The 72,089-nt window shown below is 33.7% G+C and overlaps 4 protein-coding genes and 1 non-coding gene across 6 annotated transcripts; 3 read left to right on the top strand and 2 right to left on the bottom strand.

The window, feature by feature from the left end:
- The first annotated feature begins 16,956 nt into the window (after positions 1 to 16,956).
- Positions 16,957 to 19,377, top strand: LOC115716032 (BAG family molecular chaperone regulator 2). The gene is made up of 4 exons (XM_030644722.2): positions 16,957 to 18,004; positions 18,107 to 18,363; positions 18,463 to 18,609; positions 18,710 to 19,377. The coding sequence occupies exons 1-4, from the start codon at positions 17,755 to 17,757 to the stop codon at positions 19,124 to 19,126; spliced, it is 1,071 nt and encodes a 356-aa protein (XP_030500582.2). The 5' UTR covers positions 16,957 to 17,754; the 3' UTR covers positions 19,127 to 19,377.
- Positions 19,378 to 41,573: 22,196 nt separating this feature from the next.
- On the top strand, positions 41,574 to 44,009 carry LOC115716632 (dihydrodipicolinate reductase-like protein CRR1, chloroplastic). Its single transcript, XM_030645473.2, has 10 exons — positions 41,574 to 41,778; positions 41,851 to 41,973; positions 42,098 to 42,172; positions 42,336 to 42,401; positions 42,526 to 42,621; positions 42,819 to 42,935; positions 43,046 to 43,138; positions 43,225 to 43,326; positions 43,431 to 43,517; positions 43,614 to 44,009. Exons 1-10 carry the CDS (start codon positions 41,662 to 41,664, stop codon positions 43,644 to 43,646), a joined length of 909 nt encoding a protein of 302 aa, XP_030501333.2. The 5' UTR covers positions 41,574 to 41,661; the 3' UTR covers positions 43,647 to 44,009.
- LOC115716633 (protein COFACTOR ASSEMBLY OF COMPLEX C SUBUNIT B CCB2, chloroplastic) lies at positions 42,740 to 48,283 on the bottom strand. 2 transcript variants are annotated; one of them, XM_030645474.2, is made up of 7 exons: positions 48,054 to 48,283; positions 47,851 to 47,972; positions 47,663 to 47,734; positions 46,991 to 47,134; positions 46,697 to 46,856; positions 44,358 to 44,549; positions 42,740 to 43,722 (listed from the first exon to the last, which is right to left on the bottom strand). In XM_030645474.2, exons 1-7 carry the CDS (start codon positions 48,226 to 48,228, stop codon positions 43,718 to 43,720), a joined length of 870 nt encoding a protein of 289 aa, XP_030501334.2. In that variant the 5' UTR covers positions 48,229 to 48,283; the 3' UTR covers positions 42,740 to 43,717. The 2 variants fall into 2 exon arrangements, with proteins under 2 accessions (XP_030501334.2, XP_060971440.1); XM_061115457.1 differs by lacking the exon at positions 42,740 to 43,722 and having other exon boundaries at positions 44,141 to 44,549.
- Positions 48,284 to 53,446: 5,163 nt separating this feature from the next.
- On the top strand, positions 53,447 to 60,111 carry LOC133038172 (uncharacterized). The gene is made up of 5 exons (XM_061116234.1): positions 53,447 to 53,725; positions 55,871 to 56,492; positions 56,605 to 56,900; positions 57,064 to 57,873; positions 57,967 to 60,111. Exons 1-5 carry the CDS (start codon positions 53,447 to 53,449, stop codon positions 60,109 to 60,111), a joined length of 4,152 nt encoding a protein of 1,383 aa, XP_060972217.1.
- Positions 55,613 to 55,719, bottom strand: LOC115718328 (small nucleolar RNA R71). The gene has a single exon (XR_004011907.1). It is a non-coding gene; the product is annotated as a small nucleolar RNA R71 (small nucleolar RNA).
- Positions 60,112 to 72,089: the final 11,978 nt, after the last annotated feature.

The following is a 72,089-nucleotide window of genomic DNA, read 5'->3' as shown; positions in this document are numbered from 1 at the left end:
TAGAGATCTGAGTGGAAGGAGACATTAATCCGCTGCAACCATTGTAAGGTTTCTCATACTTTATAAGTGTTTATTTAATATCGTTTTAGAAGTTCATATTTAGGATGTTAAACAACATACTTGTTAGTAAATTTAAGATCCTGGTAAAATATTTTTAACAGTTACAAATCTGAACACTCTTTAGAAGACACTCCCTTTATCGAACACAGTAAGGGGGTGTCTACTGATCTCATTACTCATTTTGAAGCACTAACCATTGGCACTGATAAAAATATGCCAGTGTTAGTAACCGGGGCAATCAGTAATGAAGAGAAGATCTAGGAACTACAAAGATTATTGGCTGAGAGGGATGAAGAAGTAGCCCGACTCTCAACACAATTATCTCATCAAGATAATATAAGACAAAAGGAGATTGATATTGGGCAACATTCCTCGTCCTTAGCCTCGCATGTAGGCAATACACAACTGCCACCACTTGGTGTTCAATCACCACTAGCTGGTGTCCAACCTCAGCAGGACCTAAAGGCTCTTATCATGGAGGGTATTTGGGAATATCAGGCTGCAGCAATGCCTATCCTGGGATATCATAAGCCATACCCGGCTTACTATGACCAAACCCATTTCCACCGAACTACGTCAGACAAAAGTTTGAAAAGTTTGATGGAATTAATGGTTCTCCCCATGAGCATTTGGCCTATTTTACTTCTGCATGTGCTGAATCTGCCCAATAATATGCACTATTGATCCGATAATTTGTGCAATCGTTAAAAGAGGCAGTGTTCACCTGGTACACTCAATTACCCCCAAGATCGATAAATACTTGGGATGACATGCAAAAGGCTTTTCTGGCACAATTTGTTAGCTCAAAGAAGACCATAAGTCTCCAAGACCTGGTGGAAACGAAGCGACGAACTAGTGAAAGTGCTAATGAGTTCATAACTAGGTGGAGAAATCTCAATCTCCAATGTCCATAATGGATATTGGAACAAGCGGCGGTTTCAATGTGTGCCCAAAACCTCAACCTTGAGGTGGAAACTTTTATGGGCACAACAAAATCCAAAACTTTCAATGAGCTCGTCTCGAAGGCCTGCAATGTTGAGATACAAATTTCTCAGTAAAACGGTGGCAAACCCTCATTGAGATTCAAAAACAAAAAGCCATTTAAGAAGGGAGAATCAATGGTAACTTTTATCAATATCGGCAACAAAGATAAAGGGAAGGCACGGGAGCCACAAAAGATATTAACTCTCAAAGAAAGGAAGGAAGTTAAGTATTCATTCGACGATGATGACGTCGACCAAATTTTCGATGAGTTGTTAAAAGCTAAGGCAATACGAATCCCCGAGCCAAAACGACCAAACAAGGTCGGTATGATAGATGACCCAAATTATTGTCGGTACCACCAAATCGTGAGTCATCCACTGTGAGATTGCTACATCCTTAAAAACATTATCGAAGGCATGATCAAGAGAAAATAGATTGAGATTGACTCTTCTCTTGGAAAAGCGGCAACAAATACAACCTCCTTAACTAAGAATGACCAAATGCCAAAGGATCCCACACAAAGGGACATAATTTCTGTGGTATTTGAAGTTGACAAGGAAGTTACAATAGTCCAAGCCCACTCAGATATGCCAAAACTAGAAAACCCAAATATTCCTACGTTGAATGAGCTCATGACAAAGCCTAATCTAGAAATTTGGGAGGACTAGTATGATAGTGAATAGGATTTGGAAAGTACATGGAAAACATGTACTCGGAAAAAACTTACAAAAATTCCATCTCGAAAACCATGTGGAAACTCCAGAGTCAAATTTCGGGGTCGACCAGATATAAAGGATCAAAAGAATAAAAACAGGATCAGAAAGAAAAAGGTCGTTTCCAAAAGAAATGAATTTGAACAGCCAAAAGGAAATCTAGTAACTCTGGAGGAATTTTTACCAAAAGAGTTATAGGACAAGGCAACTGTTGGTGATGACAACGTGTCCCGTTGCTGCATGACCTTATTGGCAAAAGATCCTGAACCTACCCCACTTGAAAGTGAAAAAGAGGTAGATGAAATCACCTTGCAAGATATGCGACAGAAAATTTTTCCAAAGAAGGAAAAAGAAGTGAAAGAGCTTGAAAAACCTAAACAAGACCTTCAAAAGCCTTCATCTTCGGCAAACCAAGAATTTGTTAATGACAGTCAAAGAGGCAAAAGCACTGGTGAAGATAAAATGATGCAAGCAAAATATGATATATTGGCTCATCTAAAGTGCATCCCTACCCTCTTAAGCATTTATGATGCACTGCAAATGTCTCCTGAGCATAGAAATGCACTTATTGTTGCATTGACAAGTCCTGCATTTTACACGAAGAAAATAGAGCCAGTGAAACCTACATCACTTGAGACGCATACCTCTTGTATGGCATGCATAACTTTTGATGATAAGGATCGTTAGTTGGGAGCTGCCTTACATAATCGGCCTCTCTACATGACGGGTATGGTTGTTGATATTCACGTAAGCCCCATCATGTTGGATTGTGGATTAACTGTGAATGTACTCTCCTTAAAAACCTTGAGAAATGCTGGTTTACACCCACGTCAATTGTCTCCGTCATCATTGATAATTCAAGGTTTTAACCAAGTTGGAGAAAAAGTAAGGGGAAGTGTCACACTTAAAATTGAAATAGGCGAGTTAAATTTTAAAGCCTTATTTCATGTCATCGATTCAGATACATCCTACAATGTATTGTTAGGGCGACCGTGGCTTCATGAATGTGGGGTCATTCCTTCAAGACTTCACCAATGCTTTAAGTTTTGCAAGGAAAGAAAAGTCAAAAGTGTCAATGTAGACCGAAATCCCTTTTACATGACAAGTGAACTATGCTGATGCAAAATTTTACAAGCTAGCTAATGTCACTATTCTAAAAGAGAAACTTAAGGAGGGTGAATGTCATGAAAGCTCAACCTCACAAAACTCTATGCAAATTAAGCAACTATCCCCTGTAAAATGTCCTCAGCCAAAAGAGGAGAACTTGAACTTATCTAACAAAAAGTGAATCTTCAAGTACATCCCTAAAAGTTGACGAGGAGTAGGGCAAAAAGCTTTGACACCGATCAAAAATTTGATAACAGCCCTGATGACAAACTTTACTTTACCGCTAAGGAAAATCGATCAGTCACTACCTAAGGTTAAAATGCAAATTTCAATTTCCTTTGGTAAAGATAACAAGAAAAATAAAAGGTTTGTTACTCTCAATAAAAAAATCCTCCACTTCTGTAACTCCAAAGACCTTCAAAACGGAGAAGAAAAAGTTTCATTCCAAGAAGCAAAAAGGAGTCACAATGAATCAAAATAGTGATTGTTTAAAAGCTTCTTTTGAACCAAACGAGTCAATAGAAGAGGAACAAAAAATGTTTCACAGTGACAATGTACCTACACCTTCCCTACATGTGCCGGTATTTAATAGACTTGAAGCAAGCACATCAACCCCACGAGTGTCAGCATTCGTAGAGCTTGTTTTCCCAAGTGCTCCACAACCAAGGGGAACTAAAAAAAAATAGTGGGTGCCAAAACAGAAGAAACCTTTGAGAATTACTATTCAGGTGCATGAAACACAAGAAGATGAAGAAAATTTTGCTCAAGTCAATTACCTCTCTTTTGAAGAAAATTTGACTATAGAAGATGAAGGCTCGAGCTCTAACCCTTCACAAGATTTTATAGACATCTGACAACCAGCACCTCAAGAATTCGAAGAAGGAGGACAAGTAACTGTAGATGATTTAATAGAGATCAACCTTAGAACTAATGACAATCCAAAGCCAGTGTTTGTCAATGCTTTATTAACTGAAGAAGAGTTACCACAGTACAAACAAGTCCTTTGTGAGAGCAAAGATGTATTTTCTTCAAGGTATCAAGACATGACAGGGTTCCAAAGGTGTTGTGCACAGGTTAGCAGTATCAAAGGACGCTACCCTTGTCAAACAATCTCAATAAAGAATTTGACCAGAATTACTTCCCAAAGTCGAGGCAGAAATGGACAAGTTAAGAGACTGATGGTTTATTCGGGAGGTTAAGTATCCTATTTGGCTTGCAAACATCATCATTTTGATGAAGAAAAATGGGTAACTCCGCATATGCGTAGATTACCGAGATCTTAATCGGGCTTGCCCAAAAGATGAATTCCCACTCCCCATCACTGAGTTATTGGCAGATGCTACCACTGGTTTTGAGGCCTTATCATTCATGGATGTGTTTTCTGGGTACAATCAAATCAAAATGGCACCCGAGGATGAAGAGCTCACTGCTTTTCAAACACCAAAAGGCATATTTTGGTATACAATTATGTCATGTGGCCTCAAGAATGCAGGGGCAACCTACCAAAGTGCAATGACCACAATTTTTGAAGACATGATGCAAAATACGATCGAATGTTATGTTGACGATTTAGTGGTCAAAACAAAAGAAATGACAAATCATCTTGATGATTTAAAACGAGTCTTTGACAGGCTCAGGCAACACAACCACAAGATGAATCCTTAAAAATGTGCCTTTGGGGTAACATCAGGAAAGTTCCTTGGGTTTATCGTCAGACATCAAGGAATTAAAATTGACCCTACAAAAATCAAAGCAATTTTGGAAATGCCTCCCCTACGTAATTTACGTCAACTACGTGGACTACAGGGAAGACTTGCGTATATCTGAAGATTCATCTCAAATCTATCCAGTAGATGTCAACCCTTTTCACGGTTGATGCAAATAAATGTCCCATTTATTTGGGATGAGGCATGCCAAAATACTTTTGAAAGCATTAAGAAGTACCTGTTGCACCGATCAGTGTTGAGAGCTCCAATCTTAGGAAAGTCATTGATATTATATATCACTTCACTCGACCGCTCTTTGGGAGCCATGCTGGCTCAAAGCAATGAGGAGGGAAAAGAAGTTTCTCTTTACTATCTAAGTAGAACTTTAGTAGGGACAGAACAAAACTACCCTCCAATCGAGAAAGTGTGTCTAACTTACATTTTTGCCGTCACAAAGCTACAGCATTATTTGCTCTCACACCCTGTGACTTTAGTGTCAAAAGCTGACTCTCTAAGATATATCCTATCCAAGCCCGTGTTGTCTAGACGACTTTCCAAATGGTCCATGATTTTGTCAAAATTTAAAATCAATTTTGTCCCTTAAAAGACAATAAAAGGACAAGCTTTGGCTGATTTTTTGGCAGCGCACCCAATTCCATATGATATGGAGTTGCGAGAAGATCTTCCTGACAAAGAAGTCTTCAAAGTCGATACTTCATCATGGCAATTATATTTTGATGGGCTAGCAAGAAGTAGTAAGGCAAGTGCTGGAATTGTCTTTGTGACACCGTCAGGAGGCCTGATACCTTACTCTTTCTATATTCTAGCTATATGCACCAATAATGTAGCAGAACATGAAGCATTAGTTATCGGCCTCGAACTTGCACACGAAATGAAGATACAGTCATTGGAGGTATTTGACGATTCTCTTTTGGTTATTAAACAAATGAGTGGTGAATTTGCGGTCAAACATGAGAATTTAGTCCCTTATCATGAAAAGGCTAAACATTTGCTTGGCCAATTTCAAGATATAACTCTAAATCACATACCCAGATCAAAAATGGGAAAGTTGATGCATTAGCTAATTTAGTTGTATCACTAACACCTCCTGAAGAAAGGGATATCCAAATTACCATAGGGGAACGCCATGTATTATCCCAATCTAGAGAAAGAGTTGAAGAAGAAAATACAGTCAACTTGATAACTCTCCTGGATAGTGCAAATGAAAATGACTGGCGTCAGCCAATCAAAGACTACATCCAAAAAGGAGTCTTGCCAAAAGACTTGAAGAAAAGAGTGGATGTAAGAAGAAGAGCACCTCAATTTTCGGTCTTTGATGACACATTTTACAAGCGTTCATTCGATGGGATACAATTGAGATGTCTCTCAATAGAAGATGCGGCACATGCACTTCAAGAGACTCATGTCGGTACATGTGGCGCCCATCAAGTCGGCCTAAAATTGTCAGCTTGATTAAAGCAGTTGGGTTACTATTGGCCTACTATGGTTCAAGATGCGATTAGTTTTGCTAAATGTAAGTCGTGCCAGTTACATGGAGATTTTATCCACCAACCCCCTCAACCACTCCATCCTTCTATACTGTCATGGCCTTTCGAAACATGGGGAATGCACGTCATTGGTCCTTTTACGCCACCTTCTTCCAAAGCCCATAAATATATTTTGGCCATCACAGAATATTTCTCCAAATGGGCCAAAGTCGTACCACTAAAAGAAGTACATGTACAAGATGTCGCTGATTTTATAAGGACTCATGTAATTTGTCGATACGGGATTCCTTCAAAAAATATCTCTAACAATATCCTGTATTTCAAATGTAAGGCGATGGTAAAGGCGGTGGTGGATTTTAGCCCTCCCTCAATACCCCTGGCCCCACCCGTGGCCTCATAGACACTGAAATAAATAAAAATGGTACCATAACAACCTTTTTAGAAGATAATACTATAGAATTACCTAAACTTTATTAAACAGTTGATATAAGTTGTTCCACATATAAATCATACAAAATTATAAGTTGTGATGAAGAATTTTTGTAAACCGGATAAATTATTTCTTCTCTACATTGATGTGAACTCCTTAAGAGTGAAATGGATTAAAAAAATCAATTTACAACCTCCTCGTTGGAATGGAGAGAGATTTCATTAATTTGAATACCCCAATCTACCACCAATAAACCATAAGTACTTAATCAGAAGCATTGTGACTCCCCTCAAGGTCACATAAAGAATAATCTCCACAATAGCTATTGAAGATGGCCGAAAGAAGAGAGCCAATGGAGAGACAATGCTCATACACCTTCCATAAGAAGAGCGATGATCATGAAAGTTTGACTTCCATATCTTAGCATTTGTAGTCATAAGGATGAAATGCTTCTTGTTCAAATCTCGGTAAGCTTGTTTCTAAGAGATAATCCCATTAGCAGAAGATTGTTAAATAAGTTTATCCTCTTCCAAAAGAAGACAAGAGAACATCCTGGTAATAAAATCTCTATCCCATTCAAAGCCATTACGCCTCACCAAATCCTCCACTTCAATCTTTTAGTTTTATGCAGTGATTACAATTTGAAGGATTAATGAGCTTACCATCATAGTAGGACTAATATCAGTTCCAGATTTTTACATTAGAATGATTTCCAATAATCCACGAACTATTATCTCTAATAAAATGCCTGGTCTTCTAAATCCCTTTAGCCACCTGTGAAGCATTCCTAGGGAGAGTGTTATCCCAAAAGCTTAAAGAGGAACAATACTTTTCTTTCATCAAAGTTACCCAGAGGGCATCTCTATTTTTCAGCAATAAACCAACCAAGCTTAGCCAGAAGGCAAAAATTTATATCTTTGAAGCTTCTAATACCCAGGCCTCCACAATTTTTCAACCTGAAAATTGCCTCCTAATTCAAAAGGGAGAGATACCGACCATCTTTGCTACTACCGGTCCACCAAAATCTTCTGATAAGCACATCAAGAGAGTTGGTAATTTTGACTAGGAGAGAAAAAATAGCCATCAAGTAAGTAGTAATGGTCGAGATCACATTCTTTATAAGAACTGTTCTAGCCACTTGACAAAGGAGTTTGGTGTTGGAAGTTATTTTACCAGGATCGAGATTTACTAACAAGTATGTTGATTATAATCTATAATCTAACACCCTAAATGTCAAATATCTAGTTTATTTGAATTTAATTTAAATTAATTAAATAACTAATAAGATAATATAAAATAATATATTAATTTGAAATTGAGATATTTCTAATGTTATATTTTAAATCTTATAATTTAATAAATTAAATTTAACAAAATAAATAATTTAAAAATATGATATTTTATAATCAGGATATTATCAATTTTATTTAAAATAAAATATCTTAAATTTGAAAATTTTATGATTAGAATACCCTAAAATATTTATTCAAACAAAAATTAACAACTTTTTAAAAATTTCATGTTATTTTAACAAAAAATATATAAATTTTAATTAAGATAAATATCTAATAAGATAAAATGTCAAAAAATAACATTTTTTTTTCTATTGTTATAATCTAAATTAATAAAATAAAATATATTTTAAAATAACAAATTTAGAAAATCTAATATGGTTAGCGATTTTGAAATTTATCTAGATTATTTTTTAGGTTTTATTAATATTTTAATGTCAAAATAAGATCTTTTTTAAATTTTAATAATAAAATATTTAAATATCTGATTTTATAATTAAAATTAATAAACCAAAATATAATAAGAATAATTCAAAAATAACCATAAATGGATGTTTGTGGAAAACTCATTTTTTTTAAATTAAAGGCTACTAATATCTAAAACTAATTGAAATTAATTAAAAAATTAATAAAAATTAATTTTATTCTGATTATTAAATTTTTATTTGAAAATTAAGATTCTACACAAAATTTTACTAAAATTTTTATTCTGACAAGGCGGGACCAGTTGGGAAGAGAGACTACATGCGGGCCCCACGCGTGCAGGCTGGAGAGAAGAGTTCAGGCGTGTCACTTGCGCCTGGTCAGGTGGGTGTCTCACTCGCGATCTGGACCTTCAGATCAGGACGTGGACAACTGTGATGGGAAGCTGACTTTGACCGCAAGTGGGCCTTGCATAAGGGCTGATGAGATTTCTTTTAAAAATTATACTTTTAGCTCCATTTCTCCAATATTTCTTCAATTTAATCCCAATCTTTTTCTTCCAAACACACTAAAAAATACATAAAATTAATTAAAAAAATAAAAATAAAAATAAAAAATAAATACCATATAACATATTATAACAACATAATTATAAAAACACACAAAAACATATTAAATTACAATAAAGCTAATAAATTCAAAAATAATTAAAAACTTAATAAATTGATTAACAACACAATGACTAAGCTAAATTTAGTTAAAAAAATGTGAAAAATAACCTAATTTTTAGAGTTATCATTTTATTGAAAAATAATTTTAAAACTTAAAATATCACAAAAATAAGACAACATAGGGGAGTATGCATTGCATACTCCCCGCGTGCAGAATGCCCTACCAGCTGAGCAAATAGGCTCCAATGCAGCCAACTTAAGCGATGCAGCTTGGTCACGACCCTCTTCGGACAGCTTGTGTTTGAGAATTCTCGTTCAAGCTTGTCTGAAACCGTATGGATGCCGAGTGAACACCCTTGTCCGCGCACGCATGTGGGTTAACCTAGGCTAGATATTTTCCAACCTTCAAAAAATCATAGCTAATTCAATAAAAATCCAAATTGAGTTCTGTAAAAGCCTAAATTCATTATTTTTTCACCTAATGTCTAGAAGAAAAAAAACTTCTACTACAAATATAAAAATATTTTTCATCGAAAATTCGTAATTCACAAACATTCATTAATTAATTACATAAACCAACATGAACACATCCAAATCATCAAAATCATCGTTTTGAATCTATATTTTATGAAAGTAAATCATTACCATAGCTCTGATACCAATTGTTGGAAGTTATCTTATCAGGATCTAGATATACCAACAAGTATGTTGATTATAATCTATAATCTAACACCCTAAATATGAATTCCTTAAACAATGAATTAAACACTTATAAAGTTGCAGAAAACTTTACATTAATAGCAGCGGAATAATATGGCTCCTTCCACTTAGATCTTTAACCCTTATTCCTTTGTGTCGCAGAGTAATGACAAGATCTGAGCCTCGATCTCCTTCAAGTGTTTGATTCTTTATAATCTTCCACACTATGATTGAGTACTTGACTTGATGTGAGTGGGCATGTACTCTATCACTAGAGGGACAAAATTTTGATGAAGGAAAAAAGAGAGAACTCAAAAATTAGAGAGAGGAGCCTCTCTTTTCAATTTTCTGACAGAATAGACTAATATTGAGTTATCATGTTATGTGTCATGTTCTATTTATAGGCTTTCATCTAGGGCTAGGTTTAAATTATATGGATTAAGAAAATATAAATAAATGGCTAAAATCACCTTAAATGGCCGACCACTTAGTGTGGACCCCCACTAATTACAATTTTGTCATTTTATTTTATAATGCATTGTTTCCTTTCACAAATGTCATATTTTAACTTTAAACGTTTTTAAATACCAAATCTTTTTATTTAATAATTAAAATTAATTATCAAATAAAATTGTCATTGAACTTATTTATTAATTAGACCTTACAAAGTCTCTTAATTAACAAATAAACCATAAACCCTCTTTTCTTCTCAATTAAGCCTTTGGTTAATGAAATTTTTAAATAAGACATAGTCTAATTTTAGAATTATAATTAATTAATTAAAACCAATTTACTGAGTCTACAAGCAGTATTATCTCAACTAGTGTGGGGACCATGGGCCTACAGAATCAAGCTTCTAATAAATAGTTCTAGAATTTACCAAGTAAATTCTTTGACTTATTAATTCCTCCTGACTCCACTATGGATTTAGAATTGCACTCTTAATTACATAGAACGTTCTATATGTTCCAAGATATAGACACGCTATTAATTATTCATTGTTATAATCTGAATAATTAAATATCCTCTATCGATGATTTACATCGAGTAGGAATAAATTTACCGTTCTACCCCTCAATGTATTTTATTTTTAAAACACTTAGCTTCCTATAAATGATATTTCTGTAAACTAATATAACTCTTAAAATAAGAGCTCTTCCATTTATCTATACTAAGCCAAGCTCGTAGGAAATTATCATTTCACTTCTATTGTCTAGATAGAAGCTATAGATTCTGTATCTATGATTAGCGCTCCCATTCAATTGTACTACCATGTTCCCAAGATGTAAGTATTAGGATGATGCAATTGGTCAACTTTAACGAACAACTCTAGGAACATAAATTACACAGTTGAGATCAAACATAACTATATCAGGATTAAGATCTTTTGATCTAAGATCAACTAAGTGATATTGACTTAGAAAGATACAACGGTAAGTTTATGATATCATTACCAAGTTCAATATTAGTCCAGTTTGATGTATACTCCATACATCTGATACTAGCATACTTTATCAATGCCCTGGAAAGGACATAACACTTATCCAAGGTGTAAGTAAACTTTATTGCTGATTATCATGTCATTGTAAATTTAGTGTACTGACAAATCATGGGACAAAAACTTTGAAACATATAATCATGATTATATTCTATTGTGTTGACAATACTATAATCATGAATAACTATATGTTTTCAATAAAATTTATACATTAAACATATAATCATGAAAGAAATCATGTGAACCATGCAACATAAAATAATTTCGGACTTTTTATTAATTAGTAAATCTGATTATATTGAAATAGGTTTTATTTAGGGCATAAAATCTCAAATTTTAGCTCTCTAACCTTCCATCCGAGATTGAACCTTCTCAACAATAAAATTGAAATCTCTTGACCTATTCCCCTTAACAAACAAAGGAATTCTAAGGAACTATTCCTCCCCAGACATTATATCATAACCCAAATCCTCTGTAATCCTCAATTGTAACTGCTGTCCATAATTTTTAGAGAAAAAAGATCCTTAACTTATGGAAGTTAATCTATTGACGCGACTAATAACAATCCTTAGCTAAGACATCTTTGATATTCTCCATATTAAGGGTGTTAGCTTGAGTGAAGAAAATGGTGTTGTCAGCATACATAAGGTGAGAAATCGAAGTGCTAGAATGTATAAACCTATACCCTTCAATCGACCCTTGATGTTCTTTAGTAAGAATTAACCAAGACAAAACTTCAGAGCACAAAAATGAAAAGGTAAGGGGAGAGGGGATCCTCTTGCCTTAGACCTCTTTGGGGCTCAAAGTTTTTACTCAAACCACCATTCATCGAGTCTGGAAACTAACCACCATTCATCGAGTCTGGAAACTAACACTAGAAACACATTGAGAAATAAGTCCCTATAATCGTTCATCAAATCCAAAGGCCAATAAAACTCGATTAACAAAACACCATTCCAATTTGGCATAAGCTTTTGACAATCACATTTAATGCCAACATAAGCCATACTCCCCTATTTTCTTTCCATATCTTACACAACTTATGAGCGATAATCGAGTTGTCAATGATCCACCTCCCCTTAACAAAAGCAAACTAAAAAAGAGAGATTAACTTATCTAGCACAGAGAAAAATTTGTTAGCCGAAATTTTTGCAACTATTTTATAGCTCACATTGCATAGACTAATGGGGAGATAATCATCAAAACTTCTAGCATGATTCTTTTTAGGAATTAAAACAATGAAGGTTCAATTTACCTCATTTATGAATCTCCCTGTGGAAAAGAATTCAAGGACAAAGTTAACTGTCCGTTGCCTAACAATCTCCCAATGATCTTTGTAGAACTTAGCGGGGAAATATCAGGGCCAGGGGACTTGAGCTGAGACATTTTCCACACAACATCCTTGATCTCTCTAGGAGAAGGAATGGCGCAAAGATAGTTACTTTCCTCACGATTAATACAGAGTTTAATTAGAGATATAATCTCAGGCTCCATCGAAGGGTGAGAAGAAGAAAAGGAATCAATGAATTTTGATCTAAAATACTCTACATCAAGCCGTTGATCATCGATCCAATGATTCCCATCTTCTGAGATAGCCCAAATAAAGTTCTTCTTCCTATGCACAAGCATAAAAAAGCATGAAAAAATCGAGAATTTCTGTCCCTTTCCTTCAACTAAAGCTCCCTCAATTTTTGTTGCCAAATCATGTTTAGCCTCATTCATCAATCTCTAAATTAATAGCACTTTCCAGTTGTAAATTCTCAGGGGAGGGAGGACGATTTTGAAGATCAATTAGTAATTTCTCCAACACAACTAATTTCCTTTTACAGAACCCAAAAGAATTAACATTCCACTTAGAGAGCGCATGAATAGTAATGCAAAGTTTGGTACAAAGAATGAAACTTTGATAGCTGCTAACCAAATGTTCCCAAGCTTTTTTAATAATGTTTTTAATTCCCCATCCATTGTCCATGCATCAATATATCTAAAAGGCTTTTTAACATGAGCATTATCAAGATAATTAAGCATCAAGGATAATCGGTGCATGGTCTGAATGTCGAATTAGAAAATTATTGGTGTTGGCTTTGGCAAAATGAGATAACCAAGATGTAGAGCAGAGAACCCTGTCCAGCCTTTCCTTAATTCAATGGTTCAGATCTTGGCCATTAGTCCTAGTAAATAAAGCTCTGATTCCTTCCAAATCCACTACCCTACTATCAAACATGAATTTTCAGAGCCCTCGCTCCTTCCATATCTGTCATAGGCCTGCCCCCAACCTTGTCATCTTGGCAAAGAATAGAATTGATATCCCCCATGAGTATCCAAGGTTCTTCCAAAACTTAAACAACACCTAACATATCATCTTAGAAACTATCTCGATCTGCTCTCTTGGGAGGAGCGTAAATAAAACACCCATACCAAGGCTTAAAATTCCTATCCTCATTGAAACTAATAATAATTTTGTCACTCTCTAGATAAACAACATTAATATCCCAACCCACATGCCAAAAAAAAGCAACCCTTCCAGCTACCCCAGCAGAGGAAAAAGCAACACCTTCATTAAATCCTAATCTTTGCCAAACTCCTTTCATGTCCTGACTACTAAGTTTCGTTTCCATCAAAAACACCACATCTGGATTAACGATATGAATAAGAGATCGTAGTGAATTCATTGCCTGGGAATGCCAAGCCCCCAACAGTTCCAAGACATGATTAACATGGGAGAATCGGGGGCATGATCAGGCCCGCCTCCTCAGACTGAGAAAATCCAAACCATCTTCATCCCTGGTTTCCTTAATCAAATTTGAGTGAGTTCCTCCCTCTTGACTGACTTGTTTGCCATGGTCACAAATAATCCCCTCTTCAGAGCTCTATTCTTCTATGGTAATACTACCTTGGCTTACAAAGCAGCTTCGTTTAAGGAGCCCCTGGTCTTCCTCATCCAAAGAGACATTACTTTCCTTTAACTCGTTCCCTAATTACTCGGCCCATCTGGCAACTGATCCAACCTTCTTTTTTATCCATATTAGGACCAATAGAACTAGGCCAGAACGATTATTCAAGCCCAAAAGTTCCATGCGAACAAAGCCCTTAAGCTTATGTCTAAGTTTTTGACAACTATTTTAGTGAGGGGGTCAAGAGACCCTTTGAAAACTATTGCCAAATGTGCAATTTCAGAATACGTGGGTCCACTACACCCAGCAACATTCTTTTCAAGATTCATGTCCATACCTTTGCGCACCACCTTTCTGATCCAAAATCTGCATGGGAATAGGGTTTTGCACACCCTCATCCATACCCGTCATATCCGTACTCATTTCCTTTCCCACCTCAGCCTCGACTTGGATAGCATCCACTCCGTTAGCCACTGGTTCTAACAACTCTCCCTGTTCCTCTAAGAATTCATGACGGATATCCGTATCCACTAGAGCATGTTAAAAAATAAGCCCTTGTCCAAGAAGAGTAAGGATTTCTTGCCTCTTAAGTTGTTCTAGAATAACCCCACCATCCCTGTTAACCTCAACTTGTGCATTAGCTATACCATTATCAACATTCTCCTAGGGCTCATCCCCGAGATTAAGAGCATGGAACTCCCTTTCAGCATCTTGTATCATGATACTTTCAAAGCAATGTTTTTTTCGAGACCCAAATCTGACCCAAGTTCCATACATAGGTACATAGCGGTTCATATCATTCAGGATATGTATTCTACGTCTTGAACATACCATCTCATCGTGCCCTACTATGCCTCACTTGAAACAAAACCTAGGAAGTTTTCATATTTAAAATAACACCATAAACTAACACCTTCTTCCATAGGGAGATGAAGACCCACAAGAAGCGATTTCTTATGATTGAGCTCCACACGAAGACGAAGATACTCTGCAATAGGGAAACCATTCCTCCACATCTTGTCAATGCTAATCACTCCACCTATTTTCTTGGTAATCGCATTAGCATTTCGATCAGTGAAAAAGAAAGGTGGCACATCATAAACCCGAACACAAATAGGAATAACTTCCCAATTTTCATCTCTCTGTCTTCCATCTTCTAGCATAGGCTTGAGAATCAGATGGCCACCACAAACCTCCCACGGACTTCTAGCAACCACAAGTTCCACTTCTTTCTTTTTTTGAAAATGTAAAGTATAAAGATTACCCCCTTCAGGGCCGTCTCAAGGTCTTGAGAGGCCTAGGGCGAAATTTGAAATGAGGCTCTTTTTTTTACAAAAATTTAAAATAAATATTATTTAAATTTTGACACAATATCGATTTTAACTATTTTATCTCCATATAACAAATAATTTTTCTTGCCACGTAAATTAACTCGATAATGTAATATTTAATTACTAATAACATCTCTATTGGAGTACTATATATTTTGGCACTTTTGTTAAAAAAAAAAATAATAAAAAAAAATAGTATATAAAAAATTATGTTAATTTTTTGTTACTAGTTTGTATCTTGAAATGCTACTGCACTTTTTATATTAGAGTAATTTCATAAAAAAATATACTAAATATAATATTTTCTCTAATTTTTGTACCAGTTTGTACCTTAAAATACTATATATTGTACATTATATAATATTTGGTCTAAAATATTATATTCTTACTTTAAATAAATAAATAATTAAAATAAACCTTACAAATTTAAACTAATTCTTCACTATGTATTTGTTCTTATATGTATTATGTAAAACACAAAAAATTTTAAAATAACCAAAAAAGGACTCAACAATGAATCAAACCTAGCACCTCAACAACCTCAACAATTTAATGCTTCCTTACTTACCATTTGTGCTATAGCTTTTTCTTGATATTTGTTGAACTAAAAGTTATATATTATATTCTTTTGTGTGTATATATATATCAATTTAAGGGGCCTGGAGCCTATGCCCCGGCGCCCCACCCTCTGGCCGGCCCTGACCCCCTTCTTTTATAACGTTCCATCCTTGCGATAAGCGCCATTTTTGGGCTGAAACAGAATGAGAACGAAAGAGACCTTTGAAGATTACTCTCCTAGAAACAAGTTTCCCCACAAGTAGTGGCGGACCCAGAATTTAAAGTGAGGGGGGGCGTAAATAAATTTAAAAAGAAAATATAAAGTGTAGTTAGTGGGGTTCAAACCTTTACCCTCTAACCTATTTACCAACTACTTTAACCATTACACCAAGGTTACTATTATGTCTATAAATATCATCTTTTAATACAAATATATGTTGTAACTAATTAAAATACATATATATTTTTTTTCTCGATTTTTTTTTTCAGGGGGCGACTGCCCCCCTCGCTACAATGTGGGTCCGCCCCTGCCCACAAGTGAGCGTTCAATGAAATCCGGACGAACCTCCTCACTCTACCAATGTATCTCTTTAATTAGGACAATTTTTTTCTCCATCAAAATATTGGCGTTTAGGTAACATTTTTTTCAAAAAAAATAAAAAAAAAGTTATATAACAGCATAATTACACCGTATAACATAATACAATGACCAAAAAAGTAGAAAAACTTTCACTCTCATGGCCGTGGAAAAATTACAGCCTCATAAATAAAATTAAAAAAATATACAATAAACACACATTACCTCTCGATTATAGAGATGAACTTTACTTCTCATCACTAGTTAGTTAACCATGCCAACCAGTGCAATGCAACCACTACATGCAAAGTTAGCGCCGCACACCGGCCCAGCTTAAGCTGCCACGTGTCCAACTACTGTAATTAAACATGACAATGATTATAAGCTATTTGAATTGACAAAACTACCCTCCAACAAAACACGTGGACTGCAAATGAAGCCTCTACGCCACGTTTGACCAAGTACCAGAAACATACTTAGTTGGGTGAGGAAACCCCAAAGGCTTTTGTGTTTTAATCTCTTTTGTTTTCACCGTTGAAGGGAAGCATTGGCGGCTTTCGTAGTCTTCTTCGTCTCTTCTTTTTTATTAATATTTTTTGGTATTATAAATAATGTAAATGTAATTATAGGCTTATAATTAATTTCATTATCAATATTATGTTATATAAGAAGGTCCCAACGAGCTCAGTTAGCTGGCCACTCGTTTTTATATTAATTTCCATTTTTCTTCCTCTCTCTTATGTCTCCGTGTTTTTAAGAACAGGAATTAAGAAAGAGAGAGAGACACACACATACACATATACACCTTTTTTTTAATCTTTGGTTTCTCATTTTTCATTCTACAGGTTTGAAATTATTATTATTATTATTATTACGATTGGGTTACAATTCTTTCTGGGAAAATTTTAGTTTTGACCCGAGAAAGTTAGAGCAATTGGGGTACATTTTGCTGGAAAGATCTGTGATCTGGAAGGTTCTGGGTTTCTTCGGGTACATTACAACAGCTTCTCCACATCGAACAAACCGGTTCGGTGGAGTTTGGTTTGGTTTGGTGCTAAGTGTGTTTCAATAATTTACTTTTGTAAGACGCCATTGATTCTGTAAAAGAAAAGCTTTTGTATTCTAAAGACACGTTTTGGTGTTGGGGGGTTTGACTCGGGGAATGCTCGGGTCAGAGGCTTGTGAAACAGGGTCTAGTATCTTCCCTTTTCTACTGGGTATTTTCAATTTTTGACGCAGATCACCAGGGTCCGAAACCCCTTTAAGATCTGAGTTATTGAGAGAGAAATATCAAGTGAAGACGATGATGAAGATGAAGAATAAGACCCCAGGTCCAGGATTATCACAAATGAATGTCGGCTCAGCAGCCGCCACTGGAGCTGGAGCTGAAGCCGAGTCCACGCTGTCAGAGTGGGAGCTTAGACCTGGAGGAATGTTGGTCCAGAAACGCACTGACTCTGATCACACCAAAGCCCCGCCACCAACGATTCGGGTTCGAGTCAAATATGGGTCAACTTACCACGATATCTATATCAATTCCCAAGCTACATTCGGTAAGTTTACTCGCTTCTTAATTTTTCTTGTTCTTTTACTTTTTCCAAAAAAAAAAGTAAGAAATTAAATTACAATTTGAGTTTGGATTGATTGTGTTATAGGGGAACTGAAGAAATTGTTGGTGGGTCCAACTGGCTTACACCATGAAGATCAGAAATTGTTGTTCAAAGACAAAGAGAGGAACTCTAAAGCGTTTTTGGACACTTCAGGAGTGAAAGACCGATCGAAGGTTGTTTTGTTGGAAGACCCACTTAGCCAGGAGAAACGGTTCCTTGAGATGAGAAGAAATTCCAAGATGGAGAAATCTTCAAAATCTATCTCAGAGATCAGCTTGGAAGTTGACAGACTTGGTGGCCGGGTATAAAGCTTAATTCCCTTTCTTGTATTTTTTTTTCTCTTTTTTCGTTTTCAGGTAGTTACTTAATTCTTTTGATTTGAACACAAAAACATATGACAGGTTTCGGCTTTCGAATCGATTATTATGAAAGGCGGTAAAGTTGTTGAAACAGATGTTCTTAATTTGATCGAACTATTGATGAATCAGTTGCTTAAGTTGGATGGGATTGTTGCAGAGGGAGATGTGAAATTGCAGAGGAAAATGCAGGTAAGTTCTTGTTGAGTTTATAGTTTTTTATTTAGCTTTGATATAATGTCCCATTTGAGTGCTAAATTTGTGAATACCATTCATTATGATTCTTTTGAAGGTAAGGAGAGTACAAAAGTATGTGGAAACTCTGGATATGTTAAAGGTGAAGAATTCAATGGCCGCTACCAATGGAGTACATAACACACCTAACCAATCTCAACAAAGGCAATCCAATGGGCATAGAGCGACACAAGCCCAAGAGCAGCAGCCAAGGCATCATCATTCCACTGGTCAAAACCCAAAAACATATCAAGATCAGCAGGAAGCTAGGCATTCCATTGGCCACTCACCGAGACACCAGACTCCGAGGCATTCAGCATCATCGGGTGCAGTTGTAATTACTTCGAATTGGGAGACATTCGACGCTGCAGGTCCAGCAGCGTTGGTGCCGATGCCAGCTTCCTCAACATCCCCACCAGCCACAACCAACAATAAACCACCGGTCCAACCTAAATTCAATTGGGACCTTCTTTGAGTTTTTTAGCCATATATATACCACGTTTCTTTTTCTTTTTCTCTTTGTGTTGTATTGGGATGTTGTTTTTTGAGTTTGTCTCATGTTGGTTTGCTATAATTCTGATCTCCTATGATTCTTTTCTGTATTTAGAAAATGTCTAGACCCCCTTTTACTCTCTTATTCAGTTCCTCTGAAATAAATGGGGTTTCACTACATTAGTGATACTATTATTCTTCTTTCTTCTTCATGAATTCAAGGAACCTTTTCAATTCCATGTTTCAGACAGTTATCTATAAATATATATATATATATTTTTTTTTTCTGTTTGTATACTTGTAGATTGATACTTGAGAAAATTGGGAATTTTCAGATCGAGCCATAGAAGTGTTTTTATCTCAAAATATCTTATTGGGGTTTCTAGTAAACCATCCTAGACCAAGTAGGTAGTTGTTGAAGAAAATAATTGGTCTTTATGCCTTGCTTCCTCTATGGGCTACAAACTGACAAAAAGAGGGGTATGAAAGAAGGGGATTTGGGTAATCAAAATAACTAACTGTTCCAATGATAGAATAACAGGTGGCCATAAAGTGTGTGGAGATAAAAAGATAAGATAGAATTAGTGTTTTCTTTTAGTCTAATGAGGAAATGTTAATTTTGGGATATGATATATTTTTAATAACTTGTTTTCCTAATTGAGAATGTTCTCCTTTGTACTCAAGGAAAGGTTTTCAGTAAAGCTTGGGGCTATAATAAATGATAGCTATACCAATAAAGTGAAAAACAACATGTATGAACTATGAAGTGTGAGAAATTTTTAACGTTAGAATCTCTTACTTTCTCTCATTCATAATTGAGTTCACTCGAATCAAGCATGTAAATTGGCAAGCTCATGTACTATCATTACCATTTCCATAATTGTGTAAGCATATATGTAACAGAAATGTGGAAACAATCAAACAAAGCTTATGATTGGCAAAGATGTATTGATTCTCTTTTATTGGTTTTCAGTATTAGGTGAATTATTTTATTATAAAACAAACAGCTTGTAACAGAAGCCAAAGTGATGATCTGTGCCATAATCTTTTGGTCGAAGAAATCGAAAGAGATTAGTCCCTAGATTGTATAGAGCAATATATCTTAATTATAGTGTCATGAACTAGTTATTGCACTTTTTGCTGTCCAATAAAAAGAAAGTAATGATATTTTTCACTATCCAATTATAAGCAAAATGAATCCAATTAATCATACCGTACGACAACCAAAAAAAAATCACTATTGCAGCTTTACTAGTAGAAAATGTCAAAGGAAGGCATAAAGAAAAGCACACGTTTCATTAATTTTAGTATATAAATTATAAATGGAATCAAACTATATGCTATAGATCTCTAGTGTTTTAACTTTTTATTAGAATAATTATATAAAAAAAAACATATACAGAATGAAAGTATATATATAATAGAATTGAAATATGTAAAAGTTCTTTATTAGCAAGGACACTTTAGCATAGTAGTCAGGTATCCCAAAAAGGAATTACTGCTTGGAAGCTAAGAAAATTTAAAACTGACCAGTCACCAAGACAACCTCATACAACACATGCTATTACTTTACGAGAAATACTAGACAATACTATTGGTGCTTACTACCTTCTTATGTATTAATATTATTATTGGTGAAATTAAGTATCGGGTCTCATATAGTTTAATATAATAATTTTGATAGAGTATCACTAACTAATCGCAAGATGTCACGTCTAAAAAATGTTAAGGATCACTGGTGTTCAATAACAATGCTCATTACTTTATATTATGTTAACAAGTAACGATATGTTCCGCGAGCTCTGCTTTACTTTTATAGCGCGGTCCCGCGATGAGTTCCAGGATCCACCTAGCCTTTTCTTTAGATGGCTTTGGGGTTCCCGCTGGAGTCACATGCTCCTGAATGTAATCTACTAAATTACTACGATTCTTCCAATAGGAATTGGTTTAAACTTTTAATGGAGATTTTATTTCTTTTTTGGCAAAGGCATATAGTTATTAAGAATGTATGTGCAATGGAATCTTCGAGGTATGGATGAAGCATAGCAAACTGGTAAAAATAGAAAGTCTCATAAATGAAGGCAAATGCATGAAGAAAAAAAAAATAGTAAGTTGACATTTAAAGAGAATAAAAAGTTAGCTGCAAAATTATAATATCATTTATTATGCCGATGAATTGTATGAGAGAAAATTTAAAGGAAAGAACATATATAAATAAAATAAAATGAAATTTTGGAAGCACCAACCACATAGCTACTAGGCCAATATACAACTGGAAGAAATTAAAACTATAGGGACATTGAACAACTTATTAATGTTCTTGACTGGGACAACAATTATTAACATAGCTTGCATTTGCTTGGAGAGAATAAAAATATAAAAATAGGATTGAGATAAAGAATAGGAATAAAAATAAAATTAAATTAAATTTGAAATACATAAAAAAAAATTGATAAAAAAAATTATTAAATGTTTTCTCATAATTCATTGGAATGTTATTTCCTTTAATTTCAAAATATAATAGTCATTCTACCAAAATAGTAGAAAAATCATTCCATTAGAATAATATTTCAAGACTTTAAAATACAACTAAATAAATTAATGGAATAAAATTATGGGAATTACCCCTCTATACTATTTTTTATCTTTTTTTCTTCTTCAAAGTTACAGTTTGAGTTGCTCCGGTGGTTTCTATGTGGATTGCTATGTGAATTTTAGTTACAATTTAGATTGCTTTGTTGGTTGCTATGTGGATTTCTATCTATGTGTATTTTCATAAAATGCAAAAAAAAAAAAATGGTTTGATGTGTAAAAATAAAAACTCCCTAAAAATTAATTCATTTCTATTTTATTACCTTCAATCAAACCCCACTTTAGAGTTCTAACCTCAACTGAATGACCAATCAATAGATTGATCAGGAAATGTGTTAAAAATTATTTTACCAAGATCTAATTTAATACCATGTATATTTGACTATTAACATAATAACCTAACAACCTAACATATAATCTATCAAACAATGAAATAAACACGTTAGAATTTTGGATATCCTTACATTGGTTGCAACAGAATAAATATGACTCCTTCCTTTCATTCACTTTAACCTTTGATTCCCTTTCTGTAGCAGGCACTACTACAAAAAGGCTTATTCTCATCGGTCCTCAAATTAGTTTTTTTTTTAGGAACGTCACTAATAAAGTTGTGTGACTATTTAAAGTCGTCGACTATAGTGGTTTATGTTGGATTTTATGCCCTAACTAAAACTCTATTTCAATATACTCTTAAATATTTATTTATCAATAAAGGAACAAAATTATTTTATTACTTGTTTAATATATTGCTTGGTTCACATGTTTATTTCATGATCATTTATTTAATTTATAAATTTATTTAAATCCTTATCACATTGTTATTCATGATTATTGTATTATCTACATAGTGAAAAGTAATCAAGATTATGTCATTAAATATAATCCTACGATTTATCAGTACACAGGATTTCTACAGATATGATAATCAACAATGTAATTTACTTACACTTGGATAGTGTTATGTCTTTTCCAAGGCATTGGTAAAGTAAGCTTAGATTGGATGTATTGTTATACATCGGACTGGACTGATATTAAACTTGGATAAGATATCATAAACTTATTGTTACATCTTTTTAAGTCAATATCACTTAGTTGATCTTAGATCAATAATCTCAATCCTGAGATGGTTAGGTTGTAGTTCAGCTATATTATTTGTGTTCCTTGACTTGTTCGTTAAAATTGACCAATTGGATCTTTCCAATACTTACATCTTGGGAACATGGTAGTAGAATTGAGTGGGAGCACTAATCATAGATACGGAATCTATGGCTTCTATAAATGAATAGAAGTAAAAAGATGATTTTCTTGGAGCTTGGATAAATGAGATTAAATGATGGAGTACTCAATTAAGTAATTATATTAATTTACTAAAATATCATTTAAAAGGAGCTAAGTGTTTTAAGGATAAAATGCATTGAAGGGTAGAACAGGTTATTTGTCCCTACTCGATGTAGATCATTATTTCCCGCAATTTTTAAAAATAAAATAAAAACAATAAGAGTTGAAGAAACAATAATTGATAGAAAAAATAGGCATGCTGGTTTTTACGTGGTTCAGGCGTTAACAAGCCCTAGTCCACGAGTCAGTTTTATTCGGTAGTGTATTACTTATAATAATCTCAAAAGTACACAGGGTGTATGTTCCTATATTTTCCTGAGCAAAAGTACGTAAGAGAATTCAACCTTTAATTTATGAGATTAGTTGGATATTTATAGTGGTTGGAGAAGTACATTAGGGTTTTTCCTTTTCACTCTATTGGGGAGTTTACAACTGAACAATGTCCATGGGCTTACTCATGAAGTCATGCCCATGAAGGATACAATTTGCTGACAAGGCAAATCGGGCTTGAGTTGATCTTGTCAAAACCATATGTAATCTTAATGGTAGGATATTCTGAAATAACTACCCTGCACTTGTTATGGGAAGTTTCCTCTTTAATCGTGATATCATATTATGACCTAATTTGACAGTTGGCATTCCCTTATTTATAGGAGGGAATAAATATGGAAACTAGAAGAGTCTTCTAGAAATGATACATCTTCCCCCTCCAAACTCACAACTCTAAAACTGTCTTCTTGGCTCGATCTGTAGAAGGTGGAAAGTATCCTGAGCACGGAACCTATGTAACTCTCGAAAGGACACATTTGGATGGGCTTGGTCCACTTTACCATTATTGAAGGTCCCACTGATTGGTCTAGAATGCTGACATGGAATCCACGTGTCCCACTCTGGAAACATAGATAAAATTTACCCCCAAGCTTTCATAATGCTGCTTATGATGGAAGCTTGTTCTGATCCCTTAATCTGGACGCGTGGATCTTAGAGGAAGAAAACGGTAACCCTTTCCAAGTTACTCGTCCATGGAAGCTGACTTCTGCCTGCGATGATGGTGCGTCCACATGGTAGCCGAGTGTGGGTCAGGGCATAGTTATTGAGGAGTCGTAATCTAGGAAGGATTATATTTTGGTGGCAGTTCACTGTCTTGGCACGAAAATCAAAAAAGGGAATTTTAATCATTACTTCACACCTTGATTTTGAAAGGCATTAAATGCAAAGATATTCATAGATCCTTGGTCTCCCTAACTGTTGGATGAGGATCGCCCTTTATTCTAAAAAGAACTTGGCCATCCACTCCCTCCTCACGTGGATCATCTTCTTGTGGTATAAATACCATGGGTAACCTTCAATTACCACTTTTGCCTTCTCTTTCAAACTTTCAAACTTTCGAATCGCACCGGACTCCCTACCATCTTTAGAGCTTTGAATCGCATTCAAGGTGAATCATCCTGGATGATGCAGTAGACTACTGCCTTTGCCTGTTGCTGAGAATTAGGGCTCGAGAATATCCCCATCTTCCATCGCAGTGATCAAGACGGCCACCGCAAAATAAATCTCAAGCCTAGAATTTGGGAATGAAATTGACTCGTTGATAGCCTCTGTTTTTCATCTTTAGGAGAGGTACGATCATCTTCCTGAACTGAATCCAACAATAATCAGTTTAAACCACCCCTTGTCTGCATCAGGTACATCCTGTTTTCTCATGTATTGTACTTTACAAATTTTTAACTTTAATTTAGATATGCACGCTCTGTTTGGGATGAAATTAGGGTTTTCTCGTCTGTGCAAATTCCACCGTAAGCAAATTTAGGAGTTGTAGGTTGCTTTACTTCCTGAATTTGCCTTTAGGAATTTCATCAAATGTTCTAGCCAATGTCTTTTGCCCAAGGTCCTCATGGTTTTGGGTCGAACATCAATTTGTGTCATCTCCTTTCATGCATTGTTCTGTGTTTAGAGTTTGGAAGGAATAGTGTGTTTAGTTGGGACCTCTCCAAGCAGTTTATGGGGAAGGACCCCTAGCTCCCTTTCTATACTAGGTAGTTAGGGTATCTAACCGCTTGGACCTCCTTCTTCCTATACATAAATTATGAAAAAGCGTTCTCATCAAAGAGAGGCTGACTCAGAGGAGGAGATGAAGGAAACTCAAAGAGCTCCCCAACTAGTCCTGAACGACAGTCCGTGGGAAATAAACCAGTGTTGGAATATATTTTACCAGGATCTAGATTTACTAACAAGTATGTCTTTAACATCCTAATATGAATTTCTAAAACGATAAAAATAAACACATAAAAGGTATGAGAAACATTACAGTGGTTGCAGCGGAATTAAATGACTCCCTCCGCTCAGATCTCTAACCCATGTATCCTTTCTGTCGAAGAGTATCACCAACATCTGAGCCCAATTCTCCTCGTTGTTGTTTGGATTCTTCAAAGTCTTACATACTATGATTGAGGACTCACTTGTTATGTGTTGGCATGCACTCAATCACTAATGGCTGAATTTTGTTTTGTGAAGAAAGGCTATGGCATTTTCGAATTAGAGGAAGAAGAAGGAAGAGGTCTCATAAACCTAGAGAGAAAAATACGTTTTCAGCTTTGGAGGAATTAGTTGGATAATGAGACCATAGCCTTCCTTTTATACTAATTTCCACTAGGGTTAGAGTTGAATTATTTGGAATAAAAAATTGATAAAATAGAGTAAAATACCCATCTAGTGGCCGGCCACATAGTGGGCCCTACACTAGTTTGGTTTTTGCCATTTTTCTCAACTATTTTATCTATTTTTCACAAATACCACTTTTTGTAACTTCAACCCTATAAATGTCGAAACTATTTATTTAATAATTAAAATAATTATCAAATAAAATTATCATTTATAATATTTATTAATTAGACTCCACAAAGTCTCTTAATTAATAAACTACCCCTAAAATACCATTTCTTCACAATCAAGCCATATCTTAGTAAAAATTCATAAACTAGACATAGTCTAATTTTAGAATTAAAATCAATTAACTGAGTCTTACAAGCAGTTTGTCTCAACTAGTATGAGGACCATGGGCCTATATAACTGAGCTTCCTATAAGCATATCTAAAATTGACCAAGTAAATTCTCTAACTTATTAATTCCTCGTTGAACCAGTATAGAGCTTGGAATTGCACTCTCAGTTACATAGAACGCTCTATATGTTCCACGATATAGGTACGCTATTAATTATCCATTGTTATAATCCTAATAATCAATGATCATCTATAGATGATTTACATTGCATAGGGACAAAATTACCGTTACACCCTTTCAATGTATTTTATCCTTAAAACACTTAGCCACCTATAAATGATATTTTAGTGAACTAATATAATCACTGAAATGAGTACTCAACCATTTATCTCTGTTTAGCCAAGCTCGAAGGAAATAATCGTTTCACTTCTATGTCTAGATAGAAGCTATAGATTCCATATCTATGATTAGCAGTCCCACTCAATTGTACTACCATGTTCCAAAAATGTATGTATCACCCAGACCAAAAGGTAGGCTTAACTAACAAATCAAAGAACACAAATAACACTCTTGAGATCGAACCTAACCATGTCAGGATTAAGATCATTTGATCTAGGATCAACTAGGTGATATTGAATTGAATAAATATTACTAAAAATTTGTGATATCTAATCCAAGTTCAATATCGGTCCCTTTCTGATGCATACTCCATGCATCCAACCCAAGCTATACTTTAACCAATGCCCTGGAAAGGACATAGCACTTATCCAAGGTGCAAGTAAACTATGTTGTAGATTATCATATCAGTTAAACCATGTGTACTGATAAATCTAGGAATACATGTAATCACATAATCTTGATTACTTACCACTGTGTTGACGACACAATAAACAAGAATATCAATGTGATAAGGATTTGGATGAATTTATGAATCAAATAAACATATAAATGATCATATGAACCAAATGACATACTAAATAAGTAATGAAAATAATTATGTTTCTTTATTGATAATTGAATGTAAAAGATTACATTGAAATAGAGTTTTATTTAGGGCACAAATCCCAACAACTAGCACGTCAACTCATTCAGGAAGTACAAAAACCTGAGGAAATAGGAAACCCAACGGGGCCTTCAAAGTGTTCCCGGGCTATTCTAGAACAAGCTCTCTGCACTTGGAGAGAGACCTAGCCAGTGCGCAAAAGAAGGCTTCGTCATGTGGAGTTGGGCCCATATCGTGATGGGAGCACACTTGCCCCTGAGGTGCTATTTTGCTTAATATGTGCCTTGGCTGGAGTAGCGCCCTTTCAGATTATCCCCCAAGTATATCGTCTTCTAGCGATATGGTATGTTTTTTGTGTTGAACAAGGCAACCCTATGCCAATGCCGAAAGAAATCTTGTACTTCTACCAGATCAAATCCCAACCAATGAGGGGTCACAAGGACAAGGTCGGCTTCTATCGGTTGTAAAGATACAACACAAGTGTCCCTTGCCCAACTAGTCACACACAGCCTGCGCAAGACTTCTGGGATTATTACTTCTTCGCCTCCGGCTTCCTCTTGAGGAGGGTTCCCACCCTCAGTTTGGACTTCAATCTTGCAAGTAAGTTTTGATTGTAATTTTGACTCATAAAACCATGTTTTCCCTTCATACTCATTATACTGATTTGCCACTATTTTCAGTATGCTAGACTGCCTTCCTCAGTCCACCTAGACTCCGAAGCTGGAAGAAAGAGTTAAGTTCTACAAATCCTTCGCGCCCCAAGAATTGCAAGTTGAAAGCCTGGTGTGTTGGGAATATTTTATCAGGATCTAGATTTACTAACAAGTATGTTGATTAACATCCTAAATATGAATATCTCTAAAATAATGAAAATAAACACATAAGGGTTTAATAAAACCTTACATTGGTTACAGCAGAATATAATGACTCCTTCCGTTCAGATGTCTAGCCCTTGATTCCTTTATGTCGCAATGCATTATTAAGATCTGAACCTGGATCTCTTTTCCTCCTTTGGGTTTGGTTACTACGTCTTACTCACTATGGTTGAGTACTTGACTTGCTATGTGTGGGCATGGCACTCTTTCACTAAGGGTTCCAATATGGTGAAGAACAATGAAGGAGGTTGAAATCACTCTAGAAGGAACTCTCTCATCTACTAGTTGTCTGACATAGAAAACTAGATTTAAGTTAGGTTGAAAAGTCAAGTTGACAAAGTTCAATGAGATGAGAGTATCATGTTCTTTATATAATGTTTCAACTAGGGCTTAGGCCTGAATTATATGGATTAAAAAAGAATAAAATATTAGGCAAAATTAACACTAGGGTCTGCCATTAATAGGACCATTCTCTAGTTACAATTTTGCCACTTTATTTCAACCACTTATTCTTCTTTCAATAATACCATATTTTCCAATTCAATCCTATAAATACAAAAACTATTTATTTAATAATTACAATTAATTATCAAATAAAATTATCATTTGTATAATTTATTAATTAGACTATACAAAGTCTCTTAATTAACAAATTGACCTCAAAACCTCTTTTCTTCACAGTTAAGCCCTTGCTTAGTGAAAATTCATAAATAATACATAGTCTAATTTTAGAATTATAATTGATTAACTAAAATCAATTGACTGAGTCTGCAAGCAGTATTATCTCAACTAATGAGGGAACTATGGACATATATAACCGAGCTTTCAATAAGTAGATTTAGAATTCACCAAGTAAATTCTTTAACTTATTAATTCTGTCTTGCGCCACTATAGATTTGGAATTGAATAGCACTCTCAGTTATATAGAACGTTCTATATGTACCATGATATAGATACGTTATGATTATCCATTGTTACAATCTTAATAGTCAAAGATCCTCTATAGGTGATCTACACTGAATAGGGATAAATTTACCGTTCTACCCTTCAAAGTATTTTATTCTTAAAACACTTAGCTACCTATAAATGATACTTTAGTAAACTAATATAATTACTGAAATGAGGCCTCAATCATTTAAAACAATTCAGCCAAGCTCAAAAGAAATCATTGTTTCACTTCTAAATACTTATGGAAGCTATAGATTCTATATCTATGATCAGCGCTCCCACTCAATTGAACTACCATGTTCCCAAGATGTAAATAATCTCCAAAACAATTTGTTAGCATCCACAAACAACTTGAAGAACATAAATAATACAACTAAGCTGAACCTAACCATATCAGGATTAAGATCCATAGACCTAAGATCAACCATTGATATTGACTTAGAAAGATATAACGATTAGTTTATGATATCTTATCCAAGATCAATATCGATCCCTTCCGATGTATACTCCATACATCTGATACTGGTAAACTTTATCAATACCTTGGAAAGGACATAACACTTATCCAAGGTGTAAGTATACCTTATCGCTGATTACATGTTAGTCTAAATCCAGTGAGCTGATAAATCATGGGAATTAAACTTTTAAACATATAATCATGATTATATTTTACTGTGGTGACGACACTATAATCATGAAAATATATATATGTATATATTCTGGACTTATTAGAATAACGCAAATTTTCGTTAACTAAATTTGAGCCTCACAAATATGATTCACACAGAAAAACTATAGAAAAAATAAGGAACACCGGATTTTTACGTAGTTTTTTAGTTAAAATTCTGCATAGTCCACGAGTCAATCTTATTCAGATTTTGAGTCTGTTTTTTCTTTTTTCGTCCCCTTTCTTGATCTTATCTACCACTATTTATAATTTCATAGTGGTAGTTAATTACAAAGCTAACCAAAATACATTTATGGCTATTATCCCTAAAATCATGGGATTTGATTACAAATCAATCCAAATAAATGAGGTTTTTACACAGCTATGAATATCCCGCCCTTATTGGGCCGAGATGAGCGCGTAATTAAAGACATACGGTAAGTCGTATCTCATAGGGATGCCTTGCCGAGGAGGGAGCAAAGATCTCTTTGATAGCGAGCAACTGCTTGTCATTTTAGCTTCTTGAAACTAGTATTGTCTTAACCCTGATGGTTATACGTTCTGAGGTCGAGAAGATCTTCCTCCATGCAAGACATCTTTTAGCGGGATAAATACCTCACTGTTTGTTATCTTGACTCACCATACTATTTGTACTCAGTTTGTATATCGCATAATATACACTAAGTATTTTTAGTGTTGTCGCTTTATTTTTCACGCAGCGAGGTTGAGGCCTCGTCATGAGCGTATGCACTCACATGGTTTCTCGTCAATACATAAATTAGCAGTTCGTATGTTTCTGTCTCGTAGAAGGCTATTCAGCCTACTGAGTTATAAACCTATCCTACGAATTATATTTCCAACGAGTTGTTCCATGCTAAGCGTACTTGTCGTTTGTGTGTTTGAGTTCTTCCCAGTTCGACACGTGTCCCCCTCAGATGTGCTTACCGAACTTTGGGTATAACAGAATTTATACATTAAACATAATCATGAAATAAATTATGTGAACCATGCAACATAAAATAATTTCTGATCTTTTATTAATTAGTAAATCTAATTATATTAAAATAGGTTTTATTTAGGGCACAAAACCCAACATGGTGACCACGGTAAATCTTTGGGAAGTGGGTCTCATTGCCCCACACCAGGATATAATTCACCTCTCCGTGAAGGAGTCAGTCCATGAGTCCTTAAAGGGGGACCCAAAAGGGGTTAGAGAAGCCATCGCAGTTATTACTGCTAAGGAGGCTTTAAAGGCAGTGAAGGTCGATGAAACAATGGCTGGAGGGTTGGAGAAAATAGTTCCCTGCAAGCCTGAGTGAGGCTTAAGAACTTTCCATCTGCTTTAAGGATGTGATGCCCAATGAAGGTGCTATGGGAGCGAGCACTTTCGGTAGTGGTGAGACGCCTTTTTGTATAATTAGGGCTCCCACTGTGTTTGATTTTGAGATGGTCAATTAGTGTAGATTCGATCCCTACTTCTTGAATTTAGATCTTCATAAGTATTCTTTTATTAGATATGTAGATAGGGTAGACTGCATTGTCCACAGTCCTAATCATTATGTCCCTCGTGTGCACATCATGTCCAAGTGGATGCACTTAGCAAAATCTTCCACGGATTCTTCCAATACAGAATTAATTTAGGTCAAGAATACATCACTCTGTTTGCTAGGGGAAAAGCCAATTATGCTAGGATTAATGGTTTGGATCTCCTTGAAGTCTTGCATGCTTATATGTTGTAAACTTCATGCTTCTTGTTATAATTTCTTTTAATGATGACTTCGTGTGCTTTATGTAGATCAACCAGCCACTCTCTAGATGGAGCTTCTGAACAAGTTCTTGGGTAGTTTCCACGCCCGTTTTAACGAGGTTAGGGAGATCACCCAAAGAGATAATGTTGGAAGAAAGAACCAGGCCTCCGGAAGTGGAGCCCAAAAGCCAGCACCCCCAGTACCGAATCCAAAAGTTGCTCTAAAGGCTTCGGTCACGGAGACGACCTCCACTGCCATCGTGGATCTTACCAAGCCTATCCTATTCATGGAGCCTCTGAACCAGATTCCCCTAGAGAATTCTGGAGAAGATAGTTCTGACTGTGATGGGCCCATCAGACCCAATAAGAGGCGAGGCAGCATTTTTGATGATGGAGCAAACAAGAAGGCAAACATAAAGGCCAAAGAGAAAGTCCTGTAGCTGGCAACCTCAAGGAGGCAGATCACAGATTCTCGATCACAGAAGGAGGCAACTTCTTCTAATGATGGAAGGCCACCAAGCCAAAGTACTCATTCATCAAGGGACAAGCAAGACCTTCCTTCGCCACCCCTAGCACCTCAAGTGCTTCTGGCCACCTCAACCCAATTGTCCAGCCAAACGACTGAGTTGCCTCCATTGCCCTTGTTACTTTTCACACTTCCTGTCAGGCCTGTACAGCTGATAGAAGGAGAAGAAGCCAGACTGGAGGCAGTGGATAAATTCTAGTACCAAAGACGCAGCTGCGAGGTGGAGGAGATGAGGAAGTTGTCTACCAGCATCTCTTCTAGGAGTAATGCTAAATTTGCCAATTATGACTAGTGGAATGAGATGACCCATCCCATCATGAATAGAGCTGAACTGACAGAGAGGCTCCCTCCTCGTGTGAGGACCGATTTATCACCATTTTTGGCAGATTTGTTAGAACAGAGTGCTACCACAAGTTGTAGACTCAATGCTAATAACCCTAGACAAAAGTAATACAGTAAGCTTTATCATTCCCTGACATTTTGACATAGCAATGTACAAGCTGAGGAGTTTCAGCAATGACAATCACTTTGACAAAGCTTTTTCTCTAAACAATAAGAATTCGGCCTTCAAGAGTAGAGCTTGAGAAATAATCCCAGTTAACAAACTTATTCTCCATCATCTCTTTGATTTTATTCTCCTTCAACTTTGTTTCAACTAAGGCTCCTACACCAACTTTATTAATACTACAAAACTCCAAAACAACATCTTGTTTATCTCTATTATTCACACCCCTAACATTTTAACATGCAATATTGCAATTATCCATGGTTATGAACAATTATACTTGAATCCCCTGCTTCTTTGGACACCATTTCTATTGTCGAACCCTTCTCTTCTTCATCTAAGCCCTTAAACTATTAGCAGTAGTCTCAACAGCTTCAAAAGACACATCAGCAGCTTTAACCTATTTATGAGGAATCATTTTTCAAGGTGTAACCCATTTTTTATCATGGGTAACCTCATTAGACACTTTCTTCTGATCTGCCTTCCTAAAATTAGCTGGATAATCATTCTCGTCTGCCTTGTTAGCCATTTTAGTCTCCATCTCATTATTTCTTGGTTCCTTGACTTAGTTAACAACTACAGTTTCCTACAACTTCTTCTTCGCCTCTCCTTTTCGACAGTCTGCCATTATGTGTCCATACCCCATACAGTTTTTGCACTTAACCAGGAGCCATTCATAATCAATACTTTGTTCAACCAGCTGACCATGTTCATCAACGTATTGTACTGATCTAGGAGGAGTATCTGTAATGTCCATTTCCACCAAAATCCTAGCAAATTGAACCCTTGTGCAATCCTTAGTATGTTGGTCCACCATGATTGGTTTCCCAACTATACTAAGTAAAGCACTTAGATAATTATTTCCCCAATATTGGAGGCTAAGGTCTTGAAGACGAATCTAAAGGGGTACTGATCGAAACAGCTTTACAGCATTTAAATCAGTAGACCATGGTCTTATAATCACTGGTTTCCTATTAAATTGGATTACTCTTGATTTCAAGACCTGATCTCTAGATGCTTCATCACTGAATTTGACCATAACCAGTCCCCTTGTCATCTTTATTATTTGAACTATCCCAAGGTGTCCCCAAATTCACTTTAGAAATCCCTCAAAAACAGTCATAGGAGGATAAGCTCCAAGAACCATACAAATCACTGTTGTATTCCAACTTGCAGCTTTTTCTTTGACTTCCTCACGGTCGAGTTGTGAAATCTTGATTTCGTTCTTGAGTATAGGTTCTGTATACGTCAATTTGGGATCACGATAGTACTTCTTCTCCTCCTTAAAAGATTTCCAATGATTCAGGTTGATTCTTGGAATTGAACCTGATCATTTTCTGAAGTAGCTTCATCTTCCACTTCCTTAGCCCAATTCAAGTACCCCTATTCCACAACCTGGTTTTTAGAACCAGATTGTTCGATAGCCTTAATCGTATCTTCTCCATCCAACATATCTGCAATCAGATCTAGACCATTAGCTGCACCTTTAGCTTCATTCTCTGTCTTCCCCTCTTGCAAAGCTAAGTTTGAATCGGGTTCCTTCACTCGAGATATTGGCTTTTGCACTATTCTTCTTTTCTTTGCCATGGAAGAGAGAGAAGAGAGAGAATGATAAAAAAGACATATTATTAAAACAAAAGAAAGGTTAATATTTACATTACTTAGCAATTGTTTACCATTTCTGTCCATCGGCGTATTGAATCTTGTTCGCTCATGAAACCTTCAATGAATTTCATGACATAGTATCCACATTGTTTCTCATCTGGTTGTTGTGGACATATCAGAGTTATCCACTCTATGAGACAAATATTGCATCAATTTGTCATTTTATTATACATGTTGATCAACCTACTCAAAATGTAAAGTTAGCATATAAATATCAAACACACTTATATATTATGATGTTAGTTATAGAACCTGTGTGGTAATGATGAATTTCAAATCTTTTGGTACTTCGTCATTGTTGGAATATCCAAGTACGCCACTATTTGCGTACTTGATTGGATGAGTACAAGCATCAATGAAGTATTTTTCTACACAAACAAACATGTGTAAAATTATTAATACATATTAATATATATTATGTAGAGTTATAAATTATTAATTTTAAATTTACTTACTGATTGTTGTAGGAGGCAACAACCCATTTAGTTGGATCGGTCTTCGCCATATGTTCAACCAGTGCTTTACAACGGGTACTTTCATTCTCAGCCTCAGTGGCAATGACACCAAGATTTAGAAATACATATTTTCTGTTTAATCCATTAGTCTTGCAACTGTTCCTTCAAGTACCTGATAAAAACACATAATTAATAACAAGCTCTCAAAACAAATTATCAAGTTTATTAAGAGTTGAATATCATCCTTGCACTAAATTGTTATAGGTTGGGCTCCTACAAATTCTAGGCTGCACAATTCCTTGATGTCAGTCCTTGGAAGCCAAACTGAGTCATTTTTAGCCCCAAAGATATTCAATCTCATCTAACATGCATATTCCACACATCCGGTCGCAATACAATTAATCGCAGAACCTACTTTACTATGGATGAATATCTAAAATATTCAAACTCCACTAAATAAAGAATTTTAAAGTTTTAGTGATTATAACTTTCTCCAAAAAAGTTAGCTTCTTTTTTGCTCTACAATCAACACCCAAAACCCGATAATTAAAAAATAAATTTAAATTATGCATCAATTGTTAATTGACATATTTAATTGAGACTAATCGATTTCCACAAATTCTATAACATATTACATAAATTTATCCAATCAAATAATAATATACCAAGAATGAAGAGATCGCCCGGAGAACCACCAATAAAAGAAAAGGACTTTATTGGACCACTAAAAAAATCAATTAACTCCTAAAATATTAAACATTAACAATTTAAAATAAACAATAATAATAATAGAACTTTTCTAACACATTACATATTTTTAATAAATAAACATATACAAAAAAAATTATAAATTATAACACATATACTAAACTATTTTTTTACATATAACAGTAATACATTAAATTAAATTAAATCACATATTATAATTTACCTAAACTAAATTTACACAATTAATTAATTTTTACAATAACAAATTAAATAAATAAACTTTTTACCTAAACCTAAAACAATACACATACCAAAAACTAATTATAAAATACACATATCAGATAAACATTAAGAATTGAAATTAAAATTAACTTAGATAGATCAAAATTTTGATATTACCTAAACTTTACTAAGCTTATAATAAACTATACTAAACTTTTTAAAAAAAAAAACTACTAAACTTACACATTACTAATTTTTTTTCCTAAACTACTAATTACACATTACAAATTTTTTTTCTTAACTAATTACACATTACTAAACTTCCACTAAAAAAACAAAAATATACATACATGATATTTTCACAAACATATTCACAAATATATAAAATTAAATCTAAAAAATAAATATACAAAATTATAAATTAAAATATATTAATGAATAAATATTTAAATTTTTATATTGAAACAAAATGTATAAATAATTAAATAATATATATAACATAAGAAAAAGGAGGAGGAGGCGGTGGCTCCATGGTGGTCCAGCGTTGTGGAGGCAGTGGTGGGTGCGTCCCTAAGAAGGAGGAGGAGGAAATGGCGAGTGCAAGAGAGAGAGAGAGAGAGAGAGAGAGAGAGCGAGAGAGAGGGAGATCGAGAGAGACAAGAGAGACGAGATTCAGTCTGAGAGAGGGAGGAAGACAAGCTTGGGGTTTCATCTTCAAGGGTTTTGTGGGTGCGCCACCGGTGTGTGTGTGTGTGTGTGTGTGTGTGTGTGTGAGAGAGAGAGAGAGAGAGAGAGAGAGAGAGAGAGAGAGATGAGATGAGACTGAATGAAATGGGGAGGAATGGAAGGTTTTATTTAGGTCTGTTTTACCCGACGGTTAAAAATGTTAGGTATACTATAGCCAACAGTTTAAAACTGTCGGCTATAGTATACACGACGATTTTAAACCGTCAGGTATACCCCTATTAAAAACCTCACAAATTTTAAATTAATGTAACTATAATACACTGTTGCCTATACAAAATGAGGGTTAAAAATCGATGCTTATTCTCAATTATAGGCATCAGTTTTAAACAGTCACTTAATTATTGGCGACGGTGAGGGCCAGCTATGGGCCTAGCCCATGCCTAGAGCCCACTCCAACACAAGGTCCGAAAACAGTCAAGTCATATAACCTCCTCAAATAAAAAAAATAAGTTAGGCCCAGCCTAACATCCATTTCCAGCCAGCTCAACCTAACAACGTTTGAATAGTATTATGGTAGGTGGTCTGAATTCCAATCCATTTCCAAAACGTGGGAAGAAAAAAAAAACTAAAAAGTCTCTCTTGTCTTTTCTCTCTCAAGTCTCAATCCCAATATTCCATCCATTCCCACCAAGCTACACCAACCCTTCCCTCTTTCTTTAAAAGTTCTCTCTCTTCTCAAAACTCTAAATCTCTATCTCTCAAAAAAAAAAATCACCATTATAATTTACAATTTACAAACTATCCTCCTCAATCCTCATCACTCATCAACTATTAATATACAATATTATAAGAAAAAAGTAATCTTTCCAATTTCTATCTCATTGTATTGTAATGGTAAGCTTTCAATTTTTCAAGGTTAATATTTTATTAACTTTTATGATCAATTGCTATATTTATTTAAATTAAAAATTATTTACTTGTTGTTATTTACTTATCAATTGATATAGTGTATGAATTATATGATAATAATATATTATTTGTTTGTTGTATGTTCGTTCATACATAAACGTAACTCTGTTTTTACCATTGATTCACTCATAGTCACAAATCAATTCACATTAAAAAAAAAAAAACAAAAAAGGTCACCATTTGATTTTCATTGCATTGCTCATATATTGATATATTGATATACATATTTTGTTTTATTTGCAAAAGGGAAAAAAAAAACTCCTTTTTAGTGGTCCACTTTGATTTCTAAAGTTATGTGACTTATGTCTTGCATTTTTTTTTTATGACTTTACTATATTATCGGAAAAAAAAAAAGTGATATTAATACATTATTGTACTCATATCATTAATTTTGTTTGTAATTTTTATAGGGTCCTATTAAAAATTACAAATACAAATCAGGAGCCCAAAAAAATGAGAAATTAAGGAAGTCTTGCAAAAAAAATCAGATTGGTTCTCTTAACAAGTATTTTAAAATAAATAATGTAGACAATTTTGTAGTGAATGACATTGAGAATTAATTTGATATTGAAAGTAATGAGAATGAGAAAACTTCAGGTAATGTAAATGAAAATGAAGAAGTACTGAATCAAACTGTTAATGAGAATGAGAAAAATTCAAGTGATGTGAATGAAAATGAAGAACTGAATCAAACAGTGAATGAGAATGAGAAAAATTTAAGTGGTGTATTCAACTTTTCTTTGGATATTGATGATCCAGAAAATTGGGATAGGATTGATCATATTAATATGACAAATTTTATTGTTGAAAGAGGTCCAAAAAGAGTCATTAAGGACGAGTTTACTAGGGATGCTTTCGGTAGGAATTTTTTTTCGTGGCATTATATTAGAGAATTACCAAATAGAGAGAAACAATATAGGAAGTTGTTGATTTATTCAGTTTTTTAGATAAAGTATTTTGTTTTTGTTGTAAATTGTTTGCAACAAAGAAGCATTTTGTGGGTTTTTTAGCTGAGGGAGGTTTTAATGACTGGCATAATATTTCTAATCGATTAAAAAGTCATGAACGAAGTACACAACATATTGAGTCAATTGCTAGTTAGGTGGAATTAGAAAAACGACTGAAAATGAAGTTAACAATTGATGCAAGTTGAAAAAATATTGGAAACAAGTGTTAGAGAGAATTCTTGCTATTGTGAAAAGATGTGGGCAAAATAATTTGGCATTTCGAGGAGATCATGAAAAACTATATGAGAAAAACAATGGGAATTTCTTACAAATTATAGAATAACTTGCTAAATTTCATTCAACTATGCAAGAACATGTTCATCGCATTTTAAGAGGTGAGACTCATTATCATTATTTGAGTCACAAGATTCAAAATGAAATAATACAACTACTGGCAACTGAGGTGAAAAGCTCCATAATTAGTAGAATTAAAGAAGCAAAATATTTTTTTAATCATACTACATTGTACTTTAGATGAAAGTAATGATGAACAAATGTCTCTTATTTTAAAATGTGTGAATGTTTCAGAAAGTCCAATATTTGTTAATGAGTATTTTCTAGGATTCATAAAAGTTCATGATACATCAGGGCTTGGTTTGCTTAATGAAATTTTAGATGCGTTGAATCAGTGGCGGACCCAGAATTTAAAGTGAGGGGGGCGTAAATAAATTTAAAAAGAAAATATAAAGTGTAGTTAATGGGATTTGAACCTTTACCCTCTAACCTATTTAACAACTACCTTAACCATTACACCAAGGTTACTATTATATCTATAAATATCATCTTTTAATACAAATATATGTCGTAACTAATTAAAATACATATACATTTTTTTCTCGATTTTTTTTTCAGGGGGGGCGACTGCCCCCCCTCACTACAATGTGGGTCTGCCCCTGCGTTGAATATTCTTGGACTTGATGTTGATAATATAAGAGGACAAGGATATGACAATGGATCTAATATGAGAGGAAAGAATAAAGGTGTACAAACTAGGCTACTTGAAATGAATCCTAGAGCATTTCACACTCCTTGTGCTTGTCATTCTCTAAATCTTTTACTTTTCGATATAGCTCATTGTTGTCCCAAGGTTGGATCTTTTTTTGGTGTGATACAACGAATATACTCATTATTTTTAGCTTCTACAAAAAGATGAAAAGTACTTAGAGATCATGTACCTGGTCTCACTATTAAGCCATTATCAGAAACACGTTGAAAAAGTCGTGTTGACAGTGTTAAAGCAATAAGATTCCAAGCTCCACAAATAAAAGAAGCTTTAAATTACTTGGCAGAAAGCAATGAAGATGTCAAAACAAAAAGTGATGCTGAAAATTTAGCAACATATAATATTGAATCTTGAGTTCTTAGTGAGCATGGTTATTTGGTATGATTTGTTGTTTGCTGTTAATACTGCTAACAAGATCCTACAAAATAAAGATATGCAAATTGATGTTGCTATCAAAGAGTTAAAGATTCTACTTTCATTTCTTCAAAAGTATAGAGAAACTGGTTTTGAGAATGCTTTCACTAAAGCTACTAAGATTGCAAGTATGATGAAAGTTGAACCTGTGTTTATTGAAAAATAAAAAGTTTACAGGAAAAAGCAGTTTGATGAAGTGACAATGAGGGGTTGACACAATCAGCAATAGAGTCATTTAAAATTGACTATTTTTTTTACATAACGATCAAGCTATTTCATCATTTAAAACTAGGTATGCATACTTTCATGGTGCTTTATTTAAAATTATATTTCACTTCCTACCATAATAACTAATAAAAATAATTATTGTTCAACTAGGTTCGAACAATTTTAAAATTTTAAGGAGAATTGTGGACTATTGTTTGATTTTGAGAAATTAAAGTCTGCAGATGATGATACTTTGAAGAATTTTTGTATCAATTTTACAAACTTAATGAAGCATGATGAGATTTCAGACCTTGACAATGATGACCTATACCAAGAGTTATATATGTTGTGTCAAAGTTTACCAAAAGAGTTATCGATGTGTTGAGCTATATAAAAGAAGTGGATGGTAGTTATCTAAATGCTTAGATTGCTTATATGATTTTTCTAACTATTCTGGTCACCGTTGCCCATGCAGAAAGGAGTTTTTCCAAATTAACCTTGATCAAATCTTAATTCTGTTCAACCATGTCTCAAGAAAGATTAAGTGATTTAGCTATATTATCCATTGAACATGATATAGTCGCAAAACTTGATTATGCAAATTTAATTAATACTTTTGCATCTAAAAATGCAAGACGTATAATATTTAAGCAATAAATTGAAACTTATAATTTATGTGATGATTTATTGATTTAGAATGTATTTATATTACTAAATATTAGTTTAATTTTATTTAAAATTACATACATAAAAAAAATACATGTACAAAAGGGCTTTTTTTCTTAATTTACTAAAACCTTCTTAGGTCCATTTTTTTCAGGGTCGGCCTTGATGACGATTCCCGGAAAAAAAAAAAAAAGTTTTTTGAGGACCGACAAGAATAATGATTTCTGTAGTAGTGGAGATACGGTGATAATAGTTATTTTGAAATTATATGGTGAGTTTTATATAGATATAATTATTTTATTTTTGTTTAGATCTCTATTTTGTGTGAGGATTATTCAGCTTTTAATTTTTTTTATTACAATGTATATTTGAAAATTTTTTTTGTGCGTGTTTTTTTTTATATATATAAAAAGTTGTATAATGAATTTTTTTAAAAATTTGTTAGAGTTCTCCATATAGATTTATTATGCTTTAAAAAAATATATATTTTTTAAATGATTCAAAAATAAATTTAAAATTATTTCATATATAATTTATAAATAGCAGTTTGTTTACTAGTTTATTTTATGATTATTGTTGCTTTACTTAATTTATCTTATTTGCTTTTATAAAGGCTTAGCTAATTATTACATTATTGTAGAACATTTCTTCTCACTTTTGCAATCTACTTTAGCCCCTCTTTCTCTATGTTCCTTTCTTTTGCTCTTTGAGTTCTATGTTCGCATAATTATCTGTCTATAAATAATAATATACTAAAAAACAAGGAAAAAAGAGTTATAGTTTAGAACCTCAGTGAGTTCAATTTACATAAATGAAGTTATGGTTTAGGCAAAATCTTATAAAATTATAGTGCATGTTTGGCATCATAACTAAAAAACAGTTTTTTGTTTTTAAAAACAGAAAATTGTTTTTAAAAACAATTTGGCTTGTTTGGCCTTATTTTTTAAAAACAGCTTTCAGAAAACAAAGTTACAAAAAACAAGAATTTTAAAAACAACAAAATGTTGTTTTCTGTTCTAAAAACCAATTTACCTTTGGTTAATATTGTTTTTAAAAATCACTAACCAAACATGACTTGTGTTTTAAAAACTTCAAAAACTATTTTTTGTTCTCATTTCTAAAAACAATTTTTTAAAACAAAAAACAGAAAACAATACCAAACATGCTCATAGTTTCCACAAAAAGACAAAACAATTAACTAAACTCAAAAACCTTATCTAAAAGAAACATAACTACCACATGGTGAAGGAGATAAAGTTTTCTCCTTTTTGTATTATAACCAATAAAATAAAACAGATAGAGGTCTGAGTAACCATGGTAGCCTTGAGCTGCCAATTTCAACCAACTATCATTAACAGTTATCTAAGCACTAAACGCAGACCATCTAGCTCTATCTTTTGTTCAGCTCAACCCTCTCAAAGCAATATCAAGGTTTTACTAATTTTCTTATGAAATAATCTGATGTTTGTATTGTGTAATATTGAATATTCCATGTTTCTATAGGTCATTATAAATGGTGCAGCTAAGGAAATAGGAAGGGCTGCAGTAATTGCAGTGACCAAAGCTAGAGGAATGGAGGTTGCTGGTGCTGTTGATTCTTATCTAGTTGGAGAAGATATTGGCAAGGTTCTGTCTCTCTCTATCTACCTAATTAACTAATTAGTTAGTTAGTTTAATCCAATAATGCTTGTCTACTTTTTTTTAAAAAAATTTGGTCAAACTGATTTATGTTATTGTTTTATCAAATTAGGTATGTGATATGGAAGAGCCTCTTGAAATTCCCATAATGAATGATCTCACAATGGTCTTAGGTTCCATCTCTCAGGTAATTCTTGATATGAAATGTATTAACACATTTGTTGCCATCTAAAAATAAAATACATAAGAGGATTAAGTAAGCAATCTGCAAATGAATGTGTTTGCTTTTCTTACTGTTTATATATATGTATATGTATTCGTGTAGTTTACTGTTTATAATTTTTGAGCAGTCCAAGGCAACAGGAGTAGTTGTGGATTTTACTGAACCAACCCAAGTATATGACAATGTGAAACAGGTAATTTGTAATGATTTCTCTTTGTTTGTACAGACACCAAACACCAAAGAAAATTAATAATTAAAAATACAGGACATCACTAATTTTTATTTCATTCATTTATTGCTTCCTTTGTTCCAATTAGGCTATAGCATTTGGCATGAATAGTGTGGTTTATGTGCCAAGAATTAAACCAGACACAATATCAGCATTGTCTGCTTTCTGTGAGAAGGCCAGCATGGTGAGCACAGGGTGAGAAAACTCAATAATACAATTCAACTTGCCAGTTCCATAATTCATTTTAATATATATATACGCATTTATATATAACAGACTCATGAAAAAAAAAAAAAACCCAATTAAGATGTGAAGGAATCATTTTCTTTTCCCTCCTTTTGCATTTAATATGAGCCTGTTGTTTATAATAAATTATATTAGGGTTGTCTTGTTGCACCAACCCTGTCCATTGGATCCATTCTCCTTCAACAAGCTGCAATTTCAGCGTCTTTCCACTACAAGAATGTAGAAATTGTTGAATCAAGGGATACTGCAATGGTAGACTCTCAACACCAAACATTGAAAAATAAACATTTATTAATGTCACAAATATTTCACTTGTATGTGAAAATATGATACTGAAAAGTACTGTATTTTTTTGGGACCAGGATTTTCCATCTGCAGATGCAACCCAGATAGCCAATAATCTCTCGAACCTTGGGCAGATATACAATAGAGAAGATATCTCAACAGAAGTTTTGGTAATCTGGATTTCTAGAACCATGATCTACTTCTTATGATTGTCGTTTGGTGACTTAAATCTTATAGTGACTTTGTCCCCATAAAGGCAAGGGGTCAAGTTCTTGGCGAAGATGGAGTTCGTGTGCATAGTTTAGTTCTTCCAGGGCTTCCTTCCAGTACAACTGTATACTTTTCCGGCCCAGGAGAGGTTAGCTTCTGCATTTATTCTTCTTGCTCTGGATAATGATCTTCATTGAACTTTACCATAGCCGAAAATGGCTATCTGATCAAGAAGCACTGTTGTCCACACAGGTTTACTCTCTCAAGCACGATATTACTGATGTCCAGTGTTTGATGCCAGGCCTTATCTTAGCTATTAGAAGAGTTGTGCGCCTTAAGGTAACCAGTCCAATCATTTCCAGAACTTAATCATAAATTCATGATACTTGCCTTATCCATCAAGTAAAACTGCTGTTATATCTTTTTTTACTGCAGAACCTGGTGTACGGCTTGGAGAAATTTTTGTAAAACTCGGTATTTTTGGCTAGACTTCATTCGAAAAGTTTCACTCCCAGCAATATCTAATCCAGGGACCATTTTTATCCTGCAAAAATACAATATGAGAGAAGAGCTTCTTTCAAAGAAATTTAAGGGGGGGATGAGAAATAATATCCATAATGATTTATAATTTATTAGTACTCGAGTCAATTGTTTTGCCACAATATTCTTCAATGTTTTGAGCAAAAGCATAATTATTTTTCTTTCGTAGTCTCAATTGGAGCTGAACTCCACTATACATTATACAATAAGAGTTTTGACTTTGATTTGATTGTTTAGACAAGAAACTAAAGCTTCACAAATATTATTTGGAAAAAATGTCCTTGCAACAAACATATTGCTTATTTTTTTAGTCAGTTCTAATTCCTCAGGTTTGCCTGCAGAAATGATTGCATAATACTTAATTTTTGATCATAACTGGTATCAGTGAGCAGCTATATGGAATAAAAAATACAGTTCCAGAATGCATCAACAGTATAAGCTCTTTGGTCATTAAATGTGGTGTTAGTTAGCAACTTGTTGAATATAGAATCTCGAGCTTTTGGAAGTATGAGAATTTCACGGGAAAAAGAATATGCTATATCTCAGATTCAGATGAATTCAGTTCACAATATGAGCTTTACCACTAGATAGTGAACTGAAAGATCTAAATCCCTTGAAAATTATTACATACGCTCTTACCTCCAACTTTTATCGCAAGAGCTCCTATCCAGGCTCTATCTTTTTCACTATATGCATAGCTAATGGTTGACGCCAACAAAATAAATCCATCATTTATCTGCATCATTTCGTTACTTTGGCCAGGAACTTGAGTCACTGGTTGTACAAGGAGAGATCGGGTTCCCTTCGGTAGCATCTCCCAGAGTTCTGACTCTGAAAATACAATTAATAGTTAACTCCAGAAACTACAAAAAGCAAGTATGAAGGCCAAGCCAAAGAATCAAAATGCTATAAGAGTTTTTAGCAGAAGAGTCAGCTTGAATAAACTATTTTCTTGAAATCCAAACACATGTATCATTCATTGGAGAATGATAGATAAATAACAACAAAAGAGGCCCATAACATAGGGCAGACAAATAACTAACTACAGCCTCTATTCCCTCTAGAATATACAAAGAACCTTAAGGCCTTAATCCTTTCTCCCTTGCATCAACTATCAAATCTTAAACTAACAAAAAAAATGTCTTGAGGCTGTCCTTATAAGAAAGATGGTATGCTCACCAATTGACTGAATCTCTTGAAATGAGAAGAATAATGCATGAGAATATCTTAGTCCTTTCTAAGCATCTTAAAAGTTTATTGCTTTACACTTTGGTACTATGGTCAATGAGATTTCGAATAAAGAAAGAAAAAGAAGATGACATTCGCTAGCTGTTAAATATGAATAAATTTAAACATATTGGTAATTTTCAAGGTAGTAAAAACATATATAAAAAATTCCGATACCAAATTGTGATAACAGTATATTTTAAGGCCAAAAGTGAAATGAATCTTAACCCAAAATAAATAAATAAAAGACAACAAAAGATTACGAGATAAAAAGGCTCTCAAAAAAAAACAGCCACAATGATGATGAAACGGCACTCTAGCTAATTTAGGAAACGTTGTACAGGACAATATCTCTCAGAATGACAATATCTCTCAAAATGACATAAAAAAGGATTAGTATATCAAACGACAAGTTGAAAATAAGCTATGACATGAGAAGACAACATTATCTAATAGTAAAGGAAAAAATGACACTAGGACAGGTTACAGGAACTTGAAAATGAGGTGAAATTTCTATGGGTTGACAATTGTCAAAGAACTGATAAGCTTTTGCGACCTTGCTGCATAATCTACACTACCATCTACTTGTTTTCCTTCAAATTTTTAGGTTGAGATGACGAAAATGGTTTTGAAGAGGGACAGGTGATGGTGTCTTATAAAAGAGTGAATAGATCAAAACTGTTGATTATGGGAAGATAGATGGACGAAGGTCATGATTGCTTTCTTCTTCTACTTAACAATCCTAGGGATAATTTCACATTTCCTTGTACTTATTTTCAGTTGGAAAGTAATAGATCCAATGAGAAAGACAGATAAAAAACATAAGGAAAGGTAATAGTAATAAAGAAAAAGTTTGTGACTACGCAAGTAATAACAAAGAAATGAGAGACTAGGATCATTGAGATTTAGTTAAAGAGACTAATATAGGTGCCGTTTGGTAACACTTTTGTTTTTTAATTTTTTAATCACAAAATGAAAGCAAAATTTTTGTTTTTAAAAAATTTATTTTTGAAAAACGAAAATGCGTTCTGTAACTACTTTTGTTTTTCAATTTTAAAAACAGAAAACAAAAGTGTGTTCTGTAAAGTTAATTTTTATTTTTATTTTTTAATTTTATTTAAGTCGAATTTAAGTCCGGAGTTGGATTCGGGTTCAAGTCAAAAGCCGGGTTTAGCGTCAGGGCCGTAGGGAGGGGATTTGGGTCCGGGTCTGGTCGTAATCTAAAAGATTGATTAAGAAAAAAAAAACTGTTTAAAAAAATATTGAAAGTGATTTTTTTTTGTTTTTAAAATTTTGATTTCTAATTATAAAATTGAAAAGTAAAAACAGTTTTATAGAATATGTTTTTAAAAAATATTTTCACTTTTCTACTTTTAAAAACAGAAAACTGATTTAAAAAATATTACCAAACGCCACCATAGCATATTTGATAATCCAAGGTCATTAGATTGGCTTGGTTTTGATACTTCTTTTTTTATATTGGGGGAGTGGGGATTCGAACTTGGAACCTCCTCTTTATGAGGAGAGATATGAAACCACTAGACTATGCCTAAGACCCCGATTGGTCTTGATACTTCACACAGAAAGATTTTTCAAATTTCATGTACTTACTAGGTACTCTCAAAATTATTCATCTAATTTAGTGCAAATGGTGTACACGCAGCCATTTTCTTTTTATTATTATTCTCAGCATTATAAGAAAATGAAAATAATAATAAATAAATAAAAAAAAAAGGTCATAAAATGTTTACCTGAAATCTGAGGAAAGTAAAGGGTATCCTTCAAGTCCGAGATGCCAATTTTTTCAATTTGTTGAGTGAACCAATCTAATAGATTGGTTTTTGTTTTAGACATACCAATTGGTGTGTTCCAGTATCCACGAACACACAATTCACCTTGAATTGATGTTAACTGCAAAATTAACAACATTCGTTAAGTTTTGATTAGATTTAACTTATTGCTCATTATCTTCTCATTAGAATCTGTCTCTTTGTTTAAGTCACTAAAAGCTATGTTCCAAATGAATGTATAATGGGTATTTGTACCACAGCTATGGTGTTTGTATTGCGAAGTAAAACGTATGTTGCCCAAGCCAAATCTTCCTTCTGAGTATCCGAAACATCTTCAGACATCACAAATATTTGTTCACTTCCGTCAGGAATAGTTGTTTGATCCATTGGAGTTGCACCCTATATATGTATGTATAGATGCATCTTCATAAACCATCATAACATTTCCAATACATTTTACCAAGAAAAGAATACCATAAAATAAATTATTGAGAAGAAGAGTTCAAATTCGTCAATTTTTAATCAAGCCCAACAAATTAGTATCCAACACAATGATGTACCAAAAGGATAAGTTGTACCAATTTTCTAACATTATGATTCAAAATTTTATTTAAAACACCCCTTTCTTTTATTTATTTATTTTTTTAAACAATAAAATGCCCATTTTTTTATTTAGTTTTACATAAAAAAAAACTCATATTTTTTTTAGCTTGTATTGATTTTTTATTGTTTCTTTTCTTTATATTCTAAAATATACACATATATACATTTATTTTTTAATTATACTATAAAAAAACTATCCAAACTAGTTTGCCATCCATTGCACTAATTCATGAAAATGAACATGAATTTGGCACGCTCAATTTTTTTACTGCGTTATATGCATAAGCAGTTTTCATTAACAGACGAAAAAGAAAGTGAATTTACCTTAAGAAATTTTCCGAGATATGGCAGTACAATTGAAAATGCAGCCAAAGAAAGTCCTAAGGCCTCGGTTCTCTAAAGGCCCAAAAAAAAAAAAGAAACAAGCAAAATTTTACGACATGCTTATACCTATAATCTAAACCATAATTGAGAAGAACTTAGTACAAAAACCAAGGTTTTCATATGCTTACGAGTTGTGCTGGTGTAATATCAGTCACTGAGTTGGAACCTGCGAAATGGTTTAAAAGTATAAGCGAACCGAATCCATATCCGATCCATCTGGGTAAGTAGGACTCATCGAGCCCAGGTATCCCTGAAAACCAAAATCATCAAATTCAAGATCATAATCTCAGAGTAAAGTAAAGAGAAGGAACCGATAAAGAGATTACTTTACCGAAAGTGAATCGGAGAACTGAGAGATTGACTTGGGAATTGTCTAGGGTGCTTCTGGAATTATCGTCGAGACGAGCTGAGACCGATAAGGACTTTCGGACGTTGTTGTTGGTGCGAAATTGAGATGGGATTTTCAACTGAATTAATGGACCAAAGGGGACGAAACTGGTGCTCATTTTTATTTTTCCCCTCTCAGATGTTTGGGAACTGAGAAAATTAGACGTCGAATGTAAGATGCCGAGGAAAATTAGAGAAAAATTGAAAAATGGGCCAGCCCAACCACATTAGTTTGGCCCAAATACATGATTTCAGCCCAATGCTAGTTAATATGGTAAGTTAAATTTAGAGGAAATTACACTCTATACCATTTTTATATTGTCCTCTTTTATTTTTATCCTTTTTTTCAAAGTCTATCATTTTTACCTCTTTTTTAAAACATTGTACCAATTTTGCCCCTATCACTTCAAGTTACTCTCCATGTGACTCTCTTATGTCAAGGTATTTTAGGTACAATACATATAAAAAGAGGTATGTTTCAAATAAATATAAAATTAGAGGTAAATTTAATTAATTGATTAATAAAAAGGGTATTTTTCAACTTACCCCTTAAATTTACTCCAAATATGATAACTGGAAATTACACTATACCCCAATATGTTTATTGGCATAAATAAATAATACTATGAGGTTATGGGTTATTTTATTTTTTTACATTTATATAGACTTTTTTGTGCCATATTTTTATAAAAAAAAGATAAAAAATCTCATATTTGTAAAATAATAATAAGTTTGGCTAGAAAAGTCACCGGCATCGAAAAAGTCACCGAAAAGTTGTCGGTGTCAGAAAAGTCACTGTCACTCGAAAATTCACCAGAAGTAGATGTCTTAGATATAAATAAAAATAGAACTGATTCTATAACATAATGAATAAAAACAAATAACATAAAATAACTCAAACCGGTTATAATTGGAATATAACCGGTTCTATAACATAATGAATAAAAATAAATAACACAAAATAACTCAAATCATTTATAATTAAAATGGAACAAGTTTGATAACAGTGTTACAATGAATAAAAACAAATAAACGAAATAACTCAAACCAGTTATGACTAAAATATAATCGGTTATATAACATAGTGAATGAGTATTTTTTCCAGTAGACATAATATGGGTATAATTATTTGGTAAGTTGGAGCATGTTGAATGGATATTTTTATTTGAGTTATTTTATTTAATTGGTTTTTGTGGGTGAGTTTTTATCTTGATTGTTTTATGGAACCAATTTTTTTATCTCAAATTTTTAACTAGTTGATAAATATAATTGATTTCTTTATATTATATTTGATTTGTTGTGTGTTATTATTTGTGTTTATTTATTTTGTTATGGAACCAATTCTTTACATATTTATGCCTCAATATTTTTTGGAATTGATCCTCACTTTTTTTATTAAGAAAAATTATATCCGGTTTTATAAGGTATTTTGTTGTGGAACTATGTTTTTAATCTATGTTTCAATGTTTTAGGAACTGATTTCCTCTTAATTTTTTAATTGTAATCGGTTTGAGTTATTGCGTGTTACTTGTTTGTATTTATTATGTTAAATAACCGGTTCTATTTTAGTTATAACCGATTTTAGTTATTTTATGTTATTTGTTTTTATTCATTATAACATTTTTATAGAACTGGGTAGATTTTAATTATAACTGGTTTAAGTTATTTTGTGTAATTTTTTTTATTATTATGTTATAGATTGGGTTATATTTCAATTATAATCAGTTTGAGTTATTTATTTTTATTCATTATGTTATAGAACCGATTCTATTTTTATCTATATATGAGACATCTACTTCTGATGACTTTTCCAGAAACTTTTTTGGTGATGGTAACTTTTTTGGTGACAGTGACTTTTCCAGTAACTTTCCTGACACCGACAACTTTTCTGGCACCGGTGACTAGTCTAGCGAAACTTATTATTACAAGTTTTATTAAATTATTTACTATTTTATTTTCCATATTTTAAACTTTAATTATTTTTTAATTCTATATTTTTTTTTACATTATTTATTTTACAACATACATTGCGATTTCCATACAATCATCAAATTTGCACATAAACCATCATGAAACCATTCAAATCAACATAAACATCGTTTTAAATCCATCTTCATGAAAGTAAATCCTTACCATGGCTCTGAGGTCGGTTGTTGGATTATTGTTTTACCAGGATCTAAATTTACTACCATGTATGTTGTTTAACATCCTAAATATGAATTTCTAAAATAATGTAATTTAAACACATATAAAGTTTAAGAAACCTTATATTGGTTGCAGCGGAATTAAATGATTCCTTCCGCTCAGATCTCTAACCCTTGTATCCTTTCTGTAGTAGAGTATCACCAAGATCTGAGCCCGATTCTCCTTCACTTGATTGGATTCTTCACAGTCTTACACACTATGATTGAGTGCCAACTTATTATGTGTGGGTATGTACTCTATCACTATAGGGTTCGAAATCAAAGAGAGAAAGAGAGAGGAAGGATTCGAAAATAGAGAGAGAAGAGAAGGCTCAAAATTTGACTGAAGGCAAGTGAATTGTTAAGCTTCTAATTTTGAGTCCATCCACTATCTATTTATAGGAAACCGTCTAGGTTTAGGTTTGAATTAATTTGGCATTAAAAAATTGATAAAATAAATGGTAAAATAGACCTCAAGTGGCCGGCCATAGGATGTGGGCCCACCACTTGCAATTTTGCCATTTTTTTTTAACTATTTATCTTATTTTTCTCAAAAATGCCATATTTTCCAATTCAACCACTAAAATGTCAAAACTATTTATTTAATAATTAAAATTAATTATAAAATAAAATTGCCATTTAATATATTAATTAATTAGACTTAATAAAGTCTCTTAATTAACAAATAAACCCTAAAATCTCTTTTCTTCACAATTAAGCCCTAGCTTAGTGAAAATTCATAAACTAGGCATAGTCTAATTTTAGAATTATATATAATTGATTAATTAAAATCAATTAACTGATTCTTACAAGCAGTATTGTCTCAACTAGTATGGGGACCATGGGCCTATATAACCGAGCTTCTAATAAGCAGATCTAGAATTTACCAAGTAAATTTCCTAACTTATTAATTCCTCATTGAACCACTATAGAACTTGGAATTGCACTCTCAGTAATATAAAATGCTCTATATGTTCTACGATATAAATACGCTATAAATATTTAACTATCATTCTAATCCCAATAATCAAAGATCATCTATAGATGATTTACACCGAGTGGGGAGAAATTTACCGTTTCACCCCTCAATGTATTTTATCCTTAAAACACTTAGCTTCCTATAAATGATATTTCAGTAAACTAATATAATCACTGAAATAAGAGCTCTTCCATTTATCTCTATTAAGCCAAGCTCGAAGGAAATCATCATTTCACTTCTATGTCTAGATAGAAGCTATAGATTATATATCTATGTTTAGCGCTCCCACTCAATTGTACTATCATGTTCCCAAAATGTACGTTTTACCCGGACCAAAAGGTAAGCTTAACTAACAAATCAAATAACACAAATAATACTCTTGAGATCAACCTAACCATGTCAGGATTAAGATCTTTTGATCTAAGATCAACCAGTGATATTGACTTAGAAAAATACAATAGTAAGATTATAATATCTTTACAAAGATCAATATCGGTCACAGTCCAACGTATACTTCATACATCTGAAACTAGCATACTTTGCCAATGTTCTGGAAAGAACATATCCAAGGTGTAAGTATACTTTATCGCTGACTATCACATCAGTGTAAATCCAGTGTACTGATGAATCAAGGGACATTATCTTTTGAAGCATATAATCACAATTACATTCCATTGTGTTGACATCACTGTAATTGTGAATAACTATACGTTCTGGATTTAACAGATTTTGTACACATTAAACTATAAACATGAAAACTACATGTAAACATAAATAACTTCTAATCTTCTATTGATAACAAATCAGATTAAATTGAAATAGGTTTTATTTAGGGCATAAAATCCCAACAATGTTTCCCTAGCATTCTTCAGCCTATACGGCATGACCTTGTAGTAGTAAAGTTCCATGTTGATTATGAAGCTCGTATGTTCCAGATATGGGACATGCATTTTTATCTGGTTATATCCAGAATATGCATCCATAAATGACATTAGCTCGTGCCCAGCAGTTGCATCCACCAAATGGTTAATCTTGGGTAGTGGGAAGCAGTCTTTTGGGCATGCCTTATTCAGATCAGAAAAGTCAATACAAGTTCTCCAAGTTTCGTTAGGTTTTAGGTCGAGAATAGGATTAGCTATTCACGAGGGGTAAAACAACTCGCATATAAAGTCATTGACTAACAGCTTATCCACTTCCTATTTTAGCGCCCCTTGCCTCTCGGAATCCAAGGGTCTCATTTTCTACCTCTTTGCTGGGTAGTTTAGATCGACATTTAAATGATGGCAGATAATATTAGGGTCAATCCTTATCATATCTCCACGGTTCCAGGTGAACTGATCCTAGTTTGCCCTTAAGAAACTTATTAGCTGCTATTTCAACTGCTTGTCCAGGTTCTTCCCAACGTAAACACACTTTGTGGGATTTCCTGGGTCGAGAACAACTTCTTCCAATTCTTCAATTAGTTTTAACAGGTTTCTTTCATCTTGAATTCGAGGATCAAGATCTTCATCCTTCTTTTCGCTTTCTTCTGCCAAGACCGCCATTAACTGGTGACTGACTTTTTCGTGTTGTAGCTCTATGCAATAGCAACCCCGAGCTAGCATTTGATCGCCTCGCACCACCCCCACACCCTCTGGTGTTTGAAACTTTAGGGATAGATGCTTGATCGAACTAACTGCCCCTAGTCCAATCAATGCTGGGCAACCCAATAATATATTGTAAGTTAATGGCAGGTCGACAACCAGAAAGTCTTGCATAACTGTGGCAGATAGGGGTGCCTCTTGTTAAATGCCAAAATATTACATATTTTATAGTGTAAAAATACAAAATAAAATTAATTCTTTATAATATTTTCAAGAAATTAATGCAATATATTATTATATTGAAAATATTTTATTTAAGATTAATTTTATCTTTGTTTATAAATAATAATAGTATTTATGGCATAATTGAAAAAAAAAAGAAATAAAAAGTTAAGAAAATGCATTGTATTTATTTAAAGAAATACAAATTAATTAAATTTTAAATAAATATTTTCATTAAAATTATTGTGATATATTTTATGTTGAAAATATTTTGTTTGGATTTAATTTTGTTTGTGTTTGATTGAGAAAATAGCATTTGTGAAAAGAAAGGAAAAGAAAAAGAAAAATAGTAAAAATGTGATCCAAAGCAATGAAAAATGGCATTTTTGAAGCCCAAAAGAGAGCACAAAAGGACAAAAGCCCATTTGGCCCTCTTCCTCTCCCCTGCCGACATCAGCGCCACGTGGCGCTCTCCCATTGGCTCGGAAAAAGCAGCTCTCCCTTTGGCCCTCTCTCCCTCTCCACGCGCGCGTGGCGTGCACCGGCCCCTGTGGGCCTTTTGTTTGCTCCACTCGCCAGCCACGCGGCTGGCCTTCGTCTGGATCGAGCCCCATCAGCCAAAAGGTGGCTTTCTCTCCTCTCGCCACGTGTCAGTTGCACACCAAAGCCACAAATCCGAGCTTGACACGTGGCACTCCGATTTTAATTATTAGTATTTACATTTTTACCCACATGCAATTTGTAATAAGTTTAATTGCACATTAGTCCTTTTACCCTTCTATAAATAGAAGCTTAGGATTTTAGAATTCAGTTACAGTTTCAGTTTCAGACAGAAAAATCCAGAGAAAACGCTCAGAGCGCTCAGTGTTAGTTCTCGCTTTCTTAGTTAATTTTCTTATGGGTTTCTAAGTTCCCTTATTATTAAGGAGGACGATGAAACCTAGTGTATTTAATTAAGTATTTATTTTTATTTTGATTCTCAGTACAATATATGCTTATGATTTTCGCTTCTTAAAATAATTTCTTTCATCTTTAATATCAAGTATTTTTTATAGTTAGAAATTATTTATGCTTGGTTCCATATTTTATTAAAAATAATATTCTTTGATTTTTTGTATTTACATTAAATTGTTTCACATTTAATGCTTAGAAGTTATAATTTTAAAGCGAAGGAAAATCTATTTTTTTTATTAGAAAATAATTGGTTTGATTACTGATTAAATTATGAGAATCAATATAAACATAAATATTTTTATATACATTAAGTGGATTCTGAACCCTTAATAATATCCTAAAATATTTCTGAAAATATCTGTTACTGTCATTTTTATCATTTAAACACTTTATTTTATTTTGTTACCAAAAACCTCACCATTTTCGGAACTAGGTTAGAGTTTTATTAGCTTAGATTAAATAAGTATTTTCTTCGATTTCACGCAATTCCCATGGGTTCGACCTCGTTCTTCACAATCTCCATACTACAATAAAGATTCGTGCGCTTGCGAGTTGATAAATGTAAAACGTACCATTTTGGTATACAACAAGTTTTTGGCGCTGTTACCGGGGAACTGCAAGAAGAAAAACTACTTTAATTCAGGTTGGTATAATTCTTCTACTAGTTATTATATTATATATATATTATATATTACGTTTCTTAATAACGAAGTAAAACATATATATATATAAAGTTATTATTATTATTATTATTATTATTATTATTATTATTATCAGTTTACGTAAACTGATATATATAAAAAATTTATTATATATTATTATTATATATAATATTAATAATAATATTATATACATTACTTATTATATATTATTTATTATTATATACATTACTTAACTATTAAGAAAAATATATTATTATTATTATTATTATATATAATAAGTATATATTATAAATTATAATTAATATTAATATTTATATTTCTGTCAAATATATACATATTATTTATTTTTCGCTATATTTTAAATTCAGTCTTTATTTACGCAATTATATGGTAGGCACCGCCTCCTAATTTTTTCATGTTATTTTAATTTTTGTGATACTTGGTGTATGATTCGCTGGGAACGAAATTCTAAAAATCGTTTGGTAAAAAGAAAATTATTGTGGGTTGAAATTAAAAGTGAAAATTCTGACATCATGGAACCAAATCAAGTAAATGTGGAAGAAAAAACTCTTATTGATCATTTTTCTCCCATTTCTGCTAATCCACCATCATGCATTATTTTTCCTGAAACAAATGCTACACATTTTGAACTGAAACCTTCCATAATTCAACTTTTGCCATCTTTTTATGGGTTAGGTAAAGAGGATCCATACATGCATGTGAAAGATTTTTTAGAAATTTGCTCTACATTTAGATTTCAAAATTTTTCTGATGAATCTGTTAGGCTTAGACTTTTTCCATTCTCATTAAAAGATAAGTCTAAAGCCTGGTTAAATTCACTCCCAGGCCGATCTATTTCAACTTGGGATGAATTAGTTAATAAATTTTTGTCCAAATTTTTTCCAATGTCTAAAACAGATAATATTAGGAGAGAAATCTCCGAATTTTATCAGAAAGATCACGAAGAATTTTATGAATGTTGGGAAAGATTTAAAGATTTATTGCTAAAATGTCCACACCATGGTTTTGAGAAATGGAGATTGGTAAAATACTTTTATGATGGATTATCTCCTTCAAACCGACAAATGGTACAATCAATGCACACTGGAAATTTTTTGCAATTTAGAGGGGATGAGGCTTGGGAGTCTCTTGAGAATCTTTCTGTAAATTCTCAATAGTGGAATTGCCAAAATCCTAGATCGAAAGCTTCCAACACACCTAAGAGAGGTGAAATTTACGATGTCAAAGATGACGTGGATATTAAAACATCATTAGCAAATCTAACTAGGAGAGTTGAAGCTATGTCATTAAGTCAATCTATGAATACTCCTATACATAGGAATGAAATTTGTTCCTTATGCTATAGTACAAGTCATAGTGCCCAGTCATGTCCATCATTGCCTATATACCAAGAGGCATTTTCTGAAGAAGTGAACGCTCTTCAAACTTATGGGAAATCATCTGATAGCCCATTTTCTCAATCCTACAATCCAAATTGGAGAAATCATCCAAATTTTTCATGGAGACAGAACCAGCCTCCAATGAATCAAGGGCACCAGTACAACACGCCCAATCAGAGTCAAGCCCAACCTAATATGCCATATCCTCAACAACAAAGAAAACCATCTTTAGAGGATACACTACAACAGTTTATGCAAACCACCCAACAAGCCTTACACACAAATTCTCAATCCCTATTAAAGCTTGAAACACAAATGGGTCAGCTTGCTATTCTTTATGTTGAAAGGGAAAAGGAAAACTTCCCGTCAACCCATTCCAAATCCAAAGAGTCGGTACGAGGTAAGTACATCTAGACCTACCGAAGAAGCTAAATCAATTTCTATCCTTAGGTACGGAAAAATAATTGAAAAACACGATTACATACCTCAAACTGATGCTGAAATAAACAAAGACTCATTGAAAGAAAATGAAAAGAGTCAGCCTGAAAGTTCACATTCCAAAGACTCGGTTGAAGAATCGAGTCAAACTTTACCGTTCATTCCAAAAGCTCCATTCCCACAAAGATTGCTCCCGATCAAAAGAGGTAGTCAGTATGGTGACATCTTAGAGGTATTCAAACAAGTAAGTATAAATATCCCTTTCTTAGATGCCATTAAGCAAATACCTGCCTACTCTAAATTCTTGAAAGATTTGTGTACTGCAAAAAGAAACACAAATGTTCCGAAAAATGCATTTTTAACGGGACAAGTCAGCTCCATAATTCAATATAAAAGCCTTGTTAAACACAAAGATCCGGGGTGTCCCACCATTCCTTGTATTATTGGTGATCATGTGATTAACAAAGCTTTACTTGATTTAGGAGCTAGTGTGAATTTATTGCCTTATTCTGTTTATAAGCAACTTGGTCTAGGGAACCGAAACCAACATCTATGACACTTCGGTTAGTGATCGTTACGTGAAAATTCCTAGAGGTGTCATAGAAGATGTTTTGATTAAGGTAGATAAATTTTATTTTCCTGTTGATTTCATTGTTCTTGATACTCATTTTGTTGAAGACATAAGTGCTCAAATTTCGATCATTTTGGGTAGACCATTTTTAGCCACATCAAATGCAATCATCAACTGTCGTAATGGTGTTCTTAAATTATCATTTGGAAATATGACTGTTGAGTTGAATGTTTTTAATGTTGCTAATAAATCTGTTGATTGCGATGATGTATATGAGGTAAATTTTATTGATTTTGTCACACAAGATTTCATGCTAAACAAAGATAATTCTTTTGAAAATTGTGTAAGTCATTTTGGTATGAATTTTGAAAGTTCTTTTGATAGTGTAAATTCTTTGTTAGAGTCTACACCATTGATAAACACAGAAGAGTGGAACACCAAAGTTGAGTCAATTGAACCCTTTCGCCAATTAGAATCACAGTCACTCCCTGAACCACCAAAGTTAGATCTAAAGGTTTTACCTGAAGATCTAAAATATGCATTCCTAGGAGAGTCAGAAACCTTCCCTGTTATCATCGCATCTGCGTTGGAGAAGAAACAAGAAGAGAAATTGGTACAAGTTCTTAAGAGTCACAAAGAAGCCATAGGGTGGACCATGGCTGACATCAAAGGAATTAGTCCTTCGATGTGCATGCATCGAATCCATTTAGAAGAAAATGCAAAGGCATCCCGTGAGTGTCAAAGAAGGTTAAATCCAAATATGAAAGAAGTAGTGAGAGATGAAATACTTAAAACATTAGATGTGGGTATTATCTACCCAATTTCTGATAGTTCATGGGTCAGTCCGATCCATGTTGTTCCTAAGAAGTCTGGAATTACTGTAGTCAAGAATGCAAACGATGAATTAATCCCCACTAAAATCCAAACTGGATGGAGAGTGTGCATTGACTACGTAAAACCGAATAGCCTCACCAGAAAAGACCATTTCCCATTACCCTTCATTGATCAAATGCTTGAAAGATTAGCTGGTCACGAGTACTACTGTTTTCTCGATGGTTACTCGGGATACAACCAAATCCCGATAGCACCCGAGGATCAAGAAAAGACCACCTTCACATGTCCTTATGGAACATTTGCTTATCGACGCATGTCTTTTGGCTTATGCAATGCACCTGCGACATTTCAAAGGTGTATGATTGCAATTTTTTCTGATATGGTTGAACATTTTTTGGAAATCTTTATGGATTATTTTTCTATTTATGGATCTTCTTTTGATGAATGTTTACACCACCTGTCTCTTGTCTTGATTCGTTGTAAAGAAAAGAATTTAGTGCTAAATTGGGAAAAATGTCATTTTATGGTAAAACGTGGAATTGTCTTAGGACATGTGATTTCATCTGAGGGAATAGAAGTTGACAAAGCTAAAGTTGATCTTATTTCAAAACTTCCACCACCTAAAACTGTGAAAGAATTTAGATCATTCTTAGGTCACGCCGGTTTCTACCGGACATTCATAAAAGACTTTAGCAAAATTTCACGGCCTCTGTGTCATTTACTTGGAAAAGATAATGCATTTGTTTTTGATCATGATTGTCATATTGCTTTTGAGAAATTGAAAACTATGCTAACTACTGCACCCATTATTCAACCTCCTGATTGGAACCTTCCTTTTAAAATAATGTGTGATGCTTCTGATTATGCTATAGGAGCTGTCTTAGGGCAAAGAATTGATAAAATACCACATGTTATTTCCTACTCTAGCAAAACTCTAAATGATGCTCAATTAAATTATTCCACAACTGAGAAAGAATTGCTTGCTGTAGTCTTTGCCTTAGAAAAGTTTAGGTCTTATCTGTTAGGATCTAAAATAATTGTTTATTCTGATCATGCTGCTTTAAGATATCTTTTGTCAAAGAAAGATGCAAAATCACGTTTAATCCGTTGGATACTTCTTTTACAAGAGTTTGATCTAGAAATTCGTGATAAAAAGGGGTCTGAAAATGTTGTTGCTGATCACTTATCTAGGCTAGTTATTGAAACTAGTAAAGAGCCTACCCCTATCACCGAAACTTTTCCTTATGAACAATTGATGCATGTTTCTTCTCTGCCTTGGTATGCTGACATTGCGAATTATCTTGTTAGCAGTAAAATACCATCTCACTGGTCTAAACAAGATAAAAATAAATTTTATTCTGAGGTGAAAAATTTTATCTGGGATGATCCATACTTGTTTAAATATTGTCCTGATCAGATAGTACGTAGATGTATCCCGAATTGTGATCAAACTAAAATCATATCTTTTTGTCATGATCATGCCTGTGGAGGCCATTTCAGTAGTAAAAAGACTGCTGCAAAAATTTTACAATGTGGTTTTTATTGGCCCACAATTTTTCATGATACATATGCATATTGTAAAGCCTGTGAACGTTGTCAAAAGTTAGGAAGTGTGTCTAGAAGAAACATGATGCCTTTAAACCCTATTCTTATTATTGATGTATTTGATGTTTGGGGTATTGATTTTATGGGACATTTTCCTAACTCGTTTGGAAATTTGTATATTCTTGTTGGAGTTGATTATGTTTCAAAATGGGTCGAAGTTGTTGCATGTCACACAAACGACCACAAAGTGGTGGTTCGTTTCTTGAAAGAAAATATTTTTTCCCGTTTTGGCACACCACGTGCTATCATTAGTGATGGAGGTACACATTTTTGTAATAAGCCATTTGCACATCTCATGAAAAATTATGGCATTACACACAAAGTCACTACACCATATCATCCTCAAACTAGTGGTCAAGTTGAAATCTCCAATAGGGAAATAAAGCACATCCTAGAAAAAACAGTCAACCCAACTAGGAAAGATTGGTCCCTGAGACTAACTGATGCTTTATGGGCATATCGTACTGCATACAGAACTCCCATTGGAATGTCACGGTACCGCCTAGTGTATGGAAAAGCCTATCATTTACCTACAGAGTTAGAGCATAGATCCTTTTGGGCAATTAAATAACTGAATTTTGCTCTAGACAAAGCGGATGAGAAAAGAAAGCTCCAATTAAATGAATTGGAAGAACTGAGAAACGATGCCTAGGATTGTGTAAAAAGTTACAAAGAATGTACAAACTTCTATCATGATAGGAACATCTAGCAAAAATATTTCTCCACTGGTCAGAAAGTTATTTTATACAACTCTCGATTTCATCTGTTTCCTTGTAAGTTACGTTCTAAATAGAATGGTCCATTTACTATTCGTATTCTTTTTCCTCACGGAGCTGTTGAAATTGAAAATTCTAAAACTGGTAACATATTCAAAGTCAATGGACAACGGTTGAAACCATTTTTAGAATTAACACCACCTGAAGTGGAGGAAACACTCCTTCACGATCCAATTTACCAAGGTTAGTGAATTCTTTCACTACTGGTCCTATCTTTAATTGCTTTCTTTATTTTTCAGTATTTTAGTTTATTTTCTGTCATTTGTTTTTTAGAAAATCAACATCTATCACTTTGCATATTCTCTGTTTTTTCAGTTCTCATCTCATGTTCTTATCATATACATATTTAGACATTGAGGACACTGTCTCATTTTAGTTGGGGGTACTGAGTATATTCTTGCGTTAAGTTCGATAAATTTCTTACCTTTTTGAAAATTTTGAGTCAAATTCTGCTGCTAATTATGTGAATAAATAAATATTGTGTTAGACTAGTTTATACTATATTTAGTTACTTAGATAGTAATTCCAGTAAAAATTGCACAAACCAAACATATGATTTGATTGTTTTTAACACATTTAATTGAGAAAAATCTTAAGTTAAAAGCTTTCATTTTTTTTGTGAGAAGTGAGAATTGAGAAAACGATTTTTTTGAACATATATTGATCTTCTGAATTGGTAAAATCAAAATTTTTTGAAATTTGAAAATATGACAATTACTAAAGGGATATTTTTTTTTTAGAATTGAGCCTAATTGTAAATTTATTATCTTTATATTTTCTTATCACATGTTGCCTCTTGTTAAAAATAAATATATATATATTGTGGATATTGCCCTTAAAAAAAAATATATATATATCATATAAAGAGCAATATCTTACATACTATATATACCAAAAAAAAAAAAAAAAAACAAGAGCAACATTTCTCTGTCAACGTAGCTTGGTCAAAATTCAAAAGATACCAAAGAAAATTTTTCTACGGTAAATTGTTATTGTGGATATTGCCCTTAAAAAAAAATACATATATATCATATAAAGAGCAATATCTTAGTTTTAATCATTTAGCAAAGTAAAAAATATATATATCGGTAAAAATATATATGCATATATAATATATATATATATAGAAAAAAAAAATAATATCATCATCAATCAAAAGAGACTTTGCTATAGTTTATTTTTCGTAAATTTTAGTCACCAAATACAAAAAAAAAAAAGAAAGAAAAGAAGAAAAATCGTTGTTTATTTCTTTATTTTGGCTCTAGGTACTGTAATGAAATCCCGAAAGTTAACTTGTCATTTGAATTTCAAAATATTTTTTGGTTAGCCTATCTATGGGTCAATAATTGTTTACATTGTTCGTCCTAAAAATCTTTATCCATTTGAGCGTCAATTAATATATCTTTCCAGCTCCAAGAGTGACAACCCTTCCTCTTTTCAAATATTTCAATACCTGTGAGGATTTAGAGTTGAGATTTTTTACTTTAAAGATTTTTTAATATTATCTGTGTTATGATTAAAGCAAAGAATATTATTTGAAACACACACACAAAAATCTGGAATTATATCTATTGTAATTTTTTATATATAGTATTTTCTAGAGTTTACACCAATATTTTATTTTGTTTCGATTAGTCAGAGTTTGTTTGATTTGTTCATTTTGGTAATATTTTGTTATCCGCTTGAATTGCTAGGGACTAGCAATAAGCTAGTTGGGGGTTGTGTTAAATGCCAAAATATTACATATTTTATAGTGTAAAAATACAAAATAAAATTAATTCTTTATAATATTTTCAAGAAATTAATGCAATATATTATTATATTGAAAATATTTTATTTAAGATTAATTTTATCTTTGTTTATAAATAATAATAGTATTTATGGCATAATTGAAAAAAAAAAAGAAATAAAAAGTTAAGAAAATGCATTGTATTTATTTAAAGAAATACAAATTAATTAAATTTTAAATAAATATTTTCATTAAAATTATTGTGATATATTTTATGTTGAAAATATTTTGTTTGGATTTAATTTTGTTTGTGTTTGATTGAGAAAATAGCATTTGTGAAAAGAAAGGAAAAGAAAAAGAAAAATAGTAAAAATGTGATCCAAAGCAATGAAAAATGGCATTTTTGAAGCCCAAAAGAGAGCACAAAAGGACAAAAGCCCATTTGGCCCTCTTCCTCTCCCCTGCCGACATCAGCGCCACGTGGCGCTCTCCCATTGGCTCGGAAAAAGCAGCTCTCCCTTTGGCCCTCTCTCCCTCTCCACGCGCGCGTGGCGTGCACCGGCCCCTGTGGGCCTTTCGTTTGCTCCACTCGCCAGCCACGCGGCTGGCCTTCGTCTGGACCGAGCCCCATCAGCCAAAAGGTGGCTTTCTCTCCTCTCGCCACGTGTCAGTTGCACACCAAAGCCACAAATCCGAGCTTGACACGTGGCACTCCGATTTTAATTATTAGTATTTACATTTTTACCCACATGCAATTTGTAATAAGTTTAATTGCACATTAGTCCTTTTACCCTTCTATAAATAGAAGCTTAGGATTTTAGAATTCAGTTACAGTTTCAGTTTCAGACAGAAAAATCCAGAGAAAATGCTCAGAGCGCTCAGTGTTAGTTTACCGCTTTCTTAGTTAATTTTCTTATGGGTTTCTAAGTTCCCTTATTATTAAGGAGGACGATGAAACCTAGTGTATTTAATTAAGTATTTATTTTTATTTTGATTCTCAGTACAATATATGCTTATGATTTTCGCTTCTTAAAATAATTTCTTTCATCTTTAATATCAAGTATTTTTGATAGTTAGAAATTATTTATGCTTGGTTCCATATTTTATTAAAAATAATATTCTTTGATTTTTTGTATTTACATTAAATTGTTTCACATTTAATGCTTAGAAGTTATAATTTTAAAGCGAAGGAAAATCTATTTTTTTATTAGAAAATAATTGGTTTGATTACTGATTAAATTATGAGAATCAATATAAACATAAATATTTTTATATACATTAAGTGGATTCTGAACCCTTAATAATATCCTAAAATATTTCTGAAAATATCTGTTACTGTCATTTTTATCATTTAAACACTTTATTTTATTTTGTTACCAAAAACCTCACCATTTTCGGAACTAGGTTAGAGTTTTATTAGCTTAGATTAAATAAGTATTTTCTTCGATTTCACGCAATTCCCATGGGTTCGACCTCGTTCTTCACAATCTCCATACTACAATAAAGATTCGTGCGCTTGCGAGTTGATAAATGTAAAACGTACCATTTTGGTATACAACACCTCTCCCAAGGTCAATGCGAGCTCGATTATGCCCTGACTGGCGATACTGTCACCAGTGAAGCCGCACAGATTTACCATGCAAGGCCTCAATTTGGCTGCCCCATCTTCTTCAGCGTTTCCTTGTAAATGATGTTCACTAAACTCCCGTTATCTATAAGCACCCTCTTTATCCTTTTATTTGCGAGCTGGATAGTAATCACCAATGGATCAACGTGAAGATACCTCACGTTCTTTTCATCTTCCTCCGAGAATATGATTGGAGGTTCTTCAGTTTTTACCTTCTTAGAAGGCTCTGGAGCAAATACTGACTACTCATTTTTTATTTTTTTTTTCACATATCTCTTTTCGGCATTGTTGCTCTCTCCTGCAATGTGCGGCCCTCCCAAAATAACCAGGATGTCCTCTCGTTCAACAGGAAGAGGTTATAATTCCTGGTTGCTTGGGTTGTTGGGAAGACTGTACTGGTTATGTCCATTGCACTGTCTCTTCACACACTGCTTGAAGTGGCCCCAAGCGATGAGACTTTCTATCTCATCTTTCAACTGACACCACTCGTCTGTTGTGTGCCCAATGTCCTTATGGTATTTGCAATACGTAGTAGGATCTCTTTTATGCCTCCCATGCCTCATGGGCTCGGGCTTGCTGAAGGTAACCTTGTGCTCATGCGCGAGGTAAATATTTTCCTGAGTTTCATTAAGCTTGGTATAAATCGTATAAACTGGCACGTACTTATCGTGCTTCTTTTGTTTCTTTTTGTCCTTTGACGACTTCTTAGGATCGTCTTTTCTCTTTGAGCCAAAGGCCCCTGAGTTATCAACTCTAGTTGAGACAGTACTTGTTGAAACATTGCTGGGTTTGCCTCCCGAGCCAATTTTTAACAAGTTCATCTCTTTTTGAGCTTTCTCTTTTCAGACGAACACCTGAGCCCCCTCGTTGAACTCGGTGATGTTCTTCACTGGATGACCCTGTAAGTCGTTCCACAATTCACCCCCAGCAGTTGATAGATCAGTAGTGATCCCCGCCTGAAGGGCAATAAGCTGTGTACTATCATCCAGATTTCTAACTCTTGCAGCAGCCGTGCTAAAACGACTTAAATATGCCTTAAGTATTTCGCCTGGATATTGCTTTATATTAGTTAGCGAGGACACCTCGGGTCGCTTATCCCTTGCAGCCTGGAATTGTTTTTTGAAGTCCTTGGACAGTTGTTCCCAATAGGGCTGTACATCGGTCGGTTGGGCGGTTTATCCTATATGTTTTCTAACCCAATCTAAAGTTCGGGTTGCTAAAATTTAAGTGCAACCCGCCCAATGTAAAAAAAAAAATCTATAAACCGACCAACAGTTTGGGCGGTTTGGTCGGGTTAACCCGCCCAAACCGGCCAACCTTTTTTTTTTCTTTTTTTAGTTTTAAAGTCAAAATCAATAAGAATTAAAAAGATAAATTAAAAATATCACATTCCACCAAAGTACAACACCATATATATGGCTTTAAAACTAGTAATTAAATATATAACTTTATATTATTATATATTTAATCATTTATGTTATATATAATAAAAACTAAAAAGTTAAAAAAAAAATTAAATGTGCAAAATCGGGTTGGTCGGGTTGGTCGGTTTAATTGGGCGGGTTGGACCTATTTTCAACCCGCCCAATTAATAGATTGGGCGGTTTGTAATTTTTTCGGGTTATTTCAGTTTGTAATTTTTATCAGTTTTTTCAGTTCGGTTTGGGCGGATTATTCGGTTTGGACGGTTTACAAAATTTTTTGTACAGCCCTAGTTCCCAAGTTGTTATGGAATGATGAGTAAATTTGTTGAACCAGCTGCTTGCTGCTCCAACTAGCGAGGTGGGAAAAAAAATACAACGTAAATTGTTTGTCACATTACTAGCTCGTATTATTGTTTTGAAGTATTTCAAAAGCGAGACCGGATCGGTGGTACCATCATACGATGAGATGTGAGGGTTTTTAAATCCCTAGGGAAAAGGAGTATTGATGATATCTAGATGATACGGCTCGAGCTCCTCATCTGAGTCGTATCCAGATTGTTTTCCTAATTCCCCCACTTGATATCTCCTGAACTTATCCTCCAACTCGTCTATTCGCAATTGGATAGGATCCTCTTGCTTTGGACCGAGTTATTGGGAAAGATCAGGTTTTCTGATTCAAGTGCTCTCGTAGATCCGGTTTGGAATAATTACTTGTTGGAATATGTTTTACCAGGATCTAGATTTACTACCATGTATGTTGTTTAACATCCTAAATAAGAATTTCTAAAACAATGTGAATTAAACACATATAAAGTTTGAGAAACCTTACATTGAGTGTAGCGGAATTAAAATGACTCCTTCCGCTCAGATCTCTAACCCTTGTATCCTGTCTGTAGCAGAGTATCACCAAGATCTGAGCCCGAATCTCCTTCTCTTGAATTTGGATTCTTCACAACCTTACACGCTATGATTGAGTACCACTTGATATGTGTGGGCACTTACTCTATCACTTACTCTATCTTTTGATTTGAAGCCATCACTATCTATTTATAGGAAACCACCTACGTTTAGGCTTGAATTATTTGACATTAAAAAAAATAAAATAAATGGTAAAATAGAGCAATAGTGGCCGGCCACAGGATGCGGGCCCCCACTTTGCAATTTTGCAATTTTTCCAACTATTTATCTTATTTTCTCAAAAATGCCATTTTTCCAATTCAACCACTTAAATGCCAAAACTATTTATTTAATAATTAAAATTAATTATTAAATAAAATTGTCATTTAACATATTTATTAATTAGACTTAATAAAGTCTCTTAATTAACGAATAAACCCTATAATCTCTTTTCTTTACAATTAAGCCCTAGCTTAGTGAAAATTCATAAACTAGACATAGTCTAATTTTAGAATTATATTTGATTAATTAAAATCAATTAACTGCGTCTTACAAGCAGTATTGTCTCAAGTAGTATGGGGACTATGGGCCTATACAACCGAGCTTCCAATAAGGAAAACTAGAATTTACCAAGTAAATTCCTTAACTTATTAATTCCTCATTGCATTTACCATAGAACTTAGAATTACACTCTCAGGTATATAGAACGCTCTATATGTTCCACGATATAGATACGCTATAAACATTTAACCATCGTTCTAATCCCAATAATCAAAGATCCTCTATAGATGATTTACACCGAGTAAGGATAAATTTACCGTTTCACCCCTCAATGTATTTTATCCTTAAAACACTTAGCTTCCTATAAATGATATTTCAGTAAACTAATATAATCACTGAAACAAGAGCTCTTCCATTTATCTCTATTAAGCCAAGCTCGAAGGAAAGCATCATTTCACTTCTATGTCTAGATAGAAGCTATAGATTTCACATCTATGTTTAGCGATCCCACTCAATTGTACTATCATATTCCCAAAATGTACGTATCACCCGGACCAAAAGGTAGGCTTAACTAACAAATCAAAGAACACAAATAACACTCCTGAGATTGAACCTAAGCATGTAAGGATTAAGATCTTTTGATCTAAGATCAACCAGTGATATTGACTTAGAAAGATACAACGGTAAGATTATAATATCTTTACCAAGATCAATATTGGTCCCAGTCCAATGTATACTCCATACATCTGAAACTAGCAGACTTTGCCAATGTTCTGGAAAGAACATAACACTTATCCAAGGTGTAAGTATACTTTATCGCTGATTATCACATCAGTGTAAATCTACTGCACTGATGAATCAAGAACATTATCTTTTGAAGCATATAATCACAATTACATTCCACTGTGTTGACATTACTGTAATTGTGAATAACTATATGTTCTGGACTTAACAAATTTTGTATACATTAAACCATAACACATGAAAACTGTTGGGTTTTGTGCCCTAAATAAAACTCATTTCAATATAATCAGATTTACTTATTAATAAAGATCAGAAATAATATTTTATGTTGCATGGTTCACATGATTTATTTCATGATTATATGTATATAATGTATAAATTCTTTTTTAAGTCCAGAACATATGAATTTGTTAAAGATTATAGTGTTGTCAGCACAGTGGAATATAATCTTAATTATATGTTCAAAAGTTTATTCCCTGATTTGTCAGAACACTTGATTTAGACTGACATGGTATAATCAGCGATAGGTATTCTTACACCTTGGAAAAGTGTTATGTTCTTTCCAGGACATTGGCAAAGTTTACCAGTATCGGATGTATGGAGTATACATCGGAAGGGACCGATATTGAACTTTGATTAGATATATTAAAACTTACCGTAATATCTATTCAATTCAATATCACCTGTTGATCCTAGATCAAATGACCTTAATCCTGATATGGGTAGGTTCGATCTCAAGAGTACTATACATGTTCTTTGATTTGACAGTTAAGCCTACTTTTAGATCAGGGTGATACGTACATTTTGGGAACATGATAGTATAATTGAGTGGGAGCGCTACCATAAATATGGAATCTATAACTTCTATAGGAACTTAGAAGTGAAACGATGATATCCTTCGAGCTTGGCTAAACAGAAATAAATGGTGGAGATCTCATTTCACTTTGCTGAAATATCATTTATATGGAGCTAAGTGTTTAAAGGATAAAATACATTGAAGGTGTAGCAGTAACAGTAGTGCCTTTTCAATGTAGATCATCTATTAGAGGGTCATTGATCACATTAGGGTTATAACAATGGATAACTAATGACGTGACTATATCATGGAACATATAGAGCGTTCTATATGACTGAGAGTGCAATTCCAAGTTCTAAGTGTGGATTCAATGAGGAATTAATAAGTTAGGGAATTTACTTGGTAAATTCGGTTCGACTTATTGGAAGCTCGGTTATATAGACCCATGGTCCCCATACTAGTTGAGACCATACTGCTTGTAAGACTCAGTTAATTGATTTTAATTAATCAATTAAAATTCTAAAAGTTAGACTATGTCTACTTTATGAATTTTCACTAAGCAAGGGCAAAATTGTAAAGAAAAGAGATTCTAGGTTTATTTATTAATTAAGAGACTTTACATGTCTAAATTAATAAATATATTAAATGGCAATATTATTTAATAATTATTTTCAAGTTATTAAATAATTAGAATTGGCATTTAAAAGGTTAAATTGGAAAATTGGCATTTTTGAGAAAATATGAATGGAAAATAACAAAATGGAAAAGTTGCAAAGTGAGGCCCAATCCCTTTGTATGGCCGGCCACATGCATGAGAATTGCCATTTGTTGTTTCCATTACTTTAATGCCATACAATTCTAACCTAAACCTACAGGGTATTCTATAAATAGAAAGTGTTGGCTTCAGGAAAAAAAAAACAACTGATACACAGCTTTGATCATTTAGTTTCCTTCAGAATAGGCCACACGCCACCTTCTCTCTCTTTTCTACTCTCTGTAATTTCGAATTCCTTTGAGTGATGAGTAGTGCCCACACACATCAAGTGGTATCTCAATCATAGTATGTAAGACTATGGAAAATCTGCATCAAAGAAGGAGAAAAGAAGATCCAGATTCAGATCTTGATTATGCTCTGCTACAGAAAGGAATCAAGGGCTAGAGATCTGAATGGAAGGTGTCATATTATTCCGCTGCACCCATTTTAAGGTTTTCTAAACTTTATATGTGTTTATTTTCATTGTTTTAGAATTCATATTAGGGTGTTAATCAAACATACTTGTTAGTAAATCTAGATCCTGGTAAAATAATTTCCAACAAAAACTACATGTAAACATAAATGATTTCTAATCTTCTATTGATAACAAATCAGATTGTATTGTAATGAGTTTTATTTAGGGCATAAAATTCCAACATTACTAGCAGACCTCATTCTATTCACAGACTGTGTCCTACTTACAGATCTCGTCTTGCTCATGAACTTCGTCCTACTCATGGACCTTGTCCTTGAGTGACTTGCAAATTTACTGGTTCCCATGCTTTCTCGGTCATCACCGCGACGAGCACTCTCTCGTCCTCGAGTTGATCGACTGTGTGTAATGCCCTAAATAATTAGGCACGCTGCCCAAGTTACTTACGAAATCCTAATCCCCTAAACGGGATTGCTAATAAAAAAGGTGTAGAATTTAAACTTTTGTATTAAACGGAATGAAAATAAAACTTGTAATAATTTAAACTTTACAACAATTGGGATCCCAAAAATATTTACAAACTTTATTACAAGTTTTTTTCTTACAGCCGGCCTAAACGACAAAATAGAATTTCAAAATATATCACGGGTAGATCCTTAACCCGCTTGGTCTGATGTGGCTCGGACATGTACAATCTTCGCCCAGCTCCTGAACTCATGGCTGATCAGCTTAAGCCTTACCCTTTTCTACACAGTAGAGCACCCGTGCTCCAGGCCCAGCAAGACAGTATAAATTATAACAATAATAATATGCTCATCATGCTATTTAAGCAGTAATGCCATTCTTGTATGTCTGTGTGACACAGACCTGCGCACTCACATGCCTATTTATGTCTACGTGGCGTAGACCTATGTGTTGCGCTCACACATCTATTTATATCTACGAGGCGTAGACCTACGTGTTGCTCTCACACGTCTAATTACAATAAGGCCTTAGAATGGTTCATCTCGGTTATGGTTACAGAGTCCAACCTGATTACGCCTTAAGCGCATAATCCTTGAATCTCATTACATTTAACATGGCATGGCATTTACACACATATATCACTAGGGTAGTAACCCTAGGCTACTAAACCGTTTGTATTAGGGTAATAACCCTAATCCCGGTTACTAAACAATCATACATATCACTTTCAATATAAGCGCCACTACGCATACTCTACGTGTTAACCATTGTCTTACCTCTTGTCCCACAATAGCAGAGATTCCGAATCCCCAGGTGCTCCTGATCAGGTGCCGGTAATCCTAGTCACACAATCCGAGATTTCACAAATAGGGTTAACCCCTGATTCCATACTCATAAAATTTAATCATGGCATTTAAAATTCAGATAATTACATAGAGCTCGGAACGAGCTTTCCAACAATATAAAGAACTCCCAAATCGGAGTTCGGAATCAAAAGTTATTAATTTTCGAAGTTTGCACTCAAACTGCCCTCAAAATTGAGGGCGGGCCGCGGCATGCCCAAGCCATGCCGCGGCACCTGGGACGAATCCCAAGTTCCACCAACAAGGGGCGGGCCGCGGCATGCTCAACCCATGCCGCGACACCTGACTTGAAAACCTAGGAAACGAGCAAGAACATCACGAATTCAGCAACCAAACTTCACATAAATCACCTCAATTAACACCCAAACTCATAAATCATAACATCAAGTTACAAGCAATTGTTAAAGGGTCAAAAACCCATAATCCATGCATCAATTTCCCAGCTATAAACCCCTAAATCAGATTACTTCGAACACATAAAATTCATGCCTTAACTTAACAAAGTTTAAGCTCAAACACAAGAAGCTCAACCTAATCAAGTTCATAATTCCAGCAGCAAACTCAATCAATTTGACAATGATTTTGACCTAGAAAAATACTCAATAATCACAACCAACAATCAACCACAACTCAAAACTATATCTTGCAATTTCTCACTCAAAATCAACAAAGTTAAGCACCAATTCTCTTATCATGCAAGTCAAAGAACAACACCACTTAATCCATATTTTTCCAACATAATTCAGCTAGAATAAAAGAGATCAAAGTTGTAGAAACTATCTCAAAATCACACCAAAGGCAAGAACAATGATTTCCCCAAAACCAAGCTTCAATTCAATCAAAACTCAAGCAATTTCACCAAACAAATCAAGAGAAATCAAAGAGGGTTTAGAGAGAGAGAGAGGGGTGGGGTGAGAGGGGAATAACACCAGAATTTTCTAATTTAATTTCCCAAAAATCAATCTTTACTAAATGAGAAATAAAAGGTCAAAAGACCAAAATGCCCCTAGGGCCAAAGCACACATATTCACCCTCACAAGGGTATTTATGTCATTCCATGCATATTTAATACCAAATAAAAATTCAAATTATCACATATTAAATAAAATGCCAATTAACTCAATCCAATTGCATTTCGGGCCCGAACCGAGTTCAGCCCGAAATACCCGGTTGTGACTATACCGCGCCAACCTGTCAGGATACACCTGAAAAGACAGCACATGCATACTATACAATAATATAGTTCCATCAAGCACGTAATTAAATTAATTTCATCATTTTACCCTTCTCGGATCACAATTACTAAAATGCCCCTTGCTCACCAACGGGGTCTTACCATATTATAAATCATATTAATTCACATAAATTGAACTGTATAATAATATAATTCCTCAGTTATTCACAATTATCTAATTAGGGTTTTTCTAATCCATTTCTTAACCTAGGGTATTACAATTACCCCTCCTTATAGAAATTTCGTCCCGAAATTTACCTGAACAACTCTGGATATTTCTGCTGCATATCCGTCTCGAGTTCCCAG

Source organism: Cannabis sativa, chromosome 5 (genome assembly GCF_029168945.1).
Source record: "Cannabis sativa cultivar Pink pepper isolate KNU-18-1 chromosome 5, ASM2916894v1, whole genome shotgun sequence".
In the NCBI taxonomy this organism is placed as follows: domain Eukaryota; kingdom Viridiplantae; phylum Streptophyta; class Magnoliopsida; order Rosales; family Cannabaceae; genus Cannabis; species Cannabis sativa.
This window is presented reverse-complemented; position numbering and strand designations above follow the sequence as displayed.

What these genes read in the sequence shown, in the direction of transcription:
- LOC115716032 (XM_030644722.2), top strand. Translation starts at nt 17,755, where the DNA reads ATGATGAAGATGAAGAATAAGACCCCAGGTCCAGGATTATCACAAATG. An exon ending in TTGACAGACTTGGTGGCCGG is followed by an intron (nt 18,364 to 18,462) that starts GTATAAAGCTTA and finishes AACATATGACAG; the next exon opens with GTTTCGGCTTTCGAATCGAT. An exon ending in AATTGCAGAGGAAAATGCAG is followed by an intron (nt 18,610 to 18,709) that starts GTAAGTTCTTGT and finishes ATTCTTTTGAAG; the next exon opens with GTAAGGAGAGTACAAAAGTA.
- LOC115716633 (XM_061115457.1), bottom strand. Translation starts at nt 48,228, where the DNA reads ATGAGCACCAGTTTCGTCCCCTTTGGTCCATTAATTCAGTTGAAAATC. An exon ending in AGTTCTCCGATTCACTTTCG is followed by an intron (nt 47,973 to 48,053) that starts GTAAAGTAATCT and finishes TTTGGTTTTCAG; the next exon opens with GGATACCTGGGCTCGATGAG. An exon ending in ATCTCGGAAAATTTCTTAAG is followed by an intron (nt 47,135 to 47,662) that starts GTAAATTCACTT and finishes ATACATATATAG; the next exon opens with GGTGCAACTCCAATGGATCA.
- LOC115716632 (XM_030645473.2), top strand. Translation starts at nt 41,662, where the DNA reads ATGGTAGCCTTGAGCTGCCAATTTCAACCAACTATCATTAACAGTTAT. An exon ending in CCTCTCAAAGCAATATCAAG is followed by an intron (nt 41,779 to 41,850) that starts GTTTTACTAATT and finishes ATGTTTCTATAG; the next exon opens with GTCATTATAAATGGTGCAGC. An exon ending in TTGGAGAAGATATTGGCAAG is followed by an intron (nt 41,974 to 42,097) that starts GTTCTGTCTCTC and finishes TTATCAAATTAG; the next exon opens with GTATGTGATATGGAAGAGCC.
- LOC133038172 (XM_061116234.1), top strand. Translation starts at nt 53,447, where the DNA reads ATGAAAAATGGCATTTTTGAAGCCCAAAAGAGAGCACAAAAGGACAAA. An exon ending in ATGCATTTTTAACGGGACAA is followed by an intron (nt 56,901 to 57,063) that starts GTCAGCTCCATA and finishes AACTTGGTCTAG; the next exon opens with GGAACCGAAACCAACATCTA. An exon ending in ATCCAAATATGAAAGAAGTA is followed by an intron (nt 57,874 to 57,966) that starts GTGAGAGATGAA and finishes GTTGTTCCTAAG; the next exon opens with AAGTCTGGAATTACTGTAGT.